This window comes from Spermophilus citellus (genome assembly GCF_964194105.1).
Source record: "Spermophilus citellus genome assembly, contig: SCAFFOLD_122, whole genome shotgun sequence".
Taxonomy (NCBI): domain Eukaryota; kingdom Metazoa; phylum Chordata; class Mammalia; order Rodentia; family Sciuridae; genus Spermophilus; species Spermophilus citellus.
This window is the reverse complement of record NW_027673113.1, coordinates 1,244,976-1,305,923: the sequence shown is the minus strand read 5'-3', so window position 1 is coordinate 1,305,923 and position 60,948 is coordinate 1,244,976. Positions and strand designations below refer to the sequence as shown.

Below are 60,948 nucleotides of genomic sequence, written 5' to 3'. Positions count from 1 at the left end.
TTATCCAAATAGTTTTTCCTGAACTTCTTTAGCCACTTGAGAACATCAGAACACATGTCTAAAAACACCCTATTGGAAGAATTTAGAACACAAGACAACTGAGATTTGTATATCAAAATGCGGTAAATTCTAAAGAAGACATGCTATCCTCCCAATTCTCAAAGAGTACATGGAAGATGAAACACAAAATAAGGTTTTTTGATGATTGATTGGCACTTAAGTCTACACACAAGCTAAATAACTGATGAAGACTGCCTGAAATCATAGCAGCTGTGATGCAAATTCATGTCCTAGTTTGCTGGCCTTTCCAAAGTGAAGATAAAACTTGCTAAATCTTGGAATTCTAAAATCATTTAACACTCAGGATAATTAACCCTAACACAAAAGTATTAGTGGTTTAAAAAGTATTCCTAAGAGTAGAAAGAAAAACGGTTACAAATTTTATATATCAATATGAAGGAAAAAAAGTCACAATAAGGAAACTATGGCTAATATATGCCAAATTGTTTAAAGTTGCCATTTAACAGAAATGATAGGCCAAAGGCTAATAATAATGGTACCTCTTGACCAGTTAAAAAAAGAAGATCTCCCTCCTCCTCTTCACACATATGTATCTGGATCACTGTTCGAATTGCTGCTTCAAGATAATCTCTCTCTGGTTCTGGAGTATAAAAGATCTCAACAGGATGCGTGCGGCCAGGAATAGTTAAGAGAGGACAGTTATCAAAGTAAATCTGGAATTTTCCCGCATCTAGAGTAGCACTCATAACTATAACCTGAAAGAAAACAGTAAATTACTTGAGTCACCTTTAAGTTCTTTCATGGCCTCAAAGAAAAAAAACAGAAAAGTACTGATTTACTGTTCTATATACAGTTACAAAGAAAACTATAAAGATCTTTAAATAAACCACTTTAAAAATGAAATACAGAAAGACTGAGGTACAGTAAAAGCTTTTTATTCAAAGATATTTAGAAATATCTATTTAAGTAAGTAAATTACAATTACCTTGAAACATACCAAATGAAAGTTTGTGAAAGAACTAATGGAGAACCACATTAATGTCATGATTATTGCTACATTTATTCAAACAAACATGTTTCCACATGAAAGAAAAAGAAAAAATGCAATATTAACTAGTGGACCAGGTGTAAATTTTCTCACTTCTTCCAAATAATCTTTAATACACACATCTTTAAAAAAAAAATCCTAAAATAAGCAAGGATCTTCTATACTTGTACAAAGGCAGAGCAAAAAAAAAAGTCTTTTCAGGTACAGAACTTCATGACTATGCGGTCACAGCCCCATACAAATCATATATCATATAAACTAATAAAATTTTACTGTAAGTCTCCCTCATACATCATTCCACTAGAATTCTTAATTCTTATTTTAAATGAGATTTCTCCACTGAAACCCTGACAGCTCATCCATAATTTTTAACAGTGATAGTACTTATATGGTGCTTGTACAGCACACATACTAACAAGGAATGATGAGATGATGAGTTTTAAGTTTCAAAGTATGGTGCACACACACAAGAAAGCAAAAGGGGGAACTTCCTAAACTATGGGTCAAAAATGTAAAAAAAAAAAATATATAAACTATTCAGACAGTTTTAAGACCTTAATCAACATAATAACACTGGCCAAGGTACAAGTGGTAAAGAAGGGGTTAAAAAAACCCAAAAAACCCCCCAAGAATTCTGAGGAGTTGATCGTCCTGGATGTTTATGTTGGAAGACAGACATAAATCTGAGGGATAAAAACTGATCCTTTAAGGAGATGTCTGCACTTAATGATGAATAGAGTGACTAGTATATGAAGAATCAGATGGGTTAGAAAAGAGAGATTTGGTTTAAAAATACATTACTAAAAAGTAGGAGAAATATAAGTGAAGTTTAAAATGAAGCCACATCAAAGTAAAAACATAGGCAGTACTTGGACACTACTTTTAGAAGTTGTTTTTTAAAAAAGCTGATTAATGATCAGGATATTTCCCACTTTAATACATGCATACACACAAAATGAACTAAATGGGTAAAGAAAACTACTTCACCTTTAAGTCTGATCTCTGTCTTACAACTTCTTTTAAAACACCCATGAGAATATCTATAGCCAGTGTTCTTTCATGAGCCTCATCAAGAATTATCACACCGTAACGTTCCAGGAGGGGATCGTTCATGGCTTCACGAAGTAACATCCCATCAGTCATATACCTATATTCACAAAGAACATGTTGGTCAAGGTTCATTTTAAAAGAAAACTTGAAAACAGAGAGATGAAACAAAGACATTTGGTAAATGAAAACTAAACTTCTTCAACCACGTACACTGATGCACACCTATAATCCCAGTGACTTGGGAGTCTGAGGCAGGAAGATCTCAAGTTCAAAACCAGTCTCAGCAACTTAGCAAGAACCTGTCTCAAAAAAACGAAAAAGGTGTAGCTTGGTGATAAAGCATCCCTAGATTCAACCCCCAGCATGGGTAGGGACAAGGGAAGACAGGACTTTCCCCCAAAAAATGTTATTTTTTCAAGATTAATTACAAAATTAAGCTTCAAGAGAATGTCTTAAGAGCACACACCAAACAAGCTATACATCATAAAATCTTCTCAAATACTGCAATGTACTGAAAAAAAAAAAAATATTGCTGATTATGGAAGGCAATGACCACACACGCTTCACACAAATGCCAAATTGGACACTTAGATATAAATGAATTTCTTAAAAATAATCTTAGACGTAAATATTCATCCTGCAAAATAAAACCAATAAACCATTTTCAGCTGCTTTAAGACATCACGCCACTAAAATGTTACCACATGCAAATGCACATTTCAAAAAAGTAAAGCCCTAACAATTCTTAACAAAGCTCACAGGCTCAGGTTCTTGGTTGAAAGGGGCTCACAGAGAATACGTCTAACATTTTCCCACCTGAAAAAACACCTTAATGAAGCATAAAAAGTAATCATTCATAAAGGTTTTAGGACTGAGGGGCAGCAACAGCACTGTGGAAATGCTGGTACGTAAGTGGAATATAAAAGGCAAACAACATAAGAATGATTAATGAACCAAAGAGAGGGAAACCAGGATTAGGAATGGCTCAAAAGAAGGCAGTTAATATGGAATCTAAGCATCATAGGAAAAACACCATGTAGATTAAGTATCAGCCATTCATTCCCAGTCCATTCCACTCTGCTAACACTCATACAAAACAATTATATCCTTGGTTTGGCCCATGGACAAAACACAATACGCCTTTAAATGCTGAATTCACTGTTCATTCAGTAAATAAAAGCCCATGATTTACAGATTTAAAAGCAGTAGAAATTATCTGAAATCATCATTTATGATTTCATCCTCTGGCTCTTTTTTCATGATTAGTCTAACCTAATCTTTCATGAACCAACTTGATATTTTTAGCTAATGCCATCTGCTGGAGCAGTAAGTTCAGCAAACTGGCAGGCAGTGTACAAGAGAAGTGAATCCCTCTCTTTACTTCACTAAAACTTAACTCTAAATTTAACCAATTTTTGGGCAAACAAGTCCATTTCGTCCCAATTGTATAGTTCCTATCTTCTACTTTGGTGGTGTTATTTTTTAAAAACCAACAACCTGGACTAGGTAACATATTACCTACAAGATTATTTTATTAAGATTGTGAAAGAAAAAACACTGCCAATTAAAATATGACTCAATGCCTTAAAGTCAGTCCAACACAGTGCATGAGTCAGCTACACTATGGCCTCTAGATCCTTTGGAATTTCTTTGATCTATTTGAGGACATTTGGCAGTTTGTGCCTTTGGATGTATTACCGACACAAGGCGGGCAATCCTCTTGCACATTATCTCAATGGTAAAACATAATCCATTTGTGGGTAACTTCCTTAGTTTCAACAGAACTAATTTCTGGCTTTAAAGAATAAATGTTTGCATTCGAGCAAATACTATTTTGCCCAAATACTAGAAAATTTATATCCTATCACTGTTTCTCAACTTTCCAGATACTCAATAGCTAGCTATTCATTCAACAGAGACTCCTAGGGTAACATTTTTTGAAGGCATTTTAATTAGCTAATTCAGTATGTGTAGTCCCAATAACTAACAATACTCAAATGAAGCGATAACATATACAGCCAGATCAAGTGCAAGCATTCACAAGCAATGGGAACCACCAAAGTGCCACCAATTATAATGATCCCACATAAGATATGCATCAATTTGGACTTTAAAAATGGGGGAGGGGGAAATCACAAAACTAATAATACAACTTGAACTTGAAAATTTCTTAAAACTCTTTAAAAAACCACTCTATTTTGATCTTTTTTCCTCTGCCCATTTCTCAAGCGTTAGGCAACCACAACATGGAGATACACAGAAGCATAGCCATTCTTCTGCATCTTTCCTAAGAGGAAATGAATATCACAAATCAGTTAATGGAACTATTATTTGTCATGCTTTAATCAACAACCATGTTTATTATAAGTACTAAATTAAATGGTCAACCACATTCAAACCCTGTCTTTCAGATTCCGGAGAAAATTCCTAATGTTTCCTCAATGTTAATTTGATTAATCACCCAGTGATACAAACCATGAGATGCTGCAGTTAAATATCTCCTACATCACAAAATATGTGAAGTTTACTAACAAGTGAAGCTTGTTGTATGAACAACAGATTTTACAAAAAATGGCAGTTCTAAGGTTGGAAGGTCAAGAGAGTCAAATGTGCTCTTCTTTTCCAATGAAAACACCTGAATAATAGCATTTAACTTTTCCAGAGTCTCAAAACCAGTTAAATAGCTTATTAAAACTAGTTTATATGTTATATTGATTCACAATCTTAGGTGTACTATGATAGCACACGCCTACACTAGCACACTTGTCCTAAAAACTACTATAAAGGAACACACCTACATGTATGTATATCAACAAAAAGGTACCTATAGAAAGATATGACCAAGTTCTAACCTCTGGTACCTAGGAATGTGACCTTATTAAAAATCAGAAATTTTGCAGATGTAGTTAAGTTAAAAATCTTCCCATGAGATCGCAAACATTTATGGTGCTCTCTAAACCCAATCACACATATCCTTAATGAAGAAATGAGAGGGAAATTTGAGACACAAAGAGTAGCCAGGTGAAGATGGAGAAAGAGACTGGAGATACATAAGGCAAGGAATAACAAGGACTGCTAATTGTCATCAGAAGCTAGGAAGAATCATGAAATGAAAGGCTCTTCTCTAAGGATCTCCAGAAGGAACCAACTCTGTCAATGCAATGCTTCTGAATCCCTGGTCTCTAGAATTTAAAGAATAAATTTGTTAATTTAAGACTAAAGCAAGAAAAAAAGAGTACTTGATCATTTGCTATACTGCTAAATTTAAGAAACCCTTTGCGAGAGAGAGAGAGAGAGAGAGAGAGAGAGAGAGAGAGAGAGAGATATCGAGATCAATCCACCTGACACATAACACATAAAAGACATAACAAGGAAGATATTGGTGGTCCTAAAAGCCACAGACCATTTCCCTTTACCTTAGTCAAGTTTTACTACCTTTCTTACTGGTAATAAATACTTACCCAGGCTAAAAGATGAGTCATAATTCTAAAGTTTTAAAAATGGATAAGTAAACAAAAATGCTATAAGACAACCAAACTTGAAATGATCTATTCATGTAAAGACATACAAATTATCTGCAACTTATTAGAAACAGAAAACTTGTGCCTCACCAGAATTACTTAATCAAAAATTTTGAAGGTGAGGCATAGCAATCTGTGTTTTAACAGAACTGTTAAATTCTATACACTAGACTTAAGTCTTAAACTCTTGCTAAAGTTTAAGACTTAGTCTAAATTAATAAAGTTAAACAAGAGGCAGATTAAACAAATAGATACCTAATGTAGCATCAGACTCCCTTGAATTAACTCATAATTCAGATATTCAAGCACTGTTTAATTACCTAAATAAACCCAAAACTCAAAGTGCTGATAGCACCATCCTAGCTTAACAGTATTACAATCACTACATGCAGAAAGAGTAACTACAAGCTAACCAATTCTGATCCAGCCAGATGACATCACCAATTCTGAACAAAGCATAGTAATGCATTATATCCTTCACATATATTATTTATAATTTTGTACTCACGTATTTTTAAATTTTTGAAACATCCCATTCCTTTGGCTTAAGGAAAAATGACAAACTAAGAAAAACATTCATATTTTTCTAAATGAAAATCAAACAAGGGCTGGGGATATAGCTCAGTTGGTAGAGTGCTTGCCTAGCATGCACAAGACCCTGGGTTCAATCCCCAGCACTACAAAAAAAAAAAAAAAAAGAAAGAAAGAAAACCAAACAAGTCATTTAAAAATTTAATAATAAACAATATATATATAAATTATTCCTCACTTTAGTGTCAATGACTAAATGTTGCAACTATGAGTGGAAAAAAATTAACTACACAGGGAAGTAAGGCCCAATAGCTCAATGTTATGTTATTTGGTATAGGTGGCAAAAGGAGTGGTAAGAGAAATTACCCTAAACCTTATGAATTCCTCCCCAACCAAATCCAGATTGGGCAAAGATGCTTAAAATAAAAACACAAAAGTAGAATATAAGAATCAAATAACTTAAAACAAGCTTGGGCAGGTTATGTTGTAAAGCCTGGGACATCATATAAAGCGGTAAGTTCAGTACTTGATCAAAATCAAAAGTTTTTTCATTACCTGTAAGAAATAAATGGCAACCTGGTCAAAAATTGCAATTTATATCCAAAATGCTATTTTGTTAAGAGCTTCTACAAATCAGTAAGAACCAACCACAGAAAGATAAGTAAAGAAACCAAATACCAAATTTTATCAATTGTGTGATACTGTATGTTGTCAATTTTCTGAAATTTGATATGCATTTCAAAATACCACCTTATAAACTGCTGCCAACCAGATAGCAATCCTTCTCAACAAATGAAAAAAAGCATCAGTCTCAGATCCCAAAAATATACAAATGGCTAATACATACCTATAAGATGCTCAATTTCATACAAAAGAAATGCAAATTAAAACTATAAGGAGACTACTTTTTTCACTTACAAGATTGACTAAAGATAAATTTTACTAAGCTATATCAGGAAAGGCAAAGAAACAGACACTCATCTGCTCATTCCTTACTGGTGGGAGTAGATAAAATCTTCATGAAGGGCAATCTGGCAAAGGCTTATAAAATTCAAGCAAAACCTTTGATCCAACCAATTTCACTGAGGGAATTCATTTCACATATGCCAATGTGTAAAAAATGTGCATACAAAGTTCTAAGAGGGTGCTGAGGACACCAACTGTTTCTAATAGCAAAAATTGCAAAATATTAACCAATCAGATTAGTCAAACTAGAAGACAATAAACAATGCCAAGCAACCATTAATAAAAAACAGTGAAACAACTTGATATTACTGTTCTAGAAGAATCAAACAGCACAAAAACAAAAAATCTGTTCTGAAAATCCTAGTCAGTGCTATTCCCATAGTGTCAAGAGTTTGGTTGCCTTTCAAGTATAGACTATTAAAAGTCCCTTGCCTACAATTAAATCATATCCCATCTTACTCACACATCATTCTTTCTAACATTAGCTGTCCTTCTACAAAGATAAATCCATTTTTTTTTCTTTTTGGCAAGACTGGGGGGTTGAACTTGTGCCCTCATGCAAGCACTCTACCTTTGCTACATCCCCAGACCACTAAGATATATCTTACTTTTCTATTTCTATCATATTTAAATGATATTTCAGAGCATGTCTACTAAAACTACACATTTTATAGGAACATTTTCACTTAAGATACAACCTCAAGCAACTATAAAACCTGATCTGCCAACTTCAATTTCTACTAAAAAGCAACATATATTATAACCAAGAAAAAGAATCCACATTAAAATGTCACCTGAAAAGTCAAAGGTGGCCTACTTCGAACTATTCAAATTTTAAATTTTTATAACTTGAGTGTCCACTTGCAAAATTCTTAACAAGTGGCAGAAAAGCTACAATTAGAAAAAGCATCCATTTTTAAAGATAAAGTACTTACTTAAGGATGGTTTTTGCGCTACTGCAGTCTTCAAATCGAATGGAATAACCAACTTCCTGGCCCAACATCACATCCATCTCATCAGCAACTCTCTGAGCCACGCTCATTGCAGCCACTCTCCTGGGTTGGGTACAGGCAACTCCTCTCTTGGGTCCCGGTAATGATCGCATATACTCCACACACCACTGTGGAATCTATCAAATAATTTCACATTTAAATTAATTCTATTCTGCCGCATATCAACTATGTTTAATATAAAGCACTTTTATCTCATTCCAATAATTTAAAATAAAATTCAATTAGGCAAGTGACAGAGAATTATTTATAACAAAAACTTAACATATCATAACTCCTTTAACATATATAATTTATTTAGATAGAAAAATATCCAAAAAGAGGTCATGTGTAACAAGGATGTGATGTGATTACATTCTGTGCGCTAGGTCCACATAAGCTTTGCTTGGTATGCTCACCAGTGTTTAAGTGGTCCCATCATTAACTATTTGTCTACCCAATGAAAAAAATCCTACTTGAAACAAATTCTACTTAATAACAAAAATGTTAATTTCCAATAAGTACAGCATCAAAATTCATACAATGAGTTACAATATGCAGATACAAGTAGAAAATATTCCCTTGTTGCACAAGTATCTTTTAATTCAATTCAAATTCTGTAAGCCAGCAGAAGCCAAATCCTAGCACCTACTAGTACTCCAATCCATCTTTCAGGAATGTTATGCACAGTGGCAACACTTTAGGTACCATCTTGAAAGTAATTACCAGTCTCAAATTCAATATGGCTTACAGCAATAGCGCTTCGCCGAGTAAGGTCAATCAAGGGAAAAGGGGAAAGAGAAAATCTCAACCACAAGATGGTTGTCAGGATGACAGCATATTTCCTTCCTAATTATCCACACACTCATAGATTCTCTCATTTTATGGTTCTTCTCGACTGACTTAACTGTAAAAGAACCATGGGAAAAAAGCAAATGACCATCCCATAAAACTGGAATCTACTGCTACAAGGACATGATTTGTCTTCACCAAAGCTTCCAAAAGCCTATCAGGTGCTAATGCTATAGAAAAAACAAGGGGTTTTTGGGTACACCATGTGTACAATGACATCTGATAACTAGTACTGATTATTGCATTATTATTACATTTTAGTTAAGTTACTTTTTAATTTGGAAATAACTTGTAACTGGAGAAACAAATGAAAGATGATTATGTTGCTTCTCAGAGAACATAATAATATTTTTACATGGTTTTAAATGAACAAAATACTTCACTAAAATAGCAGAGTCTTCCTGGTATTGCAAATCAACAGACCCATGTTAAGTGGTCTTCTTATGAGGTTTTAATTATCTACCCTCATTTTACCAATCCTCAAAAAGTACTGACTTACAAATTAAAAATACTTAAAATTAATTCGTAATTCTTAAGGCAAGATTATTCACATTTTTAAAAATTTCACTCCAGTGAAATTGATAATTTAAAAATATATAGTTTTGGTTAATTTAGCAGTTCTCTTTTAGAACTCCTTACACTGTTAAAATAAATGAGGATACCAAACAATTAATACATTTATTGTATTTGGAAGTTAAAACTGAAAAGCAGCTAAATTGTTTACTAATTACTAGTAACAACCTATCTTCTATTTTTAAAATGTATATTTTTCAAATAAAATAATACTTGGCTAGTAGAGCACATTTTATTATTTTTACATATCTCTCATGTCTAGCTTATTGGAAGAAACCTCAATTCTGTCTCTACATTCAGTATGCTGCAATATTTTGTTTTGTATGAAAAATACTAAGAAATTCTTGGACCCTGGAAAGGGTTTCAAAGATTTTTAAGGGTTCCCAAAACAGCTTATGATAAGGCATCTACTCAAACTTTCTAAGGAAATATAATTTGGAAGCGATGCATATCCTGAAAGATGTGGGCGACTGGTCTGCTCAAAGTAGGCATCTGCTCTGCTCTTCCTTCCTCCACTTGAGGCTATTTTCCCAAAACCTAATACTTGTTTTATATATTGTCCTGAGTAGCCTTTTCTATTCTCTTAAATTCCAACATTGCCTGCAACAGAACAAAGTCAATCCTATAACTCTAGCTCCTACCCCCAAACCTGGTAGTCACATCTCCTTCTGAATAATGAATTGGTATCTCAAATTCATCAAGTTCAAAGCAAAACCATTTCTCACCTTCCTTCAAGTTCTTTTAATTCTTCCCATGTCCCCTATTCAGTGGCAGTAAAAAACAGACTCCATTCTTTGTTCCTCATTCCCACTAACCTTGCACACAAAGTCAAAACTTGTTAGGATCTCCTATATGGTCTTTCACGACTGAACATTTTTAATAAAAATTTGTGTCACTCCCCTCCAATTAAAAACTCTGATGGCTTCCTTACCTATGGCAAGAGGTAGTAAGGCTCAACCTAGGGCTCCAGTCTCACCTACCCCACCAACCCTTCACACTAGTCAAAGTGTGCAGTGTTCCCTTCTCTAAACTTGTACCCTCACTCATGTTTTTCCTGACTGAACTAGCTTTAATTTCTCAAATATAGGCATAGTATGTGCACACCAAGCACAATGCAAAATGTCTTTTCTATGGCTCTTTCAAAAGTTAAAGTCATTATTTCAAATTATGTTTGATTTCATTTTCTGATAGGCAGGGATAACCAAAACAACTGCTAAGTACTCTTTATTAGGTTTGTGTCCAAGTTTGATAACTATACTAAAAAGCATTTGGATGAAATTTACTGATTTAACTTTCTAGTTTCCCTTTCACATCCCCAAAATTCCCTGCAGTCTTCAATATTCACATAAAGTAACCCCTGAAAGCATGTGTAATCCAAATCATCACAAGCCTCTTGTGCCTTGAATCGATTAAATTATCCACACTAACTACTAATAAAAACTCCTCTGAACCACATCAGACCACAGAACAGCAGTATGAAATAAATATAACTGGTTATTGAAAAGGACAAAACTGTTAATGCTGAACTTACCTAAATCCAGAAACTATTTAACCCAGAGCAGCCCACTAAACCAGAGTTCTCTCATTAATCTAAGCCGCATTCTGGTCCTCCATAAAATGTAATTACTTTCCCTGCAGAGTTGTATACAAACTTAAAATGATATAATACATGTAAAGTACACAATGCCTGATTAATTAACAGGTGTGTTAATATTCTGCAAACCAGTAAAACAGTTGATATAATTATTTAAAATACTCTGACAATGCTCCATTTTGTCCTATTGTATTAGATGTAAAACATCTATAAAAAATATAGTATGTAGCATTTAATTAGTATAGTGATATAATTAATTAGTATTACATTATTTCCAATGTATCTGAATGCACATGTGTCCATTTCATTGAAATATTTGCAAATTTAAAAACATGGGACTTAATGAAATAGATTAGCATAATTAAGAGTTATAGACTTGCACGTTTCTAAAACTTTTTAAATTTTGTTTAATTAAAAAAAAGGCTACAGTTTCTTTTCCTAACATCAGCACTAAGTTTTCCTTCACTTGAAAATAGTTCTCACTAAAGTTCAGTCTTCAATAAAAGCTTTTCTATTTTGGTTGCTGTAGTAGTTTTCGAAAAGCCTCCATGAAATACTCAAATTGACTTGCAGTCCATATAACTTAAAAAAAGATAGTTAACCTCACTCAGGGAAACACACACACAAATTAAAAATTACCCCAGGTTTATTTTTTTCACCTATTAGATCTGTAAAAACTCCAATCCAGTGATACTCGCAAACATGCTCTCACACTTGCTTATGGAAAGGTAAACTGACAGGTTACTTATGAAAGGAAGGCAATTTGGCTACATGTATTTTAACTGCAAATGATATCCAAGTTTCCATTTCTACAAACATACCTGCCCATGTGAAGCCTACATATCTATTAACAGAAGCCCAGTAAATAATGACTCATCCATGTTTGAAAAATATCCTAGATGTCTTATTAGTTCTGGCATGAGGTAGGGATGACTACATATGCCTTCTACTTTGTGAAAGAATAGGTAATATTCAGTTCCAAACAACTATAATAAAAAGAAAAAAGAAAAAGTAACTCACCTGTGTTGTCTTACCAGACCCAGTCTCGCCAACCAGCACAAATGACTGATGTCTAACCAGGATATCTGTAAACCTATCCTTGTATTCCCAAACCGGGAGCTGAAGTCGTTTCTTTAGAATATCATAGTATCGAGGTGTATGGGGTAAATTGGTGAATGGATTAATGCACTGTGGAAGTGATGTGTGTCCTGCATGTCCAGTGTGTGTTGAATGAGCAGAATGTGTTGAATGTGTTGAATGAGCCGAGTGGGTTGAATGAGCTGAGTGGGAAGCTTTCAAAGGTGGTAATCCAGCACTGATAAGCATAGCATTGGTTGAAGCTCGCAACTCCTTCTCCTTTTCTTTTTCCCTCTCCCGCTCTCGATCTCCTCTATCATGTTCTCTGTCACGATCTTTAGACCGATCTTCACGATCCCGGTCTCGATCTCGTTCTTTCCTAAGAACAAAAATTTTAGAATTCAGATTCTAAATTTTAAGCATAATGTTCGAAGCAATATTACAGTCATAAGAGCACAAATGTTCACTAACCTAATGAAAAAATTAATGTAAAATTTCAATGAATTACATAACTATTAGAAATAACAATCAAGAATTTTCCACACTCCACCATAAACTTTTTCCTTCCTTGATGATGCCTCAAATTATCTTACTACAAACTTCAACATAAGGTTAAGACATCCTAAGGAAAAAAAAAAAAAAAAAAAAAAAAACTTCCTATTTCCACAACAGAAGTCAGAGACTGCAGCTGGAGTGGGGAAGACAGAAATAAATTGGGCAAAAGAAGACAGCCCCACAATCTTTCCTAGATTCTCCTTCAAGCTGCACTTTGCTTTAAGTTCTAATGCTAAATGAAAAGAACACAGTACAATGTTACACACAGTATCACAAGTAATACAAATATGAATTAGAGGATTATCTGCAAGTTTGCTTTCTTAATTATACTTTCCAGTACTTCCTCAATTTTATGCAGTAAGTCTATACTGCTTTACAAGAAAAACGAAAATTCTAAAACACTTTTATTCCTTTGCTTTCAGTGTCTACTCTTGCATTTAGCCTTTGGGGATAGTAAAACACTGGAAGTAAAAGGTAAATCCGCATATACTGGCCAACCATAAATGAAATAAAGCAGAATTAAAACTAGCTTCATCATTTTACCACTGTTTAAAAAATGCTAAAATTATGCAGGCAGCCACTTTATTAAACTTAGGCCAGTTTTAAGTAGTCAATTATGATATCTACTTCTAGTTACTAGAATGTCCCAATACGATGATAACCTTAACTAATCTAGGTGAGGAAACCTGACAAGCAGCAAGACAAAGGGCTGTATCTGGTGGCCTCTGAGGGCCTGGTGACAGAAATAAAATAATCTTTCCTTGCTCATTTTACTAATCCACTTTATTTCAGACAAACTCCTATAGCAAAGAAGGAGTTTGTAGCAAAGAAACTTGCCACGAGGTGTTGGGACCCAGATTAAAAATAATGAGGACCAACAGGAAGCTAAATGTGTCATTGCTCCTTATTCACAATACACAAATGAGTACAAGTTTCCTGTGCTGTAAGTATCAGTAGCAGAGAAAGAGCAGTCATTCTCCATAATGGTACATCAATGGGGCAATAGTAAATTCTTGACAGACCAAAGATAAAATACTAAACCCAGCACTGAGTCAGAACGGTCCATTTACAGAAATGGTAGGCTGACCAATCAAATCGGATCCTTTCCTTCTAAAAATATGCCATTCTATTCCATTAAAAAAAAAAAAAAAGACTTAAGGGGGAAAATCCTTGTTTTAAACAGGTGATTTTTTTCCTTCTTCCATTTCAATGTCCACATGCTACAGAATTATAGGGTATACAAGCTAGAAAGTTTTACTCAAAACCAAAAGAAAATGTGAAAAATGACTAACCATAAAATGAAGTCTCACAATTCAAAATTTTAGAGTCCTGACCTATCTTTGAAATATGCTATCAACTACCTGCTTTCTTTCCCTCCTTCTACCTTATCATAGTGCTCAACATATTTAATAAGCATTCATATTAGCCCAAAATGTGGATGGGGAATAGTTTACAATTGGGCAAGCAGAAATATGCTCACCAAGTGAGAAGCACTATAGTCACAAATAAGTCAGAGTAGCCATCTGAAAGATAATGGTACACATAACTAGAGTGAACTCTTTAAGAACATCTGGTCTAAATGAAAAGGATTGTTTCTAATACTCATACCATCATGGGGGAGAAAAGAAGGACCGAGAAAAGAAAATGTTTAATAAATTCCTCTTGTACTTCTCACATAATATCAGATACTTAAGATATGGACCAAAAATTCAATAGTTACAAAACTGGGGGGAAGAGGGATTATGGAAGAAGTAAACTATGTATTACATACTCTTGTAGTCCTGTGCCAACAAAGATTGGTTTTCAGAGACCAACTTCATCCATAGCTTCATTAAAAAAAAAAAAAAAAAAAAAAACTCTACAACACAGGAAGCAAATATCAAATACATTCTGAAGACACAAGATTAGGAGCTGACCAAGAAATGAAGGCAATCATAGTATAGAAAGAAAAGGAGTATAACCACAGGTAAGGCGTAAGCCTCAATTTATTAATTTGCATAGTGAAAAGTATTAGTAAGATTAAAGACAGTAACAGAGAAGACTTTATAGTGTCATGGAAAAAAGGAAAGAGGCAGATGTAGAAAACAATTCAATCACCTAGAAATACTGCCTTATGGTTCAAGCTACCTATCTTCAATAGGATAGGAAGAATAAAAATTAAGTCTGTTAAGTGGGAACTTAAACCCTCTGCTTCATATATATGTATAGGCTTGTACTTATGCATATTTTCTTTTTTAAATATGTATTTTTGTCAAGCACAAAAATTGTATGATTCTATACAATTTTTCAGCTCAATTCTGGCTCAGCACTTAAGGTAGCTATATAACAGTATTTCTTTTCTCATCTCAAAACACAGCTATTAATGCCTTGTGAGGTATTGAAAAGATTAAATGAATTAACACGAGAAAGTGTTGTCTAACTCTGAAAATGCCCAGTAAATGTTGGTTATTATTAAAGTTTTTTTTTTTTTTTTTTTTTTTAAAGTTAGAATTACCATGTTAAAGCCAGGCATGGAGGGACATGCCTGTAATCCCAGTGACTCAGGAGGCTAAGCCAGGAGGATCACAAGTTCAAAGCCAGCCTCTGCAACTTAGCAAAACCCTATCTCAAAATAAAAAATAAAAAGGGCTGGGGAAGTGGCCCAGTGGTTAAGCAGCCCTGGGTTCAATCCCTGGTATGGTGGGGGGTGGGGGGGATTTAAAATTCACGAGGGATAATAGGTATTAAAATGCTGCAAATGAAGATATAAGCTGGTCATCAAAATCAGAATATTTTGAACACACACAGTTTTTCTGGCAATCTTATTTCCACAAGCTTCCAATCCCATGAGTGTGCAAATATGTATACATAAGGATGTTCATGATACTTTTAACCTATAAAATGACAACTGGGAAACCACCTAAACAGCAAGGAACAGGATACTGGGTAAGTTATGATATACCTTTACAAGTGGAGTACTACACAGCCAATGAAAAGGATAGTTACTGACATCTGAGCAAAACTAAAAGCACACAATAGAGATTCTACTAATATTCATATTATACTTCATAGTCATGAGTAAAAATGCCAAGACTGTCCAAAATTGTTCACCACAAAATGTTTTTCGAAGATTTCCAGGAATTTGCCTTTTCTGTTTTGTTTCTGCAACTTTCTTCACCTATCATATAGGACTGTCATAAAAATGTGTTTATACATGTAAAAAGTCTGGAAGTGTCACGTGTACATTATGTGCTCTATTTGTATTATATCAATGTATATAATAAACAACCAATGTATCGATCAGGAAATATCGAAAAGCCAACATCTAGTGTGTTTTCCACACTTCATAGAGGTTTGTTTTGTTGTTAGTAACATTATATTGAAGACTCTATAGGGTCATGGAAAAAAGGAAAGAGGCAGAATACGTAAGAGACCTATAACTTCTCCACCTGCTCCCAAACAAAAACATGCCAGGAGTAAATAAACCCTTATATAGTATACGAGCAAGAACATGGATGAAATCTCCCACTAAATAAATGACCCTCCCTTTTTAGTACTAGAGAAATGGGACAATCATGTTTAACAAAAGAGTTCACAAAAGTGATATGCCTGTGCTCTCAAACAAATACGCCTCCTAACTATCAGCACTAAAACACAACGACAACAACAACAAAAAAACACTACAGGTTTGTTGGTCATTCAACAAGTTACTTAAAATTATCAAATGGGGGAAATTTGATATTTCACGCCTTGAGCCATAACAAACTTCAGAAGTCCACTGCTAAAGAAAACTAGCCCTGTGAGAAATAGCACTCAAATGACACAGAAGTTAGTTTGAAAACTTCCTCCAGAATTTATCCAGACCTTAAGCACTATTTCATGGATGAACTCCACAATACAGGCAAATCTCAAATATTATGGGGAATCAGAGACCCAAAAAATCCACTTAGGATATCTGTTTTGGAGCATTCACCTAAGTGTATCATGAGACTATTGATCCCAAGGAAAGCCCTTTTAAATGGTGCACATACACAATAAACCTGATGAGTCAATTCTCCAGTATACTTTGATCCAACCTGACCTCTTACTGGAGATATTAGCTGCATCTTAGCCAACGACAAGCAATTTTATTTTTACTTGAAAGGAAATCAAGAACCAAGTGTTCCCTGCTTTACCAACCTATTATAAATGTCACTAAAACAAGCTGTAATGATTCTAAGTACAGTATCAGACTGTGTGTCAGAGAGTGGAAATTCAAAAAGCAGCATTCCAGATTCCACTATAAAACTGTTAACTTGCACAATCCACTTAACTCCACCCCGTCTGCATTTCTCATTTCTTGAGTCTCCATTTCTCATTTCTTGAATGGAGTTGATTATACTCTTTTGAAAGTTGTCTGTGACAGAGCTTAAACGTGCTCATGTTTTTTGAGGGAGCAGTCTAAGATGCTATGTTATTATGTTATTGTATGATTACTGTACCTAATATCATAATTTCTAAAAAACCTACAAAAATAAAACAGCATAAATATTTCTGTATTTACAATTAAATATACGTTAGGCATCAAAAAGTACATCCCATTCTGATTTATACTCCACCTTGACAGTAAAGATTACGTGGAAAACTGATGAAATTATGCAAGGTATTTGGACATTCGAACTTTTGTTTGAGGTTTTTCTTTTTGCCTATTACCCAGAGAATTCTGCTCTTCAAGAGTGAAAACACACACTGACTGGACCAGAAAATGACTGTGATACAATTCCTCAAGTTAATTGCTAAATTCCTCGGTACCTTTAGAGAATGGCTAAGGAAAAGGAATCCGGAACCCTATGAATCTTGTATTTCTCAACCTCCACATGGCGATATTTTGCCATGAGCATGAAAACCACTTCTTGAATAAGTCTCCGTATTTCAAAAGCTCCTTCAAATAAAAACTTAGGGGGGAAAAGTATGCCTGCCAACTCCTAGCCCTAGCACCGTCTTCACCAAAGCAGGAAATAAAGGAGATGGCGGGAGAGTGGGCGGCAGACGGAAGTTTGCCTGCCCTCTACTCCGAAGTGTTTGAATGGACGGAGGAACGCGCTCTCCCGCCACGCTGCGCCCCTAGGCTCCGGGACGCGGCCCCCGGCCCACCAGGCAGCCTTCCGGTGCCTTCCTCCCGCAGGCCTCCGCTCCCCCTGCGCCCGGACTCCGCGCTCAACTCCCGCCACCCCCGCCGCAGCCCACACGAGAACCCACGCGCTCCCCGCCCTCGCGGCCCGGCGCCGTCCCCTTCCCAGGCCCTCTCCCGGCCCTCGGCCCGGAACCCGGTGCCCTTGGGCGCGAACGCTCGCCGCGCCCTCCCCCACCCTCGCCAGGCCTCAGTCGGGAACCGAAGCCACGAGGTCCGCGCTCCGCTCCCGCTCCGTCCAAAGTGGCTCTGGCAGGCTGGGCCTGGCGGAGGCGGCGCCCTGGTGGCCGCCACAGGCCTCTCCACCTCCCGACCCGGCCCCGCCAACATCCGCGGCGCCCTTGCCGGGCCGAACCGGCGCCGCTCCGCCCGGACCGCAGCTGAACGGAGCCCCAAAGAAAACAAAGGCTCGGGCTCCACGACCTGCTCCGCCACGCCGGTCGTGGCCCGCTCCCCGCCCGGACCCCAACAAAGCCCGAGCCGCTGCCTCGCGCCCCAGGCCTGGCTTACCCATCGGTCCCCGCACGTTTCTTGCCGGAAGGGTAATCCTCCCCCAGGTCCAACCGGTGTCGCTTGGACATCTTCGCACTCTTCCAGCAAGCGGTTAAGAAGGAAGAAAGGAGAAAAAAGCTGGCGGCTGTATCGGCACAGTGGAGGACAGCGACTTAACTCTTGGGGACCCCCACCCCTCCCGCTACAACAGCCCACACCGTGCAGCCGGAACCAGGAGCTAAAATGGCAGCGGCGACGAGGGCTGGGCCTGCGCGCGCGCTTCCGCAGCGTGCGTGCTGAGCGTGAGTGTGTGATGCACGCGCACGCCACCCAGAGGCGGGAACTGCGGTCCCGCCAGCCACAGGATTGGTCAGAATAGGCTCCTCTCCTCCTGCCCTGTCCCTCCTCCCCGAGCTTTGAGCCAGTCCGAGCCGCTGCTAGGGCGGGGATCACATCATCTTCAAAGAGTGACAATTTGGCTTCCTCCTCTTCAATTTGGATAACGTTTGCTTCCTTCTCTTGCCTAATTGATCTGGCTAGGACTTTCAGTACTATGTTAAATAAACGTGTCAAAAGTGGACAGCTTTATCTTGTTCCAGATCAGAGAGAAAAAGCCTTCAGTGTTTCCTCCTTCAGCATGATGTTAGCTATTGTTTAGTTATATGAGGATTTTATTATGCTCTGATATATTCCTTGTATACCAAATTTGTTCAGATTGTTTTATATCATTAAGAGATGTTGAATTTTAACAAAATTTTTTTCTGTACTTGTTGATATGATATGAATTTTTTCCTTCATTCTGCAGACGTAGTGAATCAAATTTGGTGGTTTTTGTATGATGAAAAGTCATTCCATACCTATAAGGAATCATACGTGATCAGGGTGAATAGTCTTTTCAATATGCTGTTGGATTTAGTTGCTAGAATTTTGCTAAGGATTTACCAAGGATACTGGACTGTAGTTGTGTCCTTATCTGCTTTTGTGATTTCAGTAATGCTTGCCTTGTACAACCAGTTTGGAAGAATTTTCTGTTCTTGAATATTTTGGAACAATTTAAGAAGAATTGGTATTAGTTCTTCTTTAAGTGTTTGGTAGAATTTTACAGCAATCTCATCTGCTTCTGGGATTTTTTTTTTGAATGGAAATTTTTGTAATTATTCATTCTCATTATTAGTTATGAGTCTATTAAGGTTTTTCTATTACATCATGATTTAAACTTGATAGGATGTGGGTGTCCAGGAGTTTGTCCATTTCTTTTAGGTTAGTATTATAATCTTTAATGATCATTTGTCTGTCTGTGGTGTCAGTTTTACCATCTTATTTTCATTTCTGAGTTTATTTATTTGGGTAGTCTCTCTTATTTTCAACTGTTTGTCTATTTCATTTGTGTTTCATGAACCAGTCTTCAATTCATTGATCTTTGTAATGCTTGTTTATAGTGTCTAGTTTATTTACTTCGTTTCTAAATCTATATTAATTCTTCCCTTGTACTAGTTTTGGTTTGGTTTGTTCTTGTTTTTCTAGTTCTTCAAAGAATGGTGATGCATTGTTTATCTGAGAACTTTCTATTTTCTTGACGTGGTACTGATTGCTGAAAATGTCCCTCTTAGTGCTACTTTTTCTGTATTCCATAGGTTTAGCTATACTGTATACATTTCCATTGTCTTCATGGAAGGGTTAAATTTCCTTCTTAACTTCTTCCTTGATCCATTGATTGTTCAGAAGTAAGTTGTTTAATTTCCATGTTTTTGTATAGTTTCCAAAGTTTTTCTTGTTATTGACTTCTAGTTGTATTGCATTGTGGTCAAAAAGGAAAATTGGTATCATTTCAATATTTTAGAAATATTTGAAGACTAGCTTTGTGGCCTACCCATATGATCCATCCTGGAGAATATTCCATGTGCTGTTAAGAAGAATGCATATTCTGCAGCTGTTGGATGGAATGTTCTGCAGACGTTTGTTAGGTCCATTTGGTGTACAGTACAGTTTAACTATGCTGTTTCTTTGTTGATTTTATTATTATGATCTGTCCATAGCTGAAAGTGAGTGTTAAAGTCCTCTACAATTACTGTAGTGGAATCTGTCTTTCCTATTAGGTCTATCAATACTCACGTTTTATATTTAAATACTCCAATACTGAGTGTAGATAATATATACTATACACTCAAACTCAGGGCCTTATGCATGCTAATCAAGTGCTGTACCACTGAGCCATACCTCCAATACTTATATATGTATTTAGATTTTCTTTTTGCTGAATTGACCCCTTTATTAGTATGACATGTGTAATAAAATGACCTTCTTTGTTTCTTTTTACTGCTTTTGATTTAAAGTCTATTATATCTGATATAAGTATATCTACTCCTGCTTTCTTTTGGACTCAATTTTCATGGAGTCTCTTACTATATCCCTTCACTTTCAGTCTATATATGTTCTTGGAGGTGAAGTGGGTTTATTAAAAGCAGTATATAGTTGGGTCCAATTATCCATTCAGTTACTTTGAAGTAAAGAATTTAACTGATTTATAATTAAGATAATTATTGATAGGGAGAGTCTTACTATTCCTGAAAATTTATATTTGAATACTTCTATATCTATCTATCTATCCATCCATCCATCCATCCATTTATCCATCTATTCATTTATCCATTTCTCTGGTTTGAAAGTTATCACTTAATGTTAAGAAATATTCCCATACAGTTTTCTACAAATGCTGGGATAATTTGCACTTTGAGCAGCTGCAAATGAGAGTAGTTTCTTTCATTAAATCTGTGCTAATTTATAAGTAAAAAGTAGATCTCAGTTGTTTTAATTTTCATTTCATACTAGTATAAAATTTACTTTAATTATGCATTTGTATTTCTCTCTTTAGAAATAGCTTACATTTCTTATCTTTTTTTGCATTTTTGTCTGAAAAGGTTCATATGAATATTAATCCTTTGCATATCATGTTTATTGCAAATATAATTCCCATTTATTGGTTTCTTAATTTTGTCTCAGATAATCACATATTGTTAATTTTTGTTGTCAAATTTATTCACAATATCTTTGTGATTTTTTTCCTTATTGCTTTATAAATGTAAAGCATAAAGAGAATCTTTTCTCAATATTACATTATTATTTATATTTCACCTTGTTTTAAGTTTTTAAATACTGCATTCTTTAATCTGCTTGGGTTTTGCATATTGCTCATGTTTTTGGGTTTTTTTTTTTATTGTTGGTTGTTCTGTATTCCTTTTTTGATGATCCACAGGCATCATTTTTAAAATAGTTTAAACGTTCAGGAGAAGTTTGTGGCTGGTCTTCTTTACCCCTCTTAATTGATCCACTGGGGGAACCACCCGTGAATTAGTTGAGGGTCTTCACTTTGTATGGAGCCAGGGAGATTTAGATTTGGCATTGGGAACTATTTTGTAGCTCCTCCCATTCAATGGATTGTCCAGTGCACGTTACCTCTATCTCTGCTCTTTTAGGAAGACTGTTCTTGTAGCTCTGGAATTAGGCATACCCATTGGAAACTGGACAGCCCACCTCCTACTTTATTTGGCAAAGAACATTCCATGGAAAACCTTTGATGTTTTCCCATATAAATAAAGCAAGTGTGAGCTCCATTGCTCTCTCTTTTCAGCATGGAAGCTCAATCCTTAAGATAGGGTAGTCCATCCTGCCCCAGGTTTTTAAAATTCTGTGTCCTGTGTTTTTTTTTTTTTCATTTTCTCTTTCTTAGCTTTTATTCTGCTGCCAGCCCATTCCACCCAGAAGGACCCCAATTCCATCTCCTGTGCAGGCTGCAGGTGAGAATCCACTCTCTCAATTCTGTCTATATGAGCTACCTCTTCCAAGTGGACTTTCCCTCCCTCATAATACTTTTACCTTTGTTGTGATTGTTTGATGAGTCATCTGGCCACTCCCATGTCTACTTTTGCTGCCTGGAGACTTTAACACTTGTTTAAACACACAATCACTTCATGCCATTGGTTTGTAATTCTGTGGCATATTGTTGTGGAAAATTTGGCAGTGCCTTTTCTTCATATCTTTAAATGTATTATTGCATTTCACATTCTGAAAACTGGATCATAATAAAGGTGACTTGATCTGGCTAATTCATTTAAGTATTTTGTCATTTATACTTATAAAAGAGCTAATGTTGATATAATTAGGACTGCTCTTCTGAAAGATTAATCAAGCTAATTAATTGCCTGAAATAAACACAGAGCAACCTTTGAGGAACAAGGACAGGAAAACTCAAGGCTATTGGGTCAGTGCAGGATGCAATGATATAGGCAGATAAGGCATAACTAGAAGAATCAGACTTAATAGTATGTTTTAACATGTGGAGATGAATCAGGTAAACTATCTGTTTAAAAATAATTCTATTCATGATCCATAAAGATTTGAACTATTCCGAACTGAACCACACATGTATAATTTTCAAGGGTGAAATAACTGACTGCTAGGTTCACATGTAGAGAATGGCTCTGGAATTCAGGGCATGGGGTGACACTGAGTGGCTCTAATTTCAAGAAGGGCTCAATACCCTCAGGCTCTTGACCATATGCTCCCCAAACTTATCAGTGTTCCTCCTGGACTCTTTATAAACTTAGCAAATGTATCCTTTCCATTGACGTCTCTGGGATAGATGACAATCTTCACAGGTCATCTAATCCATGCACCTGCCTTTAGGCAGGCCTGCTCTTAAAACCACCCAGACAGATGGTTCTTTGCTGTTCTCAAAATTCCCCAGGGAAGAAGCTTCCACAGGCTTCTACAATAATTCATTCCTATGTCTCCCAGTCACCCCTAGGACACTGAATCCTAAGCATTTAGTTAATAGCAGGTGGCAATGAGACAACTCTTTGTCTCTCCCTGAGGAATTGGAAGTTGGCCAAATTAGCCATGGGGCAATTTCCAAAGTGTATAGGAACCCCAATGCTGCTCTGAACTTTACAAATATCAAGTTAAGTGAGGGTATTTAGTGTTCCCAGCTGACAAAATACCAAATTCAGCAATGAGCTGGACAAGTTTCATAATGCTTAGTCAAGAATTTGTATTTAGGTAATAAATTTTAAGGCCTAAGCCAATTCATTCGATTTAAAAAAATTAAAAATAACAGAAAGACAAAAATGCCTTGGAAATAAGTTTCTAGATAATTCTTAGATGGAAGAACAAATGAATCATTAAACATTTTAATGAATGAAAAATAGCATCAGAACCTTTGTGATACAGATAAATTCACAAAGGAGTATTTACAAACTAAAATGCTTTAACAAAATGGAATAAATAAATGAACCTTCAGATTAAGATCCTGCAAAAATGAATGAGTAGTCTAACTCAAAGTAGGTAATACAGATTAATAAGGTTAGACATTAAAAATTATGAGATAAAACTGCAAGTTTATATATATATTATACACACACACACACACAAGAAATTTTAAGAAAAAAGGGGAAAAAGTTAAAGTAAAAAGGGAGATGCAAAGACACAAGAGATATTTTTAAAATTATAAGTGAGCAATATGCCTACAACATCCTAATAGCTGAAAGTGTTGATAAAATGTATGATTTTATTCCAGCAAAATGTAAACTAATGGATTCCAATATAAGTAACCCTCCTCAAAAAAAAAAAAGCAAAAGCAATCTAATAATTGCTGAAAAATGTAACCAGTGAGAAATAAAAACAAATTAAAACACTAAACAATAGCAAGAAAAAGTGGAATTAAATTGGAATAAAGTTATCAAGGAAGAAAAAAATCACAATTGTTAAAGGTTATGAAATAATTTGAGTAAGTGGAGAGAATATTATGTTAAAGAGGAACCACTTAATTTTTGGTGGGGGAGTACTGGGGATTGAACTCAGGGACACTCAACCACTGAGCCACATCCCCAGCTCTATTTTGTATTGTATTTAGAGACAGGGTCTCACCGAGTTGCTTAGTGCCCGGCTAAGTTGCTGAGGCTGGCTTTGAACTCACAATTCTCCTTTTTCATCTCAAGCCACTGGGATTACAGGCATGTGCCACCATGCCTGAAGAGAAGCTTAATTTTTAAAATGGATTTTAGCACAGATATGTAAGACAACATAAAATAGTAAATTGTATTTTTACACAAGCTTTTGTGTCTTTACTGAAGCATGCTATCATGTGTATGTACATATGAACATGCATGTACACAGTTTCAATGAAGAAAAGCAAAATTCCTCAGAGAATTCTCAATTCCAAATACAGTCACTCCAAAGACAGAAAGTCAAGAAGCTGCTTTTTGTCTGTACCCATATACAGTCATAAATGAGAGTTGATGAAAATTTAGACTACTGTTCAAATATTTTCCCTACAGAAACAAAAGTCAAGCCCTCTGTGGACATGACCTCCAGAGGAAAAGCTCAAAAAACAGTTCCAGAATCTTCTAACTGTTGAACTTCCTTGTGTGATTCTCTTACTTTGATACTCATTACCAAAGTAGTGCTGGTCCAGCTTTTCTTTCTGGCCCAAGTAAGAGAAAATTAATTACCTCTATGGTGAGATAATAGAATGAAGAAGATAAGAAAGGACTCTTCTAACTCTAGCAGTTTATAGTTTAAAGAGCATTTCACAGCTATTATTCATCTTGATCAAAACCCCAACACTATAGGGGGCTCTTTTAGCTTCATTTGATGAAAAAAATATGAACAGGAAACTTAAGAAAAATTTACTTTTTTTCTCTTTAATAGGATTTTCTTTTATAACCACTATTAGTCAATCTAATTGCCAGAGCATTAATATAGCAATGCAGAATGCAAAGCAGTTCACAGAAGAGGGGACTCTGCATTGCAAATGCAAGTGAACCTTTAAGACTATCAAAACACATGCCTTCATATTCTTCTTAGTTAGATCTTAAAATAATTATTCATTTTTGAATTGCATCTGACCTGGTTCTCATTGTTGGAGATAAACATTTCCATTTGTGGACCATGCTTGTTTTCCAATTCAGAAAGATCCTATGCTGTGATGAACCTATCCTTTCCTGTAGATAGTATCAGTCATAAGATTTCTTAATTTCTTTTAGTCTTCTGTGTTGCTTTCTCCTGCTCAATTCTGGGACTCCTGATTTAAATAGTCTCACAAAACAAACCTGTTTCATAAGACTAACGTGAGGGGGTGAGGAAGCAGGTGGACCATTTTTTCCTGCCGATTTCTTTTCTTTACCCAAATATGCTTTAACACATTTACTTTTCCCCTCATCTTCTTTCCTTTGCTCCTTTTTTTTCTTCCAGCAATTCTCTGTGAATTAAAAGGAGGAAAGAAAGAAAAAAGGAGAGGGAAGGAGAAAAGAATACAGGAACAGAGGAAAGAAGGAAGAAGCATGGTTGTATTGAATGGGAGTGACCAATGTCAAGAAAGATTATGGCTGGGCTTCTAATAATTTATTGCCTTCGATGCATTATCAAAAAGATTAGGTTACTTGGGAATTAGCCAATTTGTTCTAGCTAATCTAGAACCTTCAATGGTAGTCAAGTCAAAATGACCTACAGTGAAATACCAGCATAGTGGAAGTATTAGTAACATTAAAAACCTATAGGCAAGGGGACTGGGGTTGTGGTTCAGCGGTAGAGTACTTGCCTAGCACGTGTGAGGTGCTGGGTTGAATCCTTAGCACCACATAAAAATAAAGAAAATAAAGGTATTGTGTCTGACTACAATTAAAAAAGAAAATATTATTTTTTAAAAAAAAACTGCAGTCAAATCTGAAATTTACCTTTAGTCAAAGATCAGAATTCACAGAAAAAGTTTGGTCTTTTAACAAAGAAAATGATTGGGGCTCCCACACATGTATACCATTGTGATCTCTCACAGATCACTGAAAATTTTTCCAGAACAGCACTGTAGAAGGCATCCAAAAGATGACCATGTCCTAATATTTGATTCCTATGAATAAGTTATTGTACATGACAACAGAGACTTGACAGATATAATTAAAGATCTTGAGATGGGGAGATTATCTGAAATGATCCAAGTAGGCTAATCCAATCACTTTGATTCTCCTTAAAAAGTAGAGAATTTTCCCAGCATTGGTCAGAGGAAATTGTTACTATGAAAAAATAATCAGAGATGCTATGTTGGGGGGCTCTGTAGAAAGAAAGAGAATAAAATCAAGGAATGTAGGAAGCCTCCATCATAAAAAAGAAAAGGCAAGCGGGGGATGTGGCTCAAGCAGTAGCGCGCTCGCCTGGCATGTGTGCGGCGGGGGTTCTATCCTCAGCACCACATACAAACAAAGATGTTGTGTCCGCTGAAAACTAAAAAATAAATATTAAAAAATTCTCTCTCTCTCTCTCAAAAAAATAAATAAAATAAAAAAAGGCAAGGAGGATCCCATCCTAGAACCTGTAGAAAGGGATGCAATTGCTGACATCTTGCTTTTAGCCCAAGAAGATGGATGATGGACTTCGATTTACAACACAGCAAGATAACAAATGTGTATAGCTTTAAGTCCCAGGTTTGTGGTCATCTGGTATAGTGGCAATAGGAAACTAATAGAAATATTATAAACCAATATGGATACAATCCTTTACAGTGATAAAATTCCATGATGCAAATCATATTAAACCAATTTGAGCATCAAGAAGGTGAGAGGAGGCCTAAGGTATTCCTTTTTTGCCCACACAACCTGTTCTGTCCCCATTTGAAAGATGATTTAAACTAAGGTTACAGATGATAAATTCAACCATGGTTCCTTACTAATTTCCGGATATTCTCCTTTGGTGGTTTCCCAGTTAAAAGTGAGCACAGCACTCCCCATCCCTGTTTTTGTGGGAAACACATTCTAAGAATTCCAGTGGATGCCTGAACCCACTGATATTACCATGTCTTATCATATAATGCTTTTTCCATCTAAACTAAGCACTTATTACTCATGGTGGCATAATTTTTTTTTCAGTTTAAGAATGAATTCCTTTTTTGAAATTTTAAAATTTGTTTTAATTAGTTATATATGATAGCAGAATGTATTTATGCATTTTGATATATCATACATAGATGGGATAAGATTTATCTCATTCCTGTCAGAATAGCAATCATCAAGAATGAGTTCTTTATTTATTCACATTTTTCATCGATATTAGATTTGTTCTTACTACAGATTTTTTAGCAATGTTAGCACATAATTTTTTTTATTTCCATAAGTCAAGAATTTCTACCTTTTAACTTAAAGGAAGCACTTTACAACTTCCCATTTATTCATGTCTGAATTTCCAATATCATTACTTTTCTGTTTGGGGACCATTAAGAAAAATAGGGCTAACCAAACTCAAACACTTTATTAGTGCAACAGTAGATCTGGTAATTAAGACTGCTGCCAAGTGACTAACCAGCAAGTACCAATGTGGTCATAGCAGTGAGTATACTGGACAAAGGGGAGACTCATTTTCTAGTGGGGGGCATGACATTGTGAGATTTCATCACACTAACAATGTGTAATTTGATATTTATATATTGCATATTTCTAGAATTTTCCATGTAATACTTCTGAGTCACAGTTGACTGAAAGTAACTGAAACTGTGTTAAACAACATAGTGGATAAGAAGAGACTACTATACTAAGATATTTTATCTTGGGATAATTTACTCAATTCATAACTACCAAACACTTGGTAAATAAGCAATGCAAAAAAGGAAACAAGATGTTTAAGGTTAATGGAAAGAACCAGTGTTAGCCTGTGCACTGCCACATAGTGGCTGCGGCTTAAATTCCGGTTTGTCTCAGGATATCATTTTCTTCATCAGAAAAAAATGACAAAAAGCATGAGATGACTTCCAAGGTACTTTCCACTCTAAACACATATGAATTCTTAAGTAGGCATCAGGACCTTCAATCATTTTCTGCTTGAAGGTGCAAGCAGCAGAAACAACAGGTGTATGCATGTGCACCCAAAGATTTTCTGAGAATCTGCTTATATTTTGCAAGTGAAAAGTAATCTTTAAATCTATATGCACATATATCTGCACTTTTAAATCTGATGGTTCTCCTTCAGTTGAATCTGGTGGATTCTTCGCATAGTAGTATTCCCATAGAATTGCTGATATGCAAAAATCTAAATGCATACACAACACACCAAAAACACAGTTGACTTGATTTGAATTTCTGCATACCTACACACTTCCTGTTTTGAACCATGAGAAAAAGATAGCAATACCATCTTTCTCACCCCACAAATCCCTCTACATCTACTATCATGAAATTTCTAGCCAGGTTTATACTCAGTGAAGTGACTTTATAAAATTATTCAGGCTATTAGAAGAGTTAAATGGCAAGAGAAGTAATTACCCCTTGTTTTTTATAAGCCACTAATATATCTTTGCCCACTACAATAGAAATTATTTAACAGCAGTCAAGAATTTTTCATTTTGAATAAGAAAACATCCCAAAGACCCTATCTATGACACAAAATTGTGCATAAAATTTCTATCACATAAAATTGTGCATCGCTGGGTCTCAGATTCTATCTCCATGCATAACCCCCATCACTTCTCCCTCCACTCACCATCACTTTTGGTCTCACAGAAGATTTGTTATGAAGTCTGCAACAGTGTTTTACTGTGCTGGACACACCAAGATTTCTTACCCTCCGTCATTTGCAAATATTGATTGTTCTAAATGCAACATATTTTTTTTTTTAAATCTCTCTCTTTACTAGGGGAAAATTGCATTCCTTCTTGAAGACTTGGCTCAGATATCAACATTTAATCTACTCATTTTCCTCAATGGGCCCCAGACATTCTTTCTTATAGTCATATGTACACAGTTCCTTTATTATATTTATAACTTAGAAAGAAATTAGTGTGTGTGTGTGTGTGTGTGTGTGTATTTTAATTCTCAATTCTCTATTAGTCTGTGAATTTCTTTGGGGTAAAGACCTTCAAATTCCTTTATGGCCCCTTAATTTTTTCCCAGAAAAGATTAAAACAACTCTGATTCACCTCACGTATGTTTATGATGGACAGAGAGTAAAGGTTCTCCATAATACTCACTTAACAAACACACCAAATAATTCTCCAATCTACTGTGTTATTTCTAGACATACTCACTATGGAGGAAAGAGAACACAAAATCTAGGAGATAATTCTTTTGCTGGTTTTCACCATCTCTGCTATTTGTTCTATTATCAAAGGAATAGAAATTGAAAACAGACATACAAAAAGCTATGTAACCCACAAAACTACTATTATGAAAATGATGAGTTGCTACTTAACTAGATCAAAATGAATAGGTGAAAACTGGAAAAATATAATGAACTTGTCCTCTCTTGACCAAAGGATGTGCTATGGGATCCCAGGCAAATTAATCACTCTCTTCCCTTTATCTTCTATTCCTCTACAACCATTCAATAAAACACAGTACATTCTACTGTGTTTGTGGAATAAACAAGAAAACTGCCTAACATCAAAAGTTAGAAGATACAAGTTCTACATGAAGATCTGTCATAAAGGAGCTGTGATCTTGTGTACATTGTTGCCACTCCATGGTTTTATTTTCTTATCTGTGCCATGAGAAGATGGAAATTGATGAGTAATTCTCAACCTATTTTTCCTTTCCATCACAACAGGGAAATATGCCATACTCAGCTAAATTTTTTCAGAGTGATGGTATTTTCTCAGTGGTGGTGGGTTTAAAGTGGTATCAGTATTCAGAATCCCAGTGTATGCACAAGGTAGGTGTGTGTGGGTGTGTGGGTTTGTCTAGTGATAAAGTTCCCGTGGGTGATTCAATCTTCATGCTGAGAACCAAGAAACTCAGGGTCCCTTCAGACCCAACAGTCTATGATGTCATAATTCCATGTATCAGTAGAGACAATGGCACAGAAAGGATAGTAGTCTAAGATGGAGACTGAGTGCAAAATAAAGTAGTTACTTGAGAGAAGTGTCCTCAATGCAAATATTTCATTGTTCAGTAAAGAGAAACAGAGACTTGATTTAAAAAGATGGAGGTTGTGCCTCTTAAAAATCTGTGTGACCTTGGACAAAGTCTCAACTGTCCAAAGACTTAATTCATCTGTAAAATCCAGATAAGAATAACTGCCTGCTGGGAGGATGAAGCATGGTCAGCGGTCAAAGTGTTCAACTTGAGGCTCAGCTCAGAGTCAGCATTTAGCAAAAGGCTGTCAGCATTCAGCAGGTGAACTTGTACCACATGTACAAAGATGAATGAGAAAATCCATGCTTAAGGCTTAAGGTTCCATTTATGATATAGAATGTCAGTTAACTCCACCCCAGACTGGACTGTCTAAGAACTTCTGTGAATGAAGTGAATAGCAAATTATAATATGTTTTTATAGTTACTCAAGGACCCAAGAAGAATTAGTTTATATTTTAACACCTTAACTAGAAGTTCCGGAAGAACTAACCTAACCTATGATCAACATTTGAGATTGGTTTCAAGTTTATACCCTTACAAAGTCCAATTAACTTACATCATGATGTTCTGATACTCTTGATACTGCAACAATGTGATGAGCAATTATCGAACACTGTGTGCAAAGCACTGTTGTAAGTAAGTAACATACCAGAAACACTGCTATAATCATAGCTACGACACAATGTGTAAACCTGTACAAAGGGAGGTAAAATTTGCTCCCTGGAGCAGAGTGGAAACTCAATTCCAAGTAGCCAAGGCCCAGATCTCAAGGTTAGGGCTTCTCATGAATGGTGCATAAGAAAAGGATCCCTAGACAAGCTGATAGGAAATCTTAATGCTAGACCTGGGGATCTCTGAAAATATGATTTCCTTGTTGGTGGAAGTTTTCATGTCCAAAACTAAGGAGTTGGGATTAAATCTAAAGTCCTCTTCTGTGAATTTCTAATTCAAACTAGCTTTTCAAATGACAAGGATGGGAGTCTGTGGGAGAGCCCCCACCCCCATCTCTCTCTTGATTTTTACTGTTTTAGCTGCTGTTTTCTTTTGTTTTTTTTTCCTGGCATGTGTTATGTTGGCAACACAAACTATTGTGTATAGATCCATGTGTTTATAAATGTTTATGTTGCTCTACTTATTTCCTTTCTTAAAACAGAAATAATTTATAAAACAAAAGAATGCAATGGAAACAAAATCAGGCAGACCAGGTTTTGCCAAGAGGGACATCACAATCACAGCTATTCACCAGGCTACTTCTCCCTACCCCTGCTGTATCATTCACTATCCTCTTTTGCTGCTTAATTTTTCCCTGTGACACACCACTATCTGAGACACTCAATATTTTACTTATTTTCATGTTATCTTTCTCTCATTTCTAGAATGAGAGAAAGGCCCATAATGGGGGTTTGCACTCATGCCTAGAATAGCACATGCACACAGCAGGTGCTCAATAAGTACTGATGAATGAAACTAAACTGCTTTCCAACAGGACGGATCTTAGACAGATTGCATCATCACTACTGAACTTCTGTTTTTTTCATCTCACTTAATGATGGTTATTCACCCAAGATAGAAGCCCAAGGATAAGCCTTAACCCACCCCTCCCACTCCTCCCTGGTGCCCCCTCTACAGTCCCTCCAAACAACATGACTGCCTTTCATCAGGCCATGGTCCTTTTAGATTAGTGCCCAGGAGACCTAGCTTGATCTCCAGTCTCCCACATCCTCTCTGTTCCCTCCACACCTTCTCCCTTCGGGACCCAGAATCATCTTTAGTCAGTATCTTGTCCTTTTTTCTGTTTAAACCCTTCATGGATGTTCAGGGTCTTCAGAAAGGCCCTAGACTCATAGTAGAAAATACAAAGTGATGTTGATCTGGCCATGATCTTCCTTTGATTCTCCTTTCTCCTTCCCATACCCTATTCTTCAGTTGTGCTCTATTTCTAGTTCATGGTTTACCTAGAAAATTCTATTAACATTCAGCCCCAACATCATCTATATGAAAAAACGCTTCTCTACTTTTCCAACCCTAGTAAGTCATTGTAAGTTTTTTTCCTTCCATGGTATCAGCAAATTCCAATAATACATTTACATACTATAATTGAATAATTTGTAATCACTTCTCTATTTTGTGGTATAATGTTTAATGGAAGAACCTGACATAGTGCTTGGCACATAGTAGGCCTTCAATAACTATTGGATACATAAATGAATGAAGGAATAAAGAACACCAGAGAGTTCCCATCTATAAATCCTCACCCTTCTCATTTAAAGAACATTTACACATAAAACCAGATCCCAAATCCTTACCAATGACCCCAAACCTAGAATTCTTCTAGTCTTACCTAAATAAATCTTGTGACCTGTCTAGGGTTTCTCTTGATCTCTAAAGCGAATGCAAAGCTGAGCTCATTCCTTCTACTGGTATCTTCTTATGGGATCTCCAAATGAAAGTCCATCTTAAGCCTAGGTAATCAGTGAGAATATGGCCATTGCACCAAATTTGGATCACAATTAGATGCACACACTTGAACTGTATTTCCTTGATATGCCAGAGAAGATCCAGAAGCAAAGGCACCCCCATGTCACCTGTTACCAGAGATGCTGAGCACTAGAGGATCCAGAACAGTAGGATGTGGGATAAACTGTTCCCAGGATTGCTTCAGAGGCACAAGGAAAGTTTTCTTTAGAAGTAGGGTGTCACAACAGCTGCCTGAAGACACCACACATCCAAAATTAGGAGTGGGAACTAAGTCAAAGAATCAGTTAATCAGTGTCTGGCTTCCTGAACCACCTTAATGAAATAAAATGCCAGAATTCACAGATACATTGACACTCCTGCTGATGGCCTAAAATAGCATCAACTTCCGACTGAGCGAGCCAATTGCTAGCTATTGCCTTGAACTCTTTTGCCTGATGAGATGTCAATGGGCTGACCTTATTTTCAAGATGAGTTCCTTTCTCCTTGCTCTCTTTCATTTCCATCTTGGCAGTGAGACTAGACCTGATTTTTCTAAGATTCACCAGATTAGAAGACAGCACTATAATAGATTGTTAAAAATCAAAAGTAACTATTTCCATGTGTTAAAGAAGGCATCACTGGATTGGGACAAACTATGGGGAGAAGGGAGTTTCTGAGCAAAAACATTGCTAAAATTACAATGACCAGGTCCAATCAAGCTCAAGAAGGAACACAGGAATGGAAATATACATGTCAAGTGCTATTAACAAAAAGAGTATTGCTTTCAGCAATTGGAGTAAGTGGACAAGGTAGGCACTGTTACCCTTGTAGAAAAGCCTTGAAGAGCCTGGCCCTGTAGATATCCAACATAGTATAAACACAGCAATGGCATATCTGGATTTTTTATCTGCTGACTGGTTAATGGTGTGACCATTCAATCAGTAGAAATCAAATCATTCCTTTAAAAAAAATTCCCAAAGACAAGTAGAGGGAGCAATGGAATAGGATTTGGCAGAAAAGTCATGCAATAAGCATAGATCTTATAAATCTAATTTTTTGCTGAGCCTCTGTTATCTTTCTATAAACTATAGTTATGGATATTCTGTATGTAGGGGTTAAGGGCCAGGCTCAGTTCTGGGTTCAAATTGTAATTCCAATTGCTATACCCTTGGGAAATTACTTAATTTCTCTTTGCATTAGTTTTTTCATCTGTACCTACTTCATAGGGTTATGGTCAAGACTCATGAGTAAGGCAAGTGAAATTCATGATATTTTGTAAATGTTCAATACATGCTACTCTTATTTTAAACAGAATAGTGTCAGTTTTTAACATAAAATCATAATGGAGAAATTTATTGTAAAATAAAGATCTTGATGGAATGGCATTAAGGGAAGTTTTAAAATCCACAAATCTTAGTTCCTCATTTTGAATGTTAGAGAGGCAGGAAAATGCAAGGGAAGAAAGAAGTGGTCTTTTTAATTTTTTTTTCCAGTGATCTTACAGTGTAAAAGATAGACACGGAAACATGTATGAGAGTAATAAAGGCCTTAACAGCTATGGATAAAATACAACAGGGAGGGCTGGGGTTGTGGCTCAGTGGTAGAGTGCTTGCCTGGCATGTGTGAGGCATTGGGCTCAACTCTCAAAACCACATAAAAATAAATAAAATAAAGGTTTTGTGTCCATTTATAACTAAAAAATATTTTTTTAAAAATAAAATAGTGATAGGAGTGAGAAAAAATTGAAACTGTTCTTTAAAGGGCAGTTTACAGTGTCTTGGAAATTGTTCTCCAAAGGGTAGGTTATAGTGTCATTTTATTAGTTCAAAATATTTTTGTAAAGCAACATTCACAAGCCAAATAGATCACATATCTGGTCCTAGAATACAGAAGGGCAAAGTCTTCACTTTGTTTTCATTAATCACATCAGTACCCCCAGGTCGTTGAGGTTCAAGAAAGCAGCAATTCCACCCTGACCCCAGGTTTCTGTTGGTTTGCTGTTCCACTGATCCGTATCACCTGGCAAACTAACACTGAGAGCAAATGTTCAATAGAGAGGTTAATTTCTGACTGGCCTTTAATTGTTCAATGGAGATCAAGGTAGGTTTCTGAATGATTGGGGCAATGATGACTGATGGGCCCAAAACTCTAAGATTGGAATGTTTTAACCAAGGCAGAAAAAAGACAATTTTGGATGACTATTCACAAACAAAAAATTAACTAGGTTTTTGTACTACCTACAATTCTCAGCTTAGTAGAAATGGGCTCTTTGTTCTATTGAAAAACACTCCGTATTGATTATGCTGAAGCTGACAGTAAAGCTTTGTGGTGGCTTATTTTCTTTAATTTTTTCTTTATATCTCTGATGAGAAAGTAGATTATGATTCATCCAGTACAATCTGAGTCAAAATTCATTTTGTCTTTTTTCAATTAGTTCTTTTGCATTCCACATTAAAAAGCAAGAGTACTTTGCTCAGCAAATGAGAACATTGTGGCATATCTTGGTGTGCTGCTTTCTCACACACAATGACTGAAAAACACTTTTTATATTCTCTAATGATATTGCAATAACAAAAGAACATCATAAGAACACACAAAGTGTTAATTCAAATAGAGACAAGCACAATCATTAAGGATTTAGAGAAATGTTTATTATATACTAATCATATATGGCATAAATCAAACCAGATGTTGCCTGGGGAGGAAATACTAACATCTCGTACAGTTTTGGTCTTCTGTATATAATTTAGAAAAGATTTACACATATATTTCTCTCTCTCTCTCCCTCATATACTAGGGATCAAAGTCAGGTGTTCACATTTGCTGACCAAGTGCTCTTCCACTGAGCTACATCCCCAGCCCTGGATTTATCTCTTAACCTCTCTTTGGATAAGTTAGTTTTTCTGGCAAAAGAATCCTAATCTGAAGACTGCTAAAAGAATGGTTTTCAATAATATGTCAAAAAAAGTTCCAAGAATACCACAAAGATCAAATGTCACCAATGTCACAGAGAGAAGACACAAGGATATACACTTGGGTTTCTTGATTCCAAGTCCAGTGCTCATTTCACTATGCCATCTACCAACAGATGAATTATTCATTTTTATGATAGGGTTGTAACATCTACATTAAATACCATTGCCACATTAATGGGTACCAATATTAATATCACGTACCTATGCCAAGTACCATTAGTGAACAACATTATTGACCCAGGAAATCCTTAGATAGAGTATTGCTATACATCCAACACTAGAGCCTGGAATTCTTTATCATATTCTACAGTCCTATTTTATTTTTATTAACTGGCACTCAAAGCTGCTTTCAATGCAGTGAACTTCCTCATAAACCTCAGGAAGCAGGGAACAGTACCAAGCAGAACATAAAAAGGTCCAGGAAATATAATTCTTTTTTTTCTGCCAATTCTTCTTTGAGACTCTGAAGCAAGTAGTATTGTAATTTTACATGGAGGAGCTGTTTTTCCAATCCATATACATTATAGTATATATAGAGGACAAAACACTGAAAGTGTTTGAGGCAAAAAAAAATTTAGGGGCAAAAGGATAATAAAAGATTATATAGTTTAATCTCCTAATATGAGAGATAAGACCCAGGAAAAAGGAGTTGCCCTAAGATGTCATAGTGAATCAGTGGGACCTGTGAGGCCCTGAGGGCCTCTGAAGGCCGACACAGGATCTTTGTACTATCTCACTGCCTAGAATGATGATCTGAAGACTCCATGTATCCAAAAAATGTCTATTTTGTACAACATTCTCAACAGGTAATATTGGGGACCTCATTCCTACCATGGGTTCCCATCATTCTGTCTTGCTAAATGATACACACATTTCTCAATATTTTAAACTTTAGCTGGTTCATGAATGAACACTTTAAATTTAAAAAGTATGTAATCCAATATCTTTCAGGGAATAAAGCAATTACTATTTAAGTCACAAAACCAAATTATGTATATTATTGACATGTATGAAGACTAAAGTAGATTTAAAAATTAATTGATTTAAAAAATATCTAGCAAATAATATTATGGGTAGTTTTTATACATTGTAAGAATTATGAAAGTGCCTTTGAGGACTGAAGAATGGGGAGCACTCAAGCTAAATGACTTCTAGGTGCCTCTAACTTTGTCATGATTATAAGGCTGGACAGGAGAGTAAGGGAAACTCAATAGCAGTTAAAAACTCATTTCCATCACTCATGCCCAAGGCATCTTCTTCTTCAGCAAGTTACCCCTGTGCAGTGTTGCTGTAATCTCTTACTGAATTTTAACAAATGATGTTTATTGTCATGTAGGAGTGGGGTCAGGTCCAGAACTCATACAAAGTGAAGGATGACAGAGAATCAAATGAGGACTGAGAACAGAGCCATGCAGTACTGCAGTGAATCTGAAATTTAATGCAGCATGACAAACATCAGAATCAGGATCAGGGGGAGAATTGGGATACAATCATTAACTGGGAGCAGCTTCTGGGAATTCCTGTTTTAGGGGCTTTGGCTACTGGTTTGCTTGTTTTTCTTTCAAAGCATTGAACTATCTTTTTGGGAACAGAACTATAGGCAGTGTGCAACTACTCTGTCTTTATGTTGTAGGATTCAGATGGGAACCCTTTAGCATTTCTCACTGCACAGGTCAGCCAGTGCTGTAGCAGAATCTCCTAAACCTGGATGGAAAGGAATGAATTTTTCTAGCACCAATTGTGAAATTTGTTCCGCATCAAAGCCCTTGGCACTAAAGGACTTAAAAAATGGCTTTGCTCCTTGGCCACTGTGCTACTTCATGTCCATCATCTCCCAAAGTACACACTACAATGATTGGTGTATAGTAGGCACTCAGTAAATATTTGTAGATGAATGAATCTGCTCAATTAAAAGTACAACAGATGCCTACCAAGTAGAACTCCACAGATGTTCAAACAATGGCTTTGCTGACAGTCAATTAATTATGCCTCTGACAATTCTAATGTCACTTCAAAGTCTGGAAGGAGATAATCATCTGTGTGCTTTAGAGAAAGTGCAGGTTGTGGGAAGGAAGGGTGGTTTGGAGGGGAAAGTGCAGGTTGTGGGAAGGAAGGGTGGTTTGGAGGGGAAAAGTGTTAAGTTCTCGGTTAAGTGTGTTAAGATCAGAAAATGCATAATTAGCACTTGTAGGCTCAGGTCTCAGCTCTGTCCACATTTCAGTACATAATCCTACACAACACACTAACTGAAACCTTTTTACCATATACAATGCATGCACCACCAGTGCTTTCTCTCCCAGAATTTCAAATTTGTTTCCACAGTTAACAATCAATGAATGTTCAATTATGTACTAGGAGTCTCATTTCTTCTTTTGTTTTCTTTAAAAAAAAAAACCTCAAAAAACTCTTTTCTGATTGTTTTAGTTGTAGATGGACACAATACTTTTATTTTACTTTGATGTGGTGCTAAGGATCGAACCCAGTGACTTTCATATGAGAGGTGAGCACTCTACCACTGAGCCATAACCCCAGCCCTCATTTCAACTTTCCATTCTTCTGATTAAGACATGGTGATCAAATGTAACTGGATGAGTGGATAGCTACTGTTTGTATCAAGACTGCATAAAACACCATATGTGGGAGTTGTGGGTGGTGGTTCATGGCCTAGAAGGGGTCAGATTCAAGTGGGTGGCCTTTCAGGACCGGTTGCTATGGACAACTCACATAAACATGGGGAGAAAGTGTTTCTTTTAGTGTGATACCCTGTTCATTTGACCCCATTCTATTAGAATGGGAGAAAACTGCAGCATTAAGAGATTGTCTTGGGAATCAAGATTTACAAACCAAATTCAGAGTAGGGAAAAATGTGATCTAGTACTTAAAAAATAAAGTCTCAATCATGTAACCATTCCATATACCAAATCAATCCCTAAATTTTTTTGAAGACACATGCAAAAAGAGATATATCCAAGGGTGTTAATCTAATTTTAACTTAAGTTCAATGAATGTAGCAATCATATTCTATTCTGCTGTATATAGATTCTCCAATGCTCCCTTAAGTGATTAAAAACTAGGAGGAAGATTGCCTAGCATGTACAAAGCTCTGGGTTCAATCCCTATCGAGAGAGAGAGAGAGAGAGAGAGAGAGAGAGAGAGAGAGAGAGAGAGAAAGAGAGAGTGAGTGTGTGTGTGAGTGTCCCAGGGTTAAATTCATGAGTCTGTCACTAACTAGTAACTTGTGATCCTTTAAAACTTATTTTCATCTTCTCAGGGGTTTTTCCTAGTCTCTAAGATCCTCACCAGCTCTAACAGTTTATGATCTATAAAGTGATACATAAATTCCTGTTAAATAAATGAAGTACTTCCTCTCTGCATTTTAGTATATACCACATCCTGTCACAAGGAATGGGAATGTCTGCTCACGATTTTCATGTAGTAGTTCATGAATCCATTAGCCCTATGAAATATCCTGTGTGGCCAGGTGTTGTTCAAGGAACAGGGATTGGTATATTACATAGAACTAAAATAATTTCTTCTCTTCTTCAGGCTTTCATTCTAGTAGAGAAGATGGTAAGTATTTAAAGTATATACACTTGATGGAGACTGAGAAAAATGATATTGGAATCTCTTTGTTTTATTTGTATTTGAAAATTATGGAGTTTGGGGAAATAGATATACATAGGCACTAACAAGTTATTGATATTCTTTTATTACTTTTAAGGGCAATGTGTTCTTACCGAAGTTTGAATAAACTGTATTCAGGTATGAATCTACAAAAATAACAGACCCAGCCTACTTCTTCACCTTTGTAAACAGCCCTCTCATCCTCTTTCTCCCATCAGACTAATTTCTATTCTTTATTCAGAAAGAAAATTATAGCTATAGTTTTCAAAATACTCCCACAGGTATATGACTTGAATGACTCATTTGGGCTTTAATTTTCTGGAAAATAAAAAGTTAGCTGAGAAAACTTTTAAATTCTTCTTTACTACTAAATTCTAGGATCCCGTCAATGCTTAAAAACATACTAGCCAAATTAATTAAAAATTTACGTGTGCTAGGATGGAGTACATAAAATGGTAAGGATTACTATTTATTTAGTGCTGTAAACATATACTACTCTAAGCAAACATTTTACCAGAAGTGACCACCGCAAAAGGAAATATACCTAATATATCTCATTAACTACAAAACATTCTATTCCTATGACCGACAGATACCTTAAAAAGCTGGAGAGAAACAAAACCAGGAAACCTACTTTTTTCCCCCCAAAATCAATACAACCTTTTCTTCAAACCACTCATTTTCTAATTTTTCTTCCATTTTGGCTTTGGGGGTTTTAATTAATCAGGTCATTTATCTGTGAAAACACGATTCTTAAGGCCTCAGATTCAATCTGTACTGAAGACAGTTCCCCACCTGGAGTCATTTCCCAGTTTGTAATTGACAGAAACACGTTGGAAATCATTTTCTTGTCACATAACAATAAAAACAATGAAGTAATTTACTTAGCACCTCTCAGTTAAGACCCTCCAAGCACTTTTCAAAGCAATCACATTGTTCCTTGTACAAAATAAAACACTAAAATACAGAGTATGTTAACTGATCTATCTTAAGGTCTATGATCAATCTGGCAACATGATGGAGAGAGAACAGAATTTGAAGTCAGTAGGCCTGGGCTGCAGTACAATTCTGCTACTTACTGGCTCTATGACATGTTGGGGAAGTGGGGGTTCCTGGGGAGTAGAGAGCCTCTTAATCACTCAGACCTTGGGTCTCTTCATATGCCAAATGGGGATAAATATACTGTCTGCTTGTTTTGAAGGGCTGCCATCTAGCTCAAATGACATGAAAAACATAAAAGAACTTTGAAAGCATCATATGTTAGCTCTAACAATGACAACTGGGGTTTGGGGAATAGGACTAAAAATTAGATACAGAGGCTGACTCCTAAACCACTTAGATGCCTAAGTCACAGAATATCAGAGTTACACAGTAGCTGTGAAATATAATCTTATCATCCATTGGTTGTTTCAGTACCTTTCACTATCTTCACCAAGAAAGGGTTATTGGGTTTTGGCCCAGATTTTTCCAAGGACTTTGTTTTGTCTATTAAAAAAAAAGTCCTTTCACTATTCTGAATGGAAATTTGCCAACTCCCTCTCCCATGCCTACGTTGCTAATTTTGGAACCACAAATATTAAGTCAAATTCCTTTTACCTATGGCAGTCTTCCAATAATAATCAAGCAGGGCTTGAAGCTTCCTCCTTTTTTTAAATACCTTCAACTGTACCTCAAACGATAGCTCCTCATTTCAGTATCTTTGTCAAAGTGTTCTAGACATGCACACTTGTCAACTAGTCCAACTAGTATAGGGAGGAAATGTACTATTGTCCCTTTTGTTATGGAAAGTCTGTTTCTCTTCATGAATGTCCTTTGAGCTTCCATTTTCAGTTCCATTAAGAAAATAACTTGCACCAAGTATGGTGAGATGGGATTTCCATTAAAGTAATGATAGCACATTCCTATTCACTCCTTTCTTCTCTTGAGCCTTTTGCATGTGTCAATGTCCCTGATGCCTCCTGTCTTCTTCTTCCATCCAGCTGCCCTCTGGAAGAGTAAAACCTAGCTCTACTAGAACAATCTCCTGGCTTTATGCAAAAAAAAAAAAATCTCAATATTCCCCACTAACAATGCTCAGAGATAAACAATTCTCTTAGATAAATGCCAAGTTCTGTGAAGAGAATTTACCTAGTGCTGCTCTGAAAGCATAGTGATTCTTCAAATAGCTCACTAAACAATTTTAAGACTCACACACTTCATTTTTTTTTTACAAGAAGGAACAAGACAACACCATATAAACAATGCCAAGATAATTATGGCTTCATGCTTAAAAATATGCTGTCAGATATTTTCAGTCCATCCTCAGATTATTATAACATCCACTTCCAGAGACACTGTATTCCAACAGTGTTGTTTTCAGCTTTGGGTTACACAAACCTAGTTTAGTCTCAGCCAGAATACTGCTAATGAAAATCATGCCATGGTCACGGGCATATTCATATGGTAGCTTTTACATACAAACATGCTTCTCCTTAAAGATGAATGAAAGCACAGAAGTTAGAAGCTCTGTGTCAACAGGGAAAACTCGGGTAATTTTAAAGAGATGTCTCAAGGTTAGTGAGAGACGATCACAGCTTTCTTTATATTTTCCCCTCAAAACTGCCTGGAAAAGATAAACTTCAGAACTGGCAACTATCAATGTAGGCTTCCCCTTTTCTAGCAGTGACACCCATTCATTTTAATAGCTAATTAAAAAAATTCTCCCTCTCCTCTTTTAAATTCTAAACTTGCCCTAAATTATAATAAGTTATAGTTCATTACCACTCGTTCATTCTAAGCATCTATCACTAGAACTGAGAATCTCTTCAAGTATAAACATAGTTTTCTAGTTTTCCAAGAAAACAGATTGAACCAAGATGTAAGCACTTGAACCAAGTCCTGTGGCCTTGCTACAAATCAGCTGGACTAAAGGTCCAGTGCCTGGTTCACACAATTAGAGAAGAGTTTTCCCCTACCTCCAACTTCCTTCTGTGTTTCCTCCCTGCCCACCATAGGGCAGAGTTTAGAGCCCCCCTTAGTGACACCCTTGTCAATGTAAAGAAATCTAGAAAACCAAAACAGATATCTGAGTAGACGGTAAATGTGAGCAACATAGAGACTTTATCTTTCCTTGGAAGACAGGGCTCAACCTATTGCTCTACCATGGTTCACCCTCTGTCACATTTACCTAATGATGTAGTAGATAATGTTCCCAATTTATAATGAAGATGTACAGGGAATGACATGGAAATACTAAAACTAGCACTTTTTCAAAAGAAATCACTTAAATATAGACCCTGCTGAGATGCACTTGAGGGTTCTTGCTTGTGATATTTTAATAAGCACTGATTTGACAAAAAAGGATGACTTATGATCCTCAGCGAATTGCCTTTCCCCAGTCAACTACAGTGAGCTAACAAGGTTGATGAGGTAGCTTTGTGGGTGCTATCTCCCTAAGGTACATATCAGAGCTATGGCAAAAAGCTTGTTAAGTGTGTTCTCAGTTAATTCGGGATGTTAAAGACAGGTGAAATAATCATCGGAGCCATTGAAGTCCAGAATACAAAACATAGCCTAGGGTATAAGTGGTCCTTTTGACTCTCCCTTGAAGAAGGAAAAGGAGGATATGATATCCAAAGAGTCAACTGTTGATGGTTTGAGCTGACAGCTTCAGCCTTCCTATAATGATAAAGAATCAGAATGAAAAAGAAATCATAAGTGAGTTCAAATCCTGAAGTCATCAGCTACCTAACCTTGAACAATTCTTTGAACCTCTCTGAATCTCTGTTTTCTCATCAGCAAAATGAAGACAAAATTGCTAGATCTGTTAGTCATGCAGCAGCTGGGACTGGGCTTTTTAATTTTTTTATTTGTTTTAATTAGTTACATACGACAGTACAATGACCTTGACATATCATACATTTGAATCAGATGGGATATGATTTCTCATTTTTCTGAGTATACAGGTTGCAGAATCACATTGGTCATGTAGTCACTTATATAAACACAGCAATAATAATATCTATTTTATTCTGCTGTCCTTCCTTTACCCCTTCCCCCCCCTCCCCTCCCCTCCCCTCCCATCACTTCTCTTTACCCAATCTAATGTGACCCACTTCTTTTAAACTGTGGAGTTTTAGGTAAACACCAGCCAGTGTAATCACCCTGCCATGATTCTCATCTCACCAAGAACAGGAACACATGTGTCTGGTAAGGAAATAGATATATGGAAAAGGGGATTTTAAAGACTCACTGTTAAGAAAGCAAGTTTAGAAGATTGTAGGAAGGTCACTCTATCCACACAAGGATGAATTCTTAAGATAATTAATATGTGACAGGGTTCAATACATTTTGGGGGAAGAGGAGTGTCCTTGTAAGTCCATGCTTACAGCATCTTGGGTTTTAACTTGAGGTGAGTCTACTTTCTTCACATTTATCTCTACCTCTCTCTACATATCCCTCTCTATCTCTATTTCAAAGTTGGTTGTAGACATAATGACTGGCACTCTACCCTATACTATAACACAAAACTCCTAAAAACAAGGATATTTTCTTACATAACTGCAATACACTTTTCATTATGCACTCAAGAAATAAAAATTGATGTGTTTTCCAAAATACAGTTCATATTAAAAATCCTCTAACTTTGCCCCAAATCCTTTATAGGTTTTTGTTGTTGTTGTTCATACAGAATCCATCAAGACTCATGCTTGCATTTCAGCGGCATGTTTCTTTGGTCTCTTTTTATCTAGAACAGTCTTTGTCTACATTGACAACTTTATTTATTTTTTCATTGTAGATGGACATGATAGTAGCTTTATTGTATTTATTCTATGTGGTACTGAGGATCAAACCCAGTGCCTCATACATGCTAGGCAAGCACTCCACTGCTGAGCTACAGCCCCAGCCCATACAGACAACTTTGAAGAACTCATGACAGTTTTCTTAAACAATGTCCCATTGTCTGAGTTTTTAACATGTCCTAATGGCTGGATGGCAGTTTCATACTTCAGCAAGATAACTACACAGGTGATGTGTATGGCACATGGCATTCTGCCCTATACGGGTGATGCTAACTTTCATCACTTGGATTTAGATAGTTTCCAGTTGCCCTCTTCACTGTAAAGGTACTTTTCTCTTATGTACTTAAATCATCTGTGAGGTGATTTTTTGGAAACCCCTCCCAATTCTATTAATCATACCATAATTATAATATTCTTTAAATACAAGTAAAAATGATTACAAGTAATAAGAGGCTCCCTAAGGAAAAATACAGCAATATATTTATGAATCATGCCACTTACGGGGGAAAAAACTGGTGCCACAGAAAGTAAGGGACATGACCAGAGGGAGCCTACTCTACTGACACCACTTATAAGTAATTTCCACTGACTCCCTGAAGCAGGTAGTGTAGATAGAGATAGATCTAGCTACTATATAATAGTCTACTAGAGATCTTTGACCTGAAAGCACACAACAAGCTTCAACAAATCAGCTCCTGTTTCAATGAAAACTCCAGTATTAAATAAAAATGATGGATTAAAAAAAATAGGCAATGGGACTTGGTTGGGGTTGGGATGGTATTGTGAGGGAGAAGCTTTTTTTTTAAAGGGTGGTATTTGGTTGGCAATGCTATTTTCAGCCCAAAATAGGCCTAATGTGAAATTCAGATAGAGAGCAAAGGAGGAGTTTATCCATGTCTGTTGGGTCAAGTCCTCCTGACCCAAACACAATGCTAAGTAATCTTCTTTCTCTTGTCTTCAGACAGATGTATCAGACATAGAGAACATCTCTTCCAACCCTATGTGGCACCCTAAGTCACACTCAACACAGAGCTGACATCCACACTGAAGTCCCATCTTTGTTAGTCTTTCCCACCTGTCCCAGGAGCCTGTGAGCCCCCTGAGGGAACAGCTTCTGCATGTGTGTTGCACTATGGCCTAGCAAAGTGGTAGGCACAGAGACATTTCATGGGAAGCATTTAAAGAGTGGAACAGTAAATAATTCTGCTAAAATGTCCTTTGCCTCCAGACTTTAAGTTGCCAGTAAAAGTACAGTGGGTATTCCACTCAGGCACTCTGGCTGGGAGTCCATGGTCTTAACCACTATGGATGGGACAGACCCCCTGGTATGCATCTCAGCAATATGCAATGACTTGTTACAGACTATAAAGTCCTTAGCCTTCAGCCAGGGTTTGAAAGCCTTTTATAGATCGGTCCTGATCTATTTCACCAATGTTTTCCCTCAAAATTTGCTACTTCCCACATGGGCATTTCACTCCAGTGGTTTTCTTCCTTGGTATTCAAAATTCCTCTCATCAAAAATGAGTTTACTTCTCTCCTATCCTCCTACTTTCTAGCTTAATTCTAAAGACTAGCTTGATTTTAAAGACTGAGTTGTTAGACTCAGAGGCTAACAACTTCATAAATACCTTTCCACTCCTGCTTCTGGATGTTTTCTCTTCTTTTTCTGAATCCTCCAACAACATTGGCTGCATTTTAATTGAATCAACTGTCATTTTCTGTCTTGTGTTATAATAAAACACCACAACTCTGCACAGATCCTATTAGGCTCTAAGTACTTTTTATTTTATTTTAATTTTTTTTTCCACTTTTTTTTGTTGGTGGTGCACTACACTTGTTCATAATGATGAAATTTGTTGTTGTTCATACATGTGTACAATAGAACAATATAATTTGGCCAATATCACTCTCAATACTTCCCCTTTCCTTCCCACCTCCCACCTCTTGGTCCCTTTCAGCTACTGATCTCCCTTTGGTTTTTATGAGATCAACACCTGCCTTTCTTTTCCTTTTTTTCTCTTTAGTTTCTAAATGTGAGAGAAAACATATTACCCTTGGTCTACTGAGTCTGACTTACTTCACTTAACATGATGATCTCTAGGTTCTACTCATTTTCCTGCAAATGACATAATTTCATTTTTCTTCATGGCTGAGAGAAATTCTATTGTGTATATATACCACCTTTCCTTTATCCATTCATCTGTTGATGGACACCTAGGCTGGCTCCATAGTTTGGCCATTGTGAATTGTCTAAGCACATTTTAAAGGTTAAGACTGATGTCTGCTCCCAGCATTACCCAGGAGGGTGTATGTCTTTGGATGTTTTCCACAAAAGTACATTCTCCTTCATCAAACCTGACTCAAATTATATTTTGTTTATTTTGTGTTCTTAGAAGAGAGTATCTATCCCTTATTTTCTTTCCATCTATCTGAAGCTAGGCTCCTCATAAACCTTTTTCTCTTTTGGTACTGGGGACTGAACCCATGGGTGCTTAACCACTGAGCCACATCTCCACCCCTTTTTTACTTTTTATTTTGAGACAGGGTATCACTAAGCTGCTAGGGCCTCCATAAATTGCTGAGGCAGGCTCTGAACTTGTGATCCTCATGCCTCAGCTTCCTGAGTCACATGTGCCATGGCATCTGGCTTCATAAACTCTTTTTAAAATGTGCAGCTTGGCTAACTCTCCCCTTCTCCTATACTGTCTATTTTAAAGATGCAGGCCTTGAGCCTGGAATCTAATAGAGTCGTGCTTCAGCTGTTAGCTGCAAAATACTTAATATTTCTGCACCTTAATTTTCTAATCTGGAAATGATAACAGCATCTACTTCCCAGGGTTGTTTTTCTGTAAGGATGAAATAAAGTTAATTTCTGTGAAGTACATAAAATAGTGCTGCTATATCATAAACACTCAATAAAAGTTAGCCATCTTTCTTTTTTAAAAAATTTCCCTCATGATTAGTAATCTCCATTTTGCAATGATTATTTACCAGTTATTGACACATGTTCTACTGTTGCTAAGAACTTAAATTTAAATCAAGTATTGCTGATTGGTTTTTAATGGGCATATCTTATTTTCTTAAATAAACTGCAAGCCTCAAGAGCATTGGAGAACTTTGACTACTGAGCATATTCTACATGCCAAGAACTTGGCTAAGTGCTTTCTATAAATATTTCATTCATTACTCACAATAACAGTATAAGATAGATATTATTTCCATATTATAGATAAAACAAAAATAAATGTTTAGAGAGTAAATAATTTGCTCAAGTTTTCTAAGCTAGTACATAGTAGAGCTATGACAGTTCCTGAACACAGAGGTAGTAATTTTTATCTGTTACCCAGAATGTTCAACAAGTCTTCATTAATACAGTCACTGTCCATGTTCCATTTTCTTCATTGCTATTTATTTTGTTGCTATGATATTTGAAGCATATACACGTGGAAGTCAGTTTTTCATTCTTAATCTATTCAAATCCAGAGACCTTATTTTTCATTTTTAACATGCTTTGCTTTTTTAAAAGTTTATATACCTTCCTCCCACTCTAATGACAAGAGCATGATAGACTTTTAGTATATTTTCATATAACTGGAGACCTCCTTTGGCTTTTTGTTGTGCTTTACTCTTATCCATGCATTTGTGCCAATCTCCATCAACTAATGTTCATCTTTATTGCTATGCTTCTTTGGATTCATAACTGATTCTCTAGTGAATTTACTAGTTTTGAAAGAAAAGCTAGAGAATATTTGCTGTACATGTTTGACTTACCAAGGTGGGAAATGGGGTTCCAGCAGATGAGGGGAAGGCTCATAGTGCTTAGCCAGCCATGGGCACAGAGGGACTAGAAGCAGACTTCTGTATTCCCACTCATGTGCTCTTTGGCTAAGCTACACTGCCACCTGCATACATATAAAGGCCATGTTTTTCACATCCCAGTTCCTCCCACTCCATTCACTATGTGGCTTTGGGTCAGTGCCCTTAGTTTACCTTTCATTACATATTCCCAAATAGGAAGCAAGGGGGAAGACAGGAAAATAGGAAATATTTGAAGAAGCAAAAGCCCTGTGCAATTTTCCCACCTTTGAGCCTTTACTCAAATTGCACCCTAAATGGTTTTTCTCCACATGTCCTTAAAGCAACTACTCAAAAAGTGGTCCTCAGATGGGTGTTTGACTAAGAAATGTTTGTCATCCTGGGGTGAGACAAGCGAAGAAACAGAGAATGAGTGTCTAAAACCTCCTATAACAGCTTGTGTAATTTTTTTAATCTCTCAAATTTAATAAAATTTGGTTTTCACACTGTATTTTTTGGTATTTTATATTTTAAATTTATTTTCCTAGTAATTAATTTCAATTATATGCTGCAAAAACATTGGTCTCAATAGATGAGAATGAAAATAGTCTTTACCATAGAAAATTTGAGAGACATTGGTTTGAAAGGTCCAGGTTCAAGTGCCACCAATTCTTTTATAAAACATTCCTGATGTTCCTGATTGAGCTTTTAAAATTTGTAACATCTGACCTTGGCCTTCTTATGGCTATTACCACTTCTTAACTAGACTAGTAATTATCTGCGTGTTTGTCTTAATGCTTTTGAACCATTACAACCACTCTGACAAATTATGTGTTCATGGTACCTTGTAATTGGCATATAATTCATAATTTTGTATTCTACTAATGGACTGGAAGAATTAACTATTCTTAGTTATTTGCAGTTTTAAGGAAGGAGGAAATTAAAAATACAAAGGGAACATCATCACCTAAATTTGGACAAGGAAAAGATTTGAGAGTATGGAGTTGAGATCACACTCAGTTCCATATTCTATACATGACTCTTAGAACAGTGAGAAACTTGAATGTACACAGAAATCTGATTTGTTTTCCCTAATGGATAGCTAACAAATGGTCAAAAGTTAAATCTTAAAATCATATTTATGGGCTATGGATGTAGCTCAATGGTAGAGTGCTTGTCTAGCATGCACAAGACCCTGAGTTAGATTCCTAGCACTGGCTTCAATAAAGAAATAAAGTACGTCTCAAGAAACTGAGAAACAAGGCAATTATAGTTCAAATTAAGTAGTTTCCCATTTATGATAGTATCTAACACAATCCTCACAATTACTCAGTGATGTGTGCGTGCACATCAACTCTCATGCATCCAGACTCAAATACTTAATCAGCAGAGATGATGACACTATTAAGTAAGAAAAGTGGAATAGGACATTTACTTTAGAAGTCAGCGCTAAACCCCACTCACCAAAGTATTCATCCGCAGGTGGATTTTCCATGTCATACAGCATCTTTTTGGTTAGGTGCTCGAGCTCATCTTCTGGGCAGAATAAAGGAGGCATAGATGGAGGCCCCATAGGCCCTGTGTGTCCACCCTGAAAGTCAGAAAGGACACAGCCCCTTTAGGTGAAGTCTAGAATCAACCAAGGTAATTAGTGTGTGCAGTGGGGAGGAAAACCACTAGCTATGCTTGTTTGGAGACTTAGGGCATTAATTATTTGTGTGATGTCTAAGTAAGACAATCTTATTCAACATATGTGAGAATGTTCACTGTTTATGGCCTTTTCTCTATAATAATTTTCCATTTTTTGAAATGTATAGAGAAGTCTTTGATGTTGGGCCCAACATTGCCCTGGAATTTTATTTCACTGTTGGAATATTTGGATTGGAGACTGGAAAAATGTAAAGAAACTCTGGCCTGCATCAGGTCACAAAAAAAAAAAAATACAACTAGGTGATCTGAAGAATCATATCAATTTCCTCATAGTGAGATAGGAAATCGAGTCCCCAAAAGAACAAGAGAGAGCTATTTATGGTAACATTAGCACAAGGGACCATCCCCCAGACTCATTCTTTGACTTGATAAACATTAATGGCAGATCTAGGCTCCTCTGAAATGCAAATATTACCTGCCCAATACAGTTAGTATGTGGGCTACTGACTTCTTTAACACGCACATTTATTCTTTTGCTTATTTGTTTAATCACTTATTCTTACAATGTCTATTTTGTGTAACATCTGCAAGCAGTAGGGAATTTCTAAGATAGAGTAGGCACAGTGCTTGCTTGGAGATGATTGGACTCAAGTGGGAGGGAGAAACAGCACACATGACTAATTATAAGAAGCAGAGTACATTGTTGGGCATATACATAGATATGAACATTGGATGAGTGACTTTCCAGTATTAATAAACTTTAAATTGTGCATGTGCTATCTACTTCTAGGAAAATTATTTAGAAATACTCAGATAAGTATATAAAATTATATGACCAAGACTGATGACAGGAGCTATATTTGAGAGGAACAAAAAGTAACAATGTAACTAACCATTAAATGGATCACATAAAGGATTGTTTTAGATACAAATTTCTATGTACAAACCTATGAAGATGACAACAGCATGATCTTAGCAAATTCAATTGCATAATAGGATGGCTAAGTGAAACCCCATTTTTGTAAAATGAGTATAATTTGTCTAATTACAGATCTATACAAAGACATGAAAAAAATCAGAAAGGGCATATTGTTAAAGGTTCCCCCAACCACTGGTGTGAAATTCTAGGGGAGTTTTAATTTCTATATTTATTTATTTTACAGTATGTAGTTCTACTTTTGCAATTCATGAAGTAGAACTTTTGTTTTATTACCATGATGGCTTGAAGTGATAAGATTTGCCAGATACCAACAAAATCATGCAAAATGCTCCCAACCCAAGTCAAGTGGGGAATTCTGACTAGCAAAGGGTCAGAGTTACAAGCAACCTATGTGAGTACAAAGAAGTACAAGTGGTTCAGTGTTTCAGTCTGGAGGGCGGGAAGAGAGGAAGTGGGGGCTCACTGCTGCCTTGGCACACTTGAGGTGTTTAGAGCTTCTCAAGGACTGTGAGCCCACAGTTGAGACCAGGTACAACTCTCAAAATCTGCTGAGCTATTCCTCTTTTGGCAAAAAAAAAAACATGGTATTTATGAAAACACAGAGAATTTGCTTAAGACTTTAAGTAGTTCACAAACTATAAGGAATGTATCTGGATGTTCTCAGGAACATCCAGAACAGAAGAAACTCTGATAAGGGTTTTTATTAGAGGGATGATATAATCAAATATAGAAAGTTCTGTCCTGGGTGTAGAGTGAATATTAGGGCTCTGAGACCACATCCAGACGGGAATTTGCAGTCAGACAGAGTAAAGGGTATATTACATGGCTTATTATAGCTGGAGAGAGACTTGGCTATAACACAACTTGGAGTCCTTAGGTAGTCTTATGAATCTCATATAACTTCAGGTTCCCTCTGTGCAAAGAGTTTGCCAATGCACCCCACAGTGTTTGTGAGAAATAAACTGGGATAGCCTGCATCTCATGCAATAGAGGGCTTAGCTACTTTTAGATTGTTGCAATGAAGAGGCACTCCTTGAATCTTCCAACCTGTCTCTGAGAGGGCATTATCCCATTTCAGGAAGCAAAACTGAAAACTTGGACTTGAAAGTAACCAGTGACCAGGCTTGCAATAAAGGGAGAACTGCAACCCCCAATATGGTGTCATCTCTATCAAAATGCCATGGCTTCCCCCTCCCCCACCCCTAATCAAACACTGCTTCCTATAGAACAATTCTAGCAAAGTACAAAATCTTACCTCTAATAAAAATGGTGCTGACTATTTTAATTAAGTCAACAATTATTACAGAGCACCTCATAATTTCTGCTTCCAGACTTAGGGGAGATCCACAAGGAATGGACACAATATATTATTGTCAAAGACATATGTCATTGTCTTTCAATAGTAACAGGAAAGTGAACATGTCATCTATAAATCTAAGCCAGAAATTCAGATTCTACCCCTTAGTACATACATTTCAAGTGGAAGTCAAATTTAAAGTATTTTCTTTGTCAGTGTTTTACAGATTAAAAAGAAAAATGTACCATTCCTTTGATTCTTGTAATATTCCTTCTTATTTCTTTGCTGTACATTTTCTGAAATAATAAACTTGAAAAGACTTTTTATTTTTTAGATTCTACTTTGGTATACAGATGCCGCTCTGACTTATGATGGGAGAATGTGCTGAAAAATCCGCTGTAAATTGAAAACACCCAAAGTCAAAGATGCCTTTAATGTAGCTAACTGAGCCTCACAGCTCAGTCTCACAGCTCAGCCTCACAGGGAACTGCAGAGTGCCGGCATTTAACCCCGTGACCAGTGGCTGAGTGGGAGCTATAGCTTGTCACCTTTGCCTGGCATCTTCAGAGAGCATCCCACTGCTTATCAGCAGCCCAGAAAAAAATCAAAATTCCAAATATGAAGCTGTGGTTTCTACTGAACACATACCACCTTTATACCACAAAAAGTAGAGAAATTCTAAGTAGACCCAGGGGAGGCTGGAGACCACCTGTAATATTAATCATGGATAACTGGTATTTCTGTGAGGAAAGGCCTCAAAAGATCATTTCTTAGTGCTTTTGAACTTTATTTGTCTATTGGACTCCCTTCCTCCATTACCTAGTGCTTAATACTTACCACCTGGGGATAAATATTGGGAAAAATACAAGATCTTGTCTTGTACAAGAGTTGTTTCTCACACCAAGAAAGATAGCCTAGGCCTTTCAGTATTCAATCCTGACAGGAGTAATCTAGTCTTTGCCTCATTTGGATAAACAGACTCCCCTCCAATTTCTCTCCTCTAGTTGTGCTCAGGACTATCATATCCTAAGAAAATGAACAACTCTGCCAGCTTATCGATTAGTAAACAACTTTTAGTGTCCTGGATAAGCAATAAAGCACACTTGAAAATTGTGGTGGGGCACTGGAAAGGGATGATGTGCATTATTTTCTTCTATATTCCGTCAAGAGCCAAAGTGTGAGTAGTAGCAGCAAAATATTCTCTGTGGCATGATAATTCCTCACATGTTCATGTCCCTTTTCAAGGTTCCTACTTTCATATGCATACACTCTCAAATGCATAAATGGCAGCCATGTATGATATGAGATCCTGTTTTAAGGATGAGGAAATTGAGGCTCAAAAAGATAAGTAAGTAACCCTGTGTGAGGTACCACTGCTGAGAAGTGGCAGAACCCTGAATGAAATTGGGGTTTGCCAAGTGGGGCATATTTCTGTGGCACTGCAAGGCCTTAGGGTTCAGATGCCATTATTTGCATCTTGCTCTTGGAGGGCCACTGCTCGACAGATCTTGTGAAAAAATATGAACAAAACCTTTCGTCTTTTCTTCTAAGAAACAGGCATTCAAGTACTGATATTAATCACTAATATGTATGTACTTTGAAATGTCTGGACCCCTTAGTAAAAACAAAGTAACATTATATAATCCATAGGTGAGTTATCAAGTAATAGATTTCTGAGGACTCCTTCAAAATTTTCTTAACGTTTTCTTCCTAAGAGATTGCCAGGATCCAAGAACTGGTAATAAAAAAAAATTATTAAGAGTTTCTACCTCTAACAAAACACAGTTTAAGAAGAAAAGGACGTGAAAAAAGAGAATTACAAAAACATTTGTAAGCACTAAGACACAGGAATAGATTCCTGTGTGCTATGAGATGGGAAAAGCAAAGGGAGGGGAAAGGAAGGAGAAGAGATAGAAAGTGATGTCCAAAACAGTTATTATAAAGGATCATACATATCAGCAAAGCTGTTAGGAAAACAGAGGAGAAGCAGAACCAGGATAGAGTATGGAATGTGGACTTTGATCAATGTCAAGACTGTGTTTTAGGTAATAGAAGATCATCAGAAGATTTTGAAATGGTGGTTGCCTTTAGTAAAGAAGCAGACTGGCAAATATCTTCCAACACCAAGGCCATTTAAAAATGCAACCAGACATTGTGGTATTACTCAGCAATTGAATGGCTAACAGGCTTAAAAAGGTCTCTGAATATTTACTTCGTATGGCAGATATTTCTGAACTAAACACAACTTCTTTCCTCTCCTTTCTGGGCACGCAGCTAGACTACAGCTTTCCTTCCCTATTGCAGTTAGAGGTGGCCATGTGAGGCACAAGAAGGAGGGAGCTTGGGCCCCAAGTTACCACAAGGAGGAAAGCCATCCACTCACCAGGTGACCTGCCTTAAACTATTTCATGGGGGAGACTGAAAATAAACATGCTCAGAAGCTAATGAGTGAAAGACATGGAAAAGTGATTTTTATTTTCTATATATGTTTCTATATTTTCTTTTTTCTACAATTTTTTTTCTTAGATACAAAACATCCAAGTATCTGCAAGCAATTCTTTGCCATTCCTTCTTCCTTGCTACAAACCTAGGAGATTGTCATTCAAAGAAATACTTAATATAATGCCCAATTTGCAGTCACATGTGGGACTGTGTTAATGGGAAATAATTTCTACAAAAATAAAAATATATACATGGATGGAATCCTTGGTGAACAAAGAAATTCCACCAGATTAAAAATAACGTGAATAGCAATACCCATCATATTTCTACAACACTTTGTGGTGTTTGAAGTGTTTTATGCATTCTTACTTGGGATGTAAGTGATTTGTGTATTTCTACATGGTTACAGAAGACCTGACTATTGAGAATCACTTTCATCTTTCTTTTGCCTTTAACTTGCCCAGTGACTTTGATCAAATCACTTCCATTTCCTGGGCCTCAGTTTCTTCACTGTGTAAAATGGTATTTTCAAAGAGTCCTTTGATTCTACTCTATCATATTTGTATGCCCATAATCTGCAGAGCACATATCATTACTGAACTTTAGAGTGAAATCACAGATATTTATATTCATGGATACTTTGTAGTCTATACAAACAGACACACTGAGTAAGTGGAAACCTCATTATTACAGAGATTTCCATTTATAAGGGGACGTAAGTCACTTGTCAGCATCTTCTGAAACACCCAGAACTTCATTCAGCATTCTGAATCTGAGTAAGCCGCGGGCAGTTCACGGGGTTTCTGCAGCCTACTGAACTTTCGCTACACTTGTCTTATGAAATCAAGAACATATAAAGGTTAGCCACCTGATGCTACCATGTTCTTCCTTTGGTGGAGAAGCAAAAATCCCATTAAACTTTCTAAAGAAAAAAGGAAGCCTGGTAAACAGCCAAGACTCCCAGAATACCTCACCACCTTGAATCTGTCACAATTCAACTCTTTCAACATATGTGCTAAAAGATCCATTATAAAATGGCTACCCCACACCTGCGGCCAGCCCAGTTACTCTGACAGTGGCCTTGTTGGGGGTCACTTTTTCTTACTGTTGATTTCTTAGTTCCATAGTGCTAGATAACTTGAACTTACTGCAAATCTGAACCTTACCAGAAAAATACCGCCTAAACAGATAACATGAAGAAAGGCAGCCAAAATATTCAGGAAGATTACATGATAATGAATACTCTACCACTCTGGGTACCAGAGATGCTCATTTTTCTTGTCCATTTGTAATGATGTACAAGAGGTTCCTTCTCTCAGAGGGAAAATGACTTCAATTACATGTTCTTGAAAAAAGAAGCATTGAAATTATCTTCTTTTCAAAAGGTAGAATTAGCCCCATTTTAGAGCTGAAAGCCTGCCAGAAAAAAAAAAATATATTTCTGATATTTTCGTTCTCCCCACCGCCCATTTAGCTGTGTCAATTTTGCAGTTTGCAATTTTCTGTGGCTGCTTCTACTTTCTCTCACTGAATATCATACTCTAATCTCAACATCTCACTGTGTAAATGGGAAAAGCACCCCTTCTGGCCAACACAGATGATTTGATGGACACCTGTTCTGTTTCAGGTTAAAAGACATGAGCCTCAGAGAAGTCAGTCAGCAGGTAGGAAAAAGAGAAAACTGCCTGTTTGCTAACAGCACATAAATTCATATTCGTCACAGCCTTATAGGGGCAGGAAAGCATGCTTTTGGTTCTTCTGTTCAGAAATTCCATTTTCCTGAAAGATGAATGGTATGCACACAAAGAGGAAGACTCAGAAATTAAAAAGTTTGAGTATAGATGTGAAACCCATTCCCAGTCAGCCTTCCCCTTTCAAAAGCTTGATTTTCTTATAACCTCTAAGGGTCTCATCTTCCTTTTCTCATGTCATGCTTGATGGTTTTAAATCTTCTTTCTTAAGCCAAATTTGCAGTAATGGGAAAGGACTGAGGATTCTGAATTTCAGCAAGATGGATTTGCTAAGAAGTTACTGACTTTTGACTGAGGGGGGCTTTGTATTTGCACAACAAGGCCTCATGGTGCTCTAGGCTGGGCTGAAGGGAGGCAGACTCTCTTCACACCTACCTCTCCACCTCTATATTCAAGGTAGCTTCAAGAGTGCTGGGGCTTGGAGTATGCCAGCTCTTAGTCCTCCTGTCTAGATACTCTTTATGTTATTACTAAGGATCTGCTTTTCTATTATTGATTTTCTCATATATAAGCTAAAGGATAATAATATCTAATTCATATTCAGAAGCATTGTAAAATATTAAACATCAAATAAATGGCAATTGTAATTACCAGGAGGGACTGGTAGAAACCACTAACAAAGGTGATTTTCTTTTTGAAAGTGGAATATTTGCAGAATAGGTTGTCTCCAGCAACTCTCCAATTTCCTATCTGCTGATAAAGTACTTCAGTGTAGCATGCCTGAGTTTCACATTAATCCATGCTCTAGCAAGTGATATAATCACTCTGAGTACTTTCAACGATAAATCTTGAAATACATGACATTTGGTGAATGTATGCTTTGCTGGCCCTTCAAATTGTTCACCTTTCTACATCCTAGCCTTTGGCACCAAAACATAAAGTAATGACGTAAGCCCCATGGCCATTCAGAGCAGAGCAGCCTCCCTCATGCTTCCTTGTCTGGATGAGCTCCAGGCAGACAAGGCACAAGGACTGATGTTACCTGTCCTGGTAGACAAGAAGCAGGAAAGGGGAGAAGCAGGATCCCCAGATCTTCAAGGTCAGAGATAATCCTCTTGCTGACCTGATTCACAGTATTTACTTCCCTGCTTCCTGCTCTGAACCTCCAAGGGGTTCTCCTTAAATAGAAAGCAGGTTGCTTCTGTAGAGTAAGAAGATCTTTCTCAACTAGCTCTATGGGAGGCTAAAAGAAGCTGTTTTAAGAATACTGTGGCTAAACTCATTAATTAGGCTTTATGCATGTTATGTAAAAGGGATTTGATGTTAACAAAGGTAGGTGAGTTACAAGATGCTGCTCCCATTGGTTGGCTTCATCTCAACCAGAGCAATGATATAAATGTTTGACAAATGCAATGAACTTGGTTGCTTTCAAACTAAGCCATGTTTTAGTGTTTGCTGCTCTCCACTAGTATCTGGCAGTGACTTTCCCTGGGAAGATGCTCCATCTTTATTTGGTTGTCTGGAACAATGCAAGGGCTAGCTGTGCCAATGCTAGGAAGAAAGATGTCATCACTCATTGTTCCATAGAAAAGCTCTGCATCCCAAAGCTACACCATTAACAAAGGGCTCTGAAAAAGACTTTTCAGAAAAAAATGTAGTGCTTCCCATAGTGTTTCCAGCCTGGACCATGGTTCAATACCCCTGTCTGTTAAAAAAGTTGGTTTCCCAGTCCCTTATTACAAATTATTTATTGTCTCATAATTCTTGCTATTAGGACGTTAAGAAAACAGGAGCATATTAAAATAGTACATCCGATAATTTCAAATGTAGAAAAATTTATCTGTAAGAGTGCCTATATGTGAGTATAAAAAATCAGATACTAGAAGGAAATATACCAAAATGTTAATGAAGCTTATGTCAGGATGGTGGGATTATGAGTAATTTATTTTTTCTTTATACGATTTTTAAATGATTTAAATAGAACATAGTAAAAAGTGGATGCTCACAGAAAATAACAAGCACACTTTTCAAAACACAAGGTTCTTAGTATTTCTAGCATGATGCCAGGAGAGAATGGAGAACCCAAAGTGCAAATGAATTGAAAAAAATGAAGGCACCTAGATTTTCAGTCTATATGCACAGAAATACTTTCCTACTGTACAAGCTGTTTCTATCTAGTAGGATTGACAGATGCCTGAACGTGACACAAGACACTGAAATAACATGCAAATCAATTTTCAGTTTTAATATGCAAATATGATGCTTGGCACATCACTTTCCATGGCTGAGGTAAATTTCTGTTTTTGAGATTTTCGTGGGAAATGCACACCAGCAAACAAATGGTTAACTCCCCATAAATCACCTAACACAAGGTGGTTTTCATTTGAGTCAAAGGGGTTCTTGCTCAGAGACTCAAGACACCTGAAATGCAAAGAAAGGGCATGTGTTTTGTTCGATAATAATGCCACCCTCAGCTAACAAGTCTACCCTCTGACAGACACACTGACCACACTGGATTTCTAGACCTGGGCAGGGAGGCAGGCAAGGTGACTAAGTGAGAATAACAGAAAAGGGACTTTTTGTTTAACCTGTGAAAATCAAATCAAAGTAGCTCAACATGGTGGGGAGTTCAGTATCCAGCTACAGGCAAAGAGGGAGCAGTCCAAAGTCCTTATTCGTTCAAGCAGTGCAGCAAACTGCAGCCTTTGGTTAGATCTAGATTAAATTATCCACAAATACTAGTAATTAATTGGGTGTTAAGGCACTCATCAAAATGAATGAGATGCATCTAGTTTAAGAAATTTGTAATCCAGTCAGGAAATCAAGGCATACGAGGGAGAAGTAAAGGAACAAAGTGAAAAAACAAATGTGAATAATAATCAGAACGACTAAGATGCTTGTGTCCATGTTCTGGATTCTCCTTGCTAATGTTCAAATCCCATGCCCACTACTCACAAATCGTGTGGCCCAGGGCAAGATTTTATTTCACTAAGTGTTAGTTGCTTCAATAATAAAATGGGATCAGTAGGATTTATCTCATGAGTTAAATGGGATGGTCCATGTACCCTATTTATTTCTATGCTGATTTAGAAATTAATTTTATCCTTAGAGATACATCCTGCTGTATGAATCTTATGCAAATATATCACCAAATGATATGGATTCAGAGGAGAGAGAAGTCCTGATGGGCTGGACTATACCAAAAACATGTCAAAATGATAAGGGGCTTGAATCAGGACTTGGAGGAGGGGTAGAATTTACAGAGGAGCTGCTGGACTTGGTGGTATGTGCCTGTATCTCTGTTGCTCAGGAGGCTAAGGCAGGAACACTGCAAGTTCAACACCAGCCTCAGGAACTTATTGAGGCCCTAAACAACTTAGCAAGACCTGTCTCAAAAAAAAAAAAAAAATTAAAGTAAAATGTCTGGGGATGTGGCTCAGAGGTTAAGTACATTGGGTTTAACTCTCTCCTGCAAAAAAAAAAAAAAAAATCAGAGGCGCTAAAACAGCTTTCGAGTCCATCACAGAATTTAAAACCTTTCACATTTCTTTGCTCCTTTAGAGTCTACAAGGAGCTCAATGCAATACTCACAAATACTAGATTATTTACAGTATAATAAACTCCAAAGCATGATATTATTGTTTATTTTTCTTTCTTCTCTCTCTCTCTTTTTTTTGGTACAAAGAAACAAACCAAGCTAGTGGCTTGTTAAGAAACTATGTGTCAAATGACTTAGCCAAAATCCAAGTGGCAGAGCCAGGAGTTAAACACGAGTCTTCTGATCCAAGCTCAGTGTTTTTCTACTAATTTACAGATGCCTCTATATATTCATTTAGAAATATGAAACTTACATGATCTATCATAAAGGTTAATCAAGGCAGTCAACCCTCACTGATTAAAGCGTGATGCTAATTATATCAGAGGTTGGAGACTAACGTGGCCCTTTTACTTTCACAAACACTGATTGTGGTGTAATGGAGAAAGTGTGGGCTTTGGAGGCAGAACAACCTGGTTCAACATTTTACAAGTTTTAAAAAACTTATCTTAGCATTAGAGTCTTCACATAAAGGGGTGGGGTGGGGGCGGTCAGGCAGGTGAGAGAGGATGGATAGCTTTGTTTCAGAGCCATTGTGAGCAACACCTGAGATGGTACATGACCCATGCTGGATTTAACAGTGGCTCATGATTATTTGTATTAAATGCTCACAAGCAGCCTGTCAGGTCTGAGCTGTGGTTGTCTTTCAAATGTGGTAGGAAAGTGGATGAGAGAACATAAATGACTTAGTATCATTCATCAGCACTGAAGCATAGGGGAAGAAAGATCCTTCTCCAAAATCGAATCTAATGACTAGCAACATTTATTATTTCGAATGAATCATAAACAGAATTAAAATAATACTATTCCTATTAAAGGACTTTCTTATGGTTTTTCACAAATTCTGACAGGGGGAAATGCATTAGTGTTTCATTTATATATTTATTGATTTATACTTTATGAAAATGAAAATAATAAAGGTACACTGAGTGTTTATTAGGTGGCAAGCAATGTTCAAAACATTTTACATTAATCAACTCATGTAATCACCTGAGTGGCCTTATCAGGTAGTTACTGTACTGATTTTACAAATGAGAAAACAGATGTATGAAGATCATCTTGATAAAGTGGAGAATCTGCAATTTCAATCCAAACATCATGTTTGACCACAACTCATCTGCATTTTTTTCCAGTGATATTTTATAGCTTACCTACTTATTTTTAGAGAATTTAATCATATTCTACCAAATCTTGAACCATCAAAGGAAATTTTCTTAAAGACAAGTACAACTTTCATGATCTATTTCCTCTGTCCTCAAAGATGGCAACCAAGGATGGAAGGAGCACCCCAGGTCACCCTGATGCAGATGGTATGAGACAAAACATTGAGACATGTGTCCATTTTTGATGTCTCCACTGATGACTCAGCAAAATGGTAGAATGTTCTTCAAAAGACTA

At 36.6% G+C, this 60,948-nt stretch overlaps 1 protein-coding gene across 1 annotated transcript; it reads right to left on the bottom strand.

Annotated features, from left to right (window-relative positions):
• Positions 1-389: 389 nt before the first annotated feature.
• On the bottom strand, positions 390-18,664 carry LOC308640096 (ATP-dependent RNA helicase DHX15-like; the record flags this gene model as incomplete). Its single annotated transcript, XM_081312133.1, has 6 exons — positions 18,437-18,664; positions 12,166-12,601; positions 8,073-8,266; positions 2,057-2,216; positions 561-776; positions 390-410 (listed from the first exon to the last, which is right to left on the bottom strand). The coding sequence occupies exons 1-6, from the start codon at positions 18,505-18,507 to the stop codon at positions 390-392; spliced, it is 1,098 nt and encodes a 365-aa protein (XP_081168259.1). The 5' UTR covers positions 18,508-18,664.
• Positions 18,665-60,948: the final 42,284 nt, after the last annotated feature.